Genomic DNA, 59609 nt, shown 5'->3' with positions numbered 1-59609 from the left:
CATCAGTAGCCCCACATCTATGGCTGTGCCCAGGATTTGAATGGAAGATCTATTACTAAAGAACCTCCCCTCCTACTGGCTCCTTCATTTAGCAAGAGGGACCGTAGTTCGGCAGTTCTCAACACATGCTCCAGGTAAGGATTGAATTGAGAGGGATCTATGGAGTATGGGAATACTGTGCCCATTGCTGAAATAATTAGTGATGGGCTGGAGAAAGAGGGAAGGGGAGTTCCTTTGGTTAACTGTTTGTCCTTCAACCCTGAGCATAGCCACAGGTGTGGGGCTGGTCATGGGTTTGAAGCAGGCCTGCAGGTTGGTTTGGGCTATTTTTTGCTGTTGGTTACAACCTAATACATAGGGTCATGTGCATAAAAGCCACCAAAGCCATAGATTAGCTGGACCTGTCACGCTTGGCTTGTACCCTGTGCAGTCAGTAATACATCCTCTCTCAGGGAGACCTTCTCCATATGGAAAGGGTCCTTTAAAAAATTTCTGAACCTCTGGCCCAGTCTCCTTCACAGCTGATTTATTCCTGCTTGTCACGGGTTGGATGGCAGGGCAATCAGCCAGAACTCAGACCATTCATTGCTGAGAAGTTTTGTTTCGGTTTCCCCTAACCCCTCACTGGATGTTTTTTTCTTCATATCATAGAAAGCGAAATGCAGCTGCTTTCCTGACATCGAATTCCTGTTCCTTTCACTGACTTTCTTGGCCTGACACAGTGTAATTTTAAAAACTATCTTAAATACCCAGCAGTGACCATGCCATCATTAACCAACTGAGTGAGGACTTCTTGTTTTGCAAAGTGGGGTTACGCAATACAAATTACATTGATTTACTAGGTGATACTTACAAAGCACAGTGGGAATTTTAATATGGGGCACAGTCCAGAACCAGTTTAGGGTAGAGAACTCCCGTAATCATTACCATCTTAACTGATTCCTTTCTCCCTAGAAGTTGTCTATGCAATCAGTGTGTGTGCATGCTATTATCCTGGATAACATGGTCCAGATTGTTCCCTGGTGCTGCATTGGAGTTAGTGGAGTGACACCAGGGATGAATTTGGCCCCTATGCGTGTACGTGAAATCTGATATCACAACTGACAGTAGATAATTTAACAAGCTCATGATTAAGAGGAATGAGGGCAGAGGTGAATTTAACAGCACAAAGCTAAAGGCAGTCCTAGGAAGTCTTCAGTGAGCACCTTGGACAGCTAAATAGGTATATACTGAACTGCAATAGATAATATAAAAATAAATTTTCAGTCACTTTTTAGGAAAGCAGATCCCTGTTTCTGTATCTCTATTCAGCAAATAAGCTATAGGCTCTATCTACCAATCTATCTATCTATTTATTCACACACACTCCTCTACCTAAATGTCTAGCTAGCCCCCTCACACACCCCATCTATCTACCTATCATCTTATGTGATCCGCATCACCATCATATCTGAGTACCTCATGGCATCTATTTTGTCTATGACATTTCCTGGGAGTAAGCTGGATTGAAGATATTGTGCAGCAATGAAAGAAGTGTCTTCCCCCTATTGAAGGCACTGGAAATCAGAAAACTTCAGTGTCGGTAACCATTGTTTTTTAAGGGATAATTTAACAGTTGGCGTAACCAGGGCCGTCCTTAGGCATAGGCAACATAGGCAGCTGCGTAGGGCACCTGAAAATTTCGGGCACCATTGGGTCTTAGTGTCCACCCTCTTGTTTTCCTATCCCTGTTCTGACCCTTCCTGCAGGCTCCCACAGATGGCTGCTCTAGCCTGGTGAGTCTTCCTTGGGAGGGAATCTAGTAGTTAAAAGTGAAAACCTCCAGCCTGCCAGACCTATTAGCACAACATTGAAACTGTTAAAGATACATTCAAGGGGTAATAAAGCCATTTAACAGACATTTGCCAACCCCAAGGTATATGCTGACAGGTTTCAGAGTGGTAGTCCTGTTAGTCTGTATCAGCAAAAACAAGGACGAGTCCTTGTGTCACCTCAAAGACTAACAAATTATTTGGGCATAAGCTTTTGTGGACTAGAACCCATTTCATCAGATGTCCATGAAAGCTTATGCCCAAATAAATTTTTATACTGTCAGTTTCTGACTTTACTGACAAAAACAGTTGTGCGTTAATGTAATATTTACACAGAACATGTCAGTCTACAGGACCTTAGTTTAAAATTTGCTTTAAAAATATTTCATTAGTGAGCTGGTGAAGCTTATAAAATCACATTTCTAAAAAATGCTTGCATAGGGTTTTAGATGCACAATCATCTTTAACCTTAAATGTGTGGATCTTCAGACATACAGTTTTTTAAATAAATCCTTCAAAAGACCTCCCTTATCTAAAATACACATTTTAATTACTATAGTTTAAAAAAAAAAGTGCTTCCAAGTCTTCCTGTCCTTTCTGTCCATCCCTTCACCACCTCTCCCCCTACTCCCCACTGAAGAGAGCCCTTAAAGGGACAACAGTCCTTCCCTTCCAGATAGCTGGACAAAGAGTTTCCCTTTCTTTACTTCTGACTATCCGACAAACTAGTTTTAAAAGAACCCTCCAGCAAAATCAGTTCCTTAGTAAGACAAAATCCTTGTTATACCTAAAATCTTTGGAAACATATTTTTTTAAAGTTGGTGAAATTTCATAACCATGTCTCTTGTTATGGAGATCACACAAAGTAAATTACTGTTCCCTTTTTCTAAAAGCAATGAACATTGTTATGAACACACTAAACCTCTCTGATTAATTTAAAAGAATGTCTTTGTTTCAGTGAGTTAAATATGTAGTAATCTGGAATGCTGGCTTAAGATTTGAGTACATTTAAAATATAAATTCAGTTTAGAAATACTGATGAAGAAAATGTAAAACAGAGAAGAGCTGCATCATGTATTCCATAATATGTAATGTTGTATTCAGCAGGACAGCTGACTCACCCTTACTATGAAGTTTTTGCAAATAAATCTCTGACAAACTTTAGGGCATATCAAAAAACCTGTGACTGACATTTTTTATTCCCAAATTTTAGTGCTTTTAATTAGGTACTTTCTTCATGTCCATTCTGCATGAGGGAGAGGGCATGGAAGTCTCTGCGGAGAACTGTAACTCTCCGCCACCATGAGGCAGGCCGGGCATCTCATTATCCTTTGCTGTCAAGTCCCTCCTCCCCTTCCCCCACCAGCCTGTGAGCTTGGGCTGCCATCCGGAATAGGGACACCAGTTTAATAATACTGCGTAGGGCCCCATAAATCCTAAAGACGGCCCTGGGCGTAACCAATTATTTTAAACCCAATCCATGCAAATAATTGGCATGATTCATTTAGCCCTTTTCTCCACTGCCAGGGTGTCTCCAAGTGGCTCATGTCCCCGGAGTGTATTCGTTTCTTGTGCAACGATACATTTACTTGCAGTATAGAATTAAACCACTGGATTTCTCTGATTGCCATATAGAGATCCAGAAAAGCCCTGGTAAACAAAGACCACCTGCGTGGAAGCCTGTGTGCTTGTGTCTATAGTTGCAGTAGTTTTATTTAATAAAAGCCTCCTCTTTGTGACGGGCTGGCATTCCATGTATCAGGACAATTTGAAAGCACTTGAATTTTATGTGAATGTTATTCTCTCTTGGGCTGATCACAGACAGTTTGCTGCAAGTGTTTGATATTCCAAATTTGAGCTGTTGATTAGCTGTGAATAGTCATGTATGTTCAGTGGTATTGTTTCAAGTCCCTGAATGTCTTATGATCTGGAGAAGAACTCAGAGAAGCCACTGCAGCTCTGACCTTGTCAGTAAGAGGGATCGGACAAATAGGATTAGGGAATTAAAGAACATTTTAATCTTTTTCCTTGCTAAATCGCATGGACTTTGCCTGAAGTGACATCATTCCTAGAAAAAACATCAGATTTCATCTCCTCCCAACCACACAGAGGAACTGTGCATTCATCCAAGGTCCTGGCAACATGGCTCAGATCCACATCTGGCTCCTTTAGCTGCCTCTGTGCCAGGGATCTGGTGAAGGGCTTGAAGGAATTCCGTCCTTTGAAGCAGCTTCCCATCTATTATTAAACTCTCTGGGTGTGAATACTCCAGCTTGCAAGCTTAGCACGTGCTTTCTGTGGGCATTCATGAGAATAAAAATGTGACCTCTTGAGAGTTCCTGGAAAGTGAACACAGCAGGGCTACAGGCAAGGCCACAGCTGACTCAATAGTCACTTCAGGGAGATTGTTATGAAATGTATTTGCAGTATTTGCCCTGCTCTGACACTTCAGATGTTTCTAGTGGTTCTTTCTTCTTCGTAATTGGCTAGTGGTTAGAGCCAGGGAGCCGTATTAGTCTGTGTCAGCAAAAAGAACGAGGAGTCCTTGTGGGCACAAGGCCTCCTCGTTCTTTTTAATGATTAGAGCAGCATTTCTCAAATGCGGCCACAGCTTCCTGGGCAGTGATGGGTGGGGGGGAAGCAGCGGCCCCCTCCCCAGGGGCCACCAGAGTGGTTGGGCCCCACCCTCCTCTGGGGGGATGCAAGCTGCAGGAGCAGGCAGTCAGTGAGTTCCCCACCTTCCGGGGGGGGGGGGAGATTAGACTCATCCTGAGGGTGACAGGTGGCAGGCTCCAGCCATGGAGCTTCAGGCTCTGTCCCCAGGCTCTTTCCCTGGGGCGTGGGGCTTGGGCTCTGTTCCTGGTGGCTGGCTCTGGCCCGAGCTCACCCCACGATCACGTCTGGTCCCCACTGTCTCCCCCAGAGCCCCGTCGCCCATGCCCCCACTGCCTCTGCACCCACCTCCCCATCCAGGGCTTCATTTGTCCCTGAGCTTGCCAGGGCTGAGTAAGTCTGCTGTGAAAAGTGAGGTTAACAAATATACATAAATCACTTTTTGCAGCAGACTTCTTTATAGCTAGCAAGTCTTTAAAAAAAACCAACCCAAAAGAAACAACAAGAAAAAAAGACAAGAACGCTCAAAGCACCTTATGTGTGTTTCTATTCTGTTTAGGTCCAGTAAAGAATAGAGACAATTGTACATTATTTTTATTATTGAGTCTGCAAAAAAACCAACAACCCTACGTAGACAAATTACAATGATTTGGGTATGTGTATGTGCATATTTATTTGTTTTTCCTAAAGTTAATTAAGTATTTTAGGAAAAATTGTCAGAGCGGCCACCAGCAAGAGTTGGTGGCTGCATTCTGAGGCCACCAAAATATTTGTAGTGAGAACTCTTGGATTAGAACATCTTGTGTATGTCATTGGCGTTTCCCCTTCACACAGTGAAGCCCAGTTAGTTTGTCATTCCATAATCATCATGGTTTGTATCGTAGTGTCGAGAGGGCCTAGCTGTGATCAGGGCCCCCGGTGCCAGGGGCTGTACGTACACATAATCAGAGACAATTCCACAGCTCCTGTTCCAGCTGCACTAAAGGGGCTTGATATAAATCACTGGAGCTCCACTGAAGTCAGCAGCTGAGGCTCTGGCCCATGAATCTCAATGGCATTTTCCTGTCTGCACAGAGATCGGCTGAGTGGGTGTTTTGCCATCACGTCGCTGTGTTTCTGGGCAGGTTTGGCTCAATACATAGTCAGTGGGCCTAGCCCAGAGCTGCCATCTCCACATGGGACTCTGGAAGGCAGGGGGTGAGAGGGGCTCTCCAGCACCCCGAATGTTGAGCTCCTACAACATTTGGAGGATGCTTTTAGCTAAGAGATCGTTCGGAGCAGGTCACTGTGCCACAGCAGCACAACCCAGCAGGATCAGGGAGGCCTATGGATGGTCCAACTCTGCTCCCCTCATCCTGGCAGGATCAGCACCAGTGAGCAATGCTCAGTGCTGTGAACAGAAGTGCCTGTTAAGTTTGATTAGCAAGCCAGCCTACGCCCCTGCAAATCACAAATTAAGTACTAAAACAAGGGCCCTCTTCTGCTCTGCTTCCACACTGGTGGGACTCCACTGATTTTGGAGGAGCTACTCGTGATTTACACCAGTGTGACAACAGAATCAGGCAAAGTCACTTAATCTCTCGCTGTGTGCCTCAGTTTCCTACCTGTAGATTGGGGGCGATAGCACTTCACTGCCTCACAGGGCTGTTGAAAGACTCTCTCCATTCAGAGAGGCTGCAGGCATGGGATCTGTGTAAGAACCCAAGGAGATTATGGAGCATCCCGGGGGATCAGGACGAGGTAAACCTAATTGCACATAAATGCCTCCAGGATTAGCAAAGGCAACAACACCCCCTACCTGCGCAGATTGCTCTAGCAGGACTAATCTGTGTGGGAAGTCCAGGGAAGGGTGTGTGCTGAACACAGATGCCCAGCAATGCCTCTTGTATGCTGGGCTTGGGTTTGGCTGGATGACAATCTTACCACAGCTGACTGAATAAACAGAGGGCTGCCTGAGGCATCGAATCCAGTGATCCTTAATGTCTTTGGTCCGTGACTCAGCTAAGGGTCAATAGACTCATTCCCCACTCTACAGAACCCATACTCCTCCTCAGCTGGAAAACACGGCATGTGAATAAAGCCGGAGAGGTTCTTAGGCACAGTCGAATCAAGAGATGGGGTGGAGGGTGAGGCTGCTGGGAGGGTGCTAGCCGTTTCTGCTGGGCTCCCACTCACCTGTTAAAGGCCTCATGATTCCCAGCAAGGTACACATCAGCAGCTCTCATATGGGTCCCCTCCCCACCTGCCTTTGGCTTTGTGTAGCGAAATTGTGAACTGTGGGTGGGTGGAGCATGTGGTGGGGAGACTGAACAGATGGCCAAGTCTTTGTCTGGAGTGATGTCTCCATTAAAACAACCTGCTTCGATTGCCAAGGAAGAGCTCATTTACCAGGCGAGCCATTAAATACAAAGGGCCAGTGCCTTTGCTCCCACTAAGCTATGCACAGGGCAGGATGAGGTGGGGGAGCAAAATGTCTTTAAGCCACCTCTGTGATCCCCTCAGCCAGGAGCTGACAGGAGCAGGCTGGTCCCCAGAGTAAGGTGAAGCAACCCATACGTCTCCATCACATGCCAAATGTATGTGTGTAGTGAGAGGCATGTATACATAATGGGCCAAACGTGGCTCTTAGTTCACTCAGGTGTAAATCTGCAGTAGCCTGTTGAAGTCAACAGAGCCACTGTGGTGAATTTGGCCCAGGAAGAGCTAGATTGCCCAAGCCTTACTCCCATTGGTGGGCCCTCCGTGCAAAGGAAACGTTCCAACGCTAACCGCTGTCTCGCTTCTGCGTCTGTGCAGAATTCCACACACAGGTGGCTTCTTGTGCTTTTGCATGATTCGGGGGGAGGGGGAGAACACATTAGTTGGGCTGAAATTTCATGGAAAAGCAACATTTCCAGGTAGAGATTGGAGATATGATTTGCTTGAGATGTCATGAAAAAAAAACAAAACCCAAACCCTTCACTTTCTCCCAGCTCTAGTATTAACATTCACACCAGAGTGACGGTGAACTACATGAGACCTCACTGGAGGCCCAAATCCCCTGTGTGGACAAGCTAGGCTCCTCTTTGTCCCTGCTCAGACCATAGATGCCCACCTGCATAGTGTGTGGCTAGGAATGTGGGAGGCAGCCAGTGCAGAGTCCTCAGGCTTTGGAAGCCCGGATGTGCCTTAGCAATACATCGCAGCTTCCTGCAGCCCTGGGTTCTGGTTCCTTTTCCTTTGGGACTTTGCTTTTTTGCCCATTTTATTTGCATGTTCCTCTTCCTGTACTTTAGACTTCAGGTGAATCATGCTTGTATAAGTGACTCATGGCTATCTTCAATCAGATCGCTAACCAGCACGCCGGCTTTCATAATGCACCAAGGAGTCGCCTTTTAAAGGGGACCCGGTTGTTTTTTTCCACTGAGGTGACTCCATCTGGATCTTGTTGTAGTGAAACCTCTTCCAGCAAATCCCCTGGAACAGAACACGAACCTTCCTGGATATTTCCGCAAAGGGGACAAACCTGCCGTCATTCCCTGGTGGATTTTAAAAATGTGGTATTCAGCTTTAGAAATCATGAGATGTCTCCATTCTTCCGAGAGACCAAATTCAGGAATCCAATAAAGAACTCTAGGAAAAAGACAATTTGTTAAACAGTATTTCAGATTCTCCTAGAAAAGTTGACAAAAACAAGCCCTGGGCACAGTGCAGTGGAGAAAAACTAGGGGGCATCTTATCGTTGGTACTTAACAAAAAAAAGAGTGTTATAACCACATGCAAAAACCTTAGAAAGATATATTATGCTGGGGACGGGAGAGCACCACAAGGTATGACTGACATTCCAGGAGCGAAAAAGGCAGCAGAAATTTCAGCTACAAGAAGTGAGTTCTGTTTTCTCTTATTGTTTAGCTCAGACAATGAAAAAGACTTTGGTGTTTCCTAGCAAGAAGGAACAAATGACCTATCGAATTAAACAGAGTTAATAGTGGTGCCGTTGAGGTGTGTGAGTAATGGGAACACTAGAGCAAAATGACCTCACTCTCTACCACCTAAGCAAAGATGATCTGTGTATAGCAAGAGGGAGCCAAACTCAGCAGTTGTTCAGCTGCATAAAATCTGGAGCAGGGAGCCAGGCCAGGTGCTTTTGCTGTTGAGTTAGTTCGATGTATTGAACACCTTAATAGATCAGGACTCTCAGGCTGACTTCTCCTTTCCCCCTTGAAATAATCCTACCCCTCCTTCTTGAATTGCAAGGGCTGTAAAATGTATCCAACCCCCAACGCTGGCATTGCAAGACTACGGAGCGCAGGACACGTTAAACAAGTGTCCTCTCCTCGTAAACACCAAGCAGTCAAAGCACACAGCAAATTCTCCTGAAGCACACTCTGCACTGGGAAGATGGTAACATGGGAAGCCCTTGCAGGGTTGAAATGTGGCTCAGATAAACATTCCAGAGTTTAGATGCTCATCCTAAATTAGCCATGTCCCAGGAGATCCCCACGCTATGCTCCTTGATCCACCATCCACAGGTCCTGCAGCAGTCAGTCCCCTCCGACTTGGTTTTGTCCTGTACCTGTGGAAGACTCCATCATCCACAGCCTATCCTGAGATGCCCAGCACTCTTCTCAGTGAGCTGGCAGATTCGGTGGCATCTCTCCCTGCTCCCTTGTAGAACCCAGAGTTTTTTATTACAGGTGAGAGGAAATAATGGACTGTGTGTGCAGTGGCTGAGGTGAACTAGCCATGTGCTCTATGTTCAGGGATGCAGATACCTCTGGCGGCTGAGACTTTACTGTGTTTAGCAAAAGAACAAAGCCTTCCCTGCCTGTAATGGGTTAGTCCACATAGAAAAGAACTCTTAGAATCGGCTACCAGAGCAGGTAGTGGGGACACATAGTCTCTCTCCCATTCCAAGCCGAAGCTCTGCCTCTCTAGCAACCTCCAGATGCAACTATGGCCTGCACTGGATTCTGAAGCCCCAGTTCCATGCAGTTGCAATCGCTTGCTTGTTGCGCCTCGGCTGGAACCAGCCTCCACTCCATGCTGAGGGCACCTGGGCCCTGGCTCCATAGCTCAGGGATTAGAGCGTTGATCTTTGCAATGATATGGGAGAGCTCTGTCACAAACTTTCTGTGACCTTGGGCAAGTCTCTTAGCATCACTAGACCTCCGTTCCCCAGCTATAATATGGAGATAATAGCCCTGCCCCATGCATTGGAGTGTTGTGAGGAGAAATACATTGGAGACTGTAAGGTGCCCAGGTACTCCAGTGATGGGCCATCTAAGTACCCTAGAGAGATAGATGAAAAGCAGAGCATGGGAGATCACTTGAATGTACACAATGGTTCCTTTTTACACACAGTTTAGTATGGGGGATTTTCCTGCAAAGCTACTTCAAGACATGGCACTATCCAGCTGCACCCAGGAGCCCGCTAGGACTTCCCGGCTGGAGATATGTCACAGGGTAGCTGCTGCCTGTGGACAGACTGAGCCCAGTGCCCCTGGACCAAGCCAGATCAGCCCAATCCTGCTAATTAAAGAGGGCAGGGCTATCCCCAGGCCTATAAATGGTTGCTGGTGGGCAGCTGAAGGAGGAAGGACCAACATGGGCTGGGCCCTGGGAAGAGAAAGCCTTGCTGGGGTGGAGTGAGGTCCTGCTGTGAGTCCCTGGAGCCGGGGCTCTGGAAAGCTGCCAGGAGCTGGCATGCCAGAGACCCCTGGGGCTGGGAAGGGCGGCTGTGAAGCCTGGGGCCAAGGACAGAGTTCAGACTGGTTTCTGTTTGTGTGAGAACCTTGGTTAAAGAGAAAAACCTCCTTGGCTGACCCTGGGTGTGGCAGCACATGCATTGAGGCTGGAGAGAGGCCTAGCCCAGTGACAGGCCCATATCCTATGTATCACTCCTAAACAGAGCCTAGTGCGATAACACTAGTGTTATATAAATATGAGTGAACCTATGTAAACAGGATGGGACTTAAGTAACTATGGCTCTGCCGGTTTCTCTTGTTGTTCTCCTTCCTACACCCCACTCAGGAGCCTTACATAACGTGGCTTTTTGGTTGCTATAATCATTCTTTTTCACAAAGTTCCTTCTCTATAAGGCCTGGAGCCAGCTGAGCACTTTGAGGCATCCCCAGAGGGACCACTCAGGCACTTCGACACCTGATTAAGTGCATTGATGAATGAGGCAGTGTTGCCTAAAGGATGGAGCCCTGGATTGGGGCTCAGGCATCATGGGTTCAATTCCCTGGTCTGCTGTGGCAGCCAAGTCCTTCTTTCTCGCCCTCAGTTTTCCTATCTGTAAAAAGGGGCTAATGATACTGATCATCTTTGCAAAGCACAATATAAGAGCTGGGTGTTAAATGAAGGCCTTAATAAAAGCTTAACCTTTCTTGATCAGAGATCTACAGGGCATTAGCTGAGTTTACCAAATGGCTGGGGAGGGGCGGGTTTTATCCACACACTGCAGTCTGATAGTACAAAACTACATGCAAGACTCAGTACCATTCACAAAATCATCAAGGCAAGTGGCGTTTTGCAAGAGCAAAATGTTTTGCATGGTTTTTGCATATTCAGGCCCCAATTCAGTTAAACCTCTTTATCCAGCAAAACTCTGATGTGCATCGTTAACTCTAAGCAAGTGTTTAAATCCATTGGCTTCAGCTGGATTCCAGCATGGGTTTACTCGCATGGGTGAACCGGGACGTCAATTAATTTTAAATATTATCCCTCGTGTTTGCAAATCATTGAAGAAATCCTTCTGATTTGAACCAAATGCATGAGTCATGCCTGGTAATCCAGGGGCCCAGAAATAATGGAACTGGCTACTTCCACAGCAATCCTTGGAATATGGGGGGAGAGGGAATCTGTCATTGCCTGGAGAAATGTTTTCTGAATGAAAGCAAAGCAACTGAATGATTTTGCTCCTTCCCTGTGCAATGCTAATCTGGGCTGCACATGCTGTGTCTGTACAGCTAGGGTGACCAGATGTCCCAATTTTATAGGGACAGTCCTGATTTTTGTGGCTTTTTCTTATATAGGCTCTTATTTCCCCCCACCCCGTTCCAATTTTTCACACGTGCTATCTGGTCACACTACCACAATGAGGCCCTGGTCTGTAACAGGGGCTCCAAGGTGCAAATAATGCCTGGTAATACAGTATGGAAGGTATTCTGCCCTTGCCATGGTCTAGCCAAGGCCATTGGGCTGCTGGGGATTTGGGACAGGTTCAGCTTCTGAGGCAGACAAACATGTACAGCAATGGCTCCCAGAGAAAGTTCTCACTCACATGACAGTGCCTGGGTCCAGGAAACCTTACACTGCTTGCCAGAGCAAAAGCCTTTAGTCGCAGAAATTATATAGCGTGCCAAGCATGAGGTGAGAGACCTTCGAACTGTGCTGGGTTTGTCAATGCAAAACAAATTAAGCGCCCGGTCCTGCTTTCCCCATAGCAGTGATGTTTGTACACATGTAGCAGTGGGTTTTGGCAGATTTTCAGCACAGCTGGAATTAAGGGAGGGGGGAGAAGCTGAACAGCCCCAAGGGCAGGGGCGAAGGGGGGACTCTGCCTCCTAAGTCCTTACTCATGTTGCACCGCGGGGCAAGGGAAAATAATCTGCAGCTGGGCCCGCTGCTGGCTGGGAGATGCGGTGCAGAGCTGTGGCGCACCCTGCTGCCCACGCCACACCCAGTTGTCCCCAGAGGGACTTATCAGGGGAGCAGCCCCTGCACTCTCTGAACACTGGGTCTGTGCTGCTGGAGAATCCATCACCAAAGAGGCGGGGGCATCCTCATGGCTGCATGAAGCAAAGGCACACTGAAGCCAGCAAGTGTCCCCGCAGACGCCCATTGACCTTGAGTAAGGCCTCAGCTGAGCATAAAATGCTCTGATGTATCAGATATTTGGCTTTAGGCCAGACTTCTGCCACACATCCTGCATGTTAGAAAGGAAAGCTGAAGTGGAAGCAGAGAATGCTGAGTAAGGGTCTTTTCTATTGAGGGCTCCATGTTAATCTGAAAAAATAGAACTAGGCTTGGGAGAAGGCAGTTGTTTTCGTAATAATATTGACACCTAACATCAGTTTATTTTTCAGCATTTGTTTTTGTTTTTATCAATTTACATGTTCGCAGTTGTGCAGAATTACAGAAGGATCAGACATTGGGGCAGGGGGAGGCAGACAATAATCATTTAATGACAGTAGCTGCTGCAGGTCAGAAACTTAAAGTTTTATAACCAGTAAACCACAAATTGTCAGCATCACGTGTCAAAATATACCCAGTAAGTATTCTTCATTCGAACACTGTGTTCTCCAAGCAGCATTTCACTTACTTTGCCTCTCAGTATGGGCTGATTAACATCAGTGGAAATATTTTTCCATCCATTTGTGTATGTATGGTGAAATTGACATTTACCAGTTAGAAATCGACTCCATCCAAGCCTAAATATAACTAAAGCACAATCTTTAGATCTTGGTGTTTGCTTAGTAAACCACAGCTACTTGACGTGCATTGAGAAAGCAATTCAGCTCCTTCTCCCCCACCCCACCCCTCTAGAATATTATTTTTTTCACCAAAGTCTATAATTAGTACAGTATTTTGTAACTTATTTCCTGCTGTTTGTGGTGACTGTTTCAGATTCTGCCATATACATTGTTACATGGAAACACTATTTGAAGCTGTGTTCTTTGGTTTAAATAAAACCTCAGTGATCCTGGCTTTTAAACACTTGTTTGTCTGAAATCCACTTTAGCACCAAATTCTTTTTTCCCCCTTTGCTGAGCAAAGTAAATGTAAAATATACTTTTTATTGTAAAACAAGCAAATTGATAGTCCACATTTGGAGAGCATTTGCTTTATTTTGAAAAAATGGAGTTTCTTCAATTCATGATGATTAGTACAATTTATTTGTATTGCAGTCAAGTCTATAGACACCGATAATGAATCATGACCCCATGGTGCTAGCAGCTGTACAAATGCATGACAAAAATATGCTCTTTTCCCCTAAGATTTTATAGTCTAAAAACTGCAACCAGTATTAAAACCTAAGGCCTAGTTCTCTTACTCTAAGGCCTCCTTACAACACTAGAAAGGCTCCTCGTGGAGAATATCCCTGCCTGGCACAGCAATGGCACAGTGGTGCTACTCTGAATCCCCTCAGCATAGGGTTGGACTGGGAATGGAAGGGGGGGAGGAGGGGATCTGGTACATTTGATACTCCTGCTGCTCCTGGATGCCCACCACTATACGGGGCTGTAGCCAGCCCTAAAGTAAGGCTTAAAGAAGTAAGGTAGGTTGTGAAGTCAAAGTGCAGTGGCTATTCGGGGTTAGCTTGTGGAACAGTTTATTCCACAAAAGCTTTCCAGTCAATTTCCCCAGGTAGACAAGCCTGTAGTCAGTGCAGTGTCAGTTAAGCAGGTGCATAAGACTTTGTAGTATCAGGGCCTTCATATAGATGGGTTGGAGGGGGCAAGGAGCCTAGCTCAGGCTGGTCCTGCTGAACAAATTTGCTCCTGCCACTGCTGGTCTTTAAACGTGCCAGCTGCCAAATTGCAAAGCCAGCAGAGATCGGTGCCGGTGTTCCCCATTTGAAACTGTCTGTGGTGTGTTAGGTAAGATCTCTGCAGTATCTCATACCGCATATTATACAGTGTTTACATAATGTACTAACTACATACATACATAATGTACTAACTAACTGCATGGAGATCCACTATCAAAGCGTAAACAATTAGAGCACAGGAAAAAACCTCACCAAGTGCCAGCAGCCTGCTCGGGTTTTTTTATTGTCTCTCAGAGATAGTGCAGCCATGTGGCTCGCCAGGGAAGCCTTACAAAACAGCCCTGGGGTCATGGTTATGGAACATTTAGATTAGCTGCAAGAAACCCACTTCACCAGTAGATGGAGGTGATGCCTCATTTTTAATAACAGTTCCCTCTCCTTGGGTGGTGGTTATATGAATATGGCTGGATTGCCATAAATAAATCCAACGCTGTCAGGAGCGGGGTGGGTGAGCTGTCAGCTGTGTGGGGCACCTTGGGCTGAAGATTGCCCTATAATCTAGATAATCACCTCAGTGCTGAGCCCATGTTCAAGTTTTCCAAAGCAAAACATTCAAAATTTACCCATTTTTCAATTTTAACATAAAAAAGCAAATTTCAAAGCAGATTTGGTTTTAACAGCCTGGTAGCCTCGAACGTTCTGAGCCCTTTTGAAACACCTGGCTTGTGCTTGGGTGTCTCTGACTGACAGCTCCATAACAGACCATGATGTCTGGATTTCCAAAGGAGTTGCCCACGCTGGCTGTTTCCTTTGGCGCTGTGTGAGTGCTGGAAGGAGGAGGAATCAGTAACTGAACAGGGGAAAAGGGAATACATGCAAAATCAAAAGCAGCCTAGTCCAGTGGGCTAAGCACAGCACTGGGCAGCAGGATCGCTTGGGTGAATCCCTGGATCCTTCCATGGTCTCAGGTGAGCACCCAGCTATATACATTGCGGATAACAATATTCACCCATCCCATACCTTTCAGGGACAGTGCACAGTCATTCCATCTGCACAGAAACCCAGGGAAGGTCTGCGCTGCAGAAGTACATGGGCTAAATTCAGTCTTGGTGTAATTGGTGATACTCCCTTGGCTCTGATGGAGCTTATGCCATTATTATTTGTATGATGGTAGAGGCCCTGGCTGAGATCAGGGCCCCATTGTGCTAGGTGCTGTACGTGCAATAACAATAGACAATCGCAGCCCTGAAGAGCTAATAAGCAGACAAAGGGTGGGAGGGGAATCAGAGGCATAGGGATGTAAGGTGACCTGACCAAGGTCACACAGTAGGTCAGAGCCAGGGAAAGAATATAGATCACCTGGATCCCGGTCCAGTGCCCACTCCAGTGGCCTGCATTAAATTTGCTCCACTATTAGTACAGAGCTTAGAAAATGTTACAAGCTAAAAGGAGGGAAGTGACAGCTCTGTGCAGATGGTGGTGGGGAGGAGGCAGCTTGACTGTGGTCAATAAACAGAGTCTGTTTTTTTAGTACTAAAACAACTTTATTTGGATGAAACATCCTCAGCACCAGGTGCATTTTTTCACGATTGATCCCCTTCTCCTTCACACTACCCAGCACCTGGGCGAAGGCAGGAAATACAAATGTGGCCTCCATTGGCTCCTCAGAAGTTATTCTTTATCCTTTTCTTTTTTCTTCTTGTCACCATGGTGACCCTAGGGGATAAGTCAAAGAGAAACAAGAGGGTGTGTCAGAGCCTAGGCAGCTGATGAGTATTTCCTCGTCCCTCTCTCTTGCTCACACTCATGGGATCTGCATAAACACCAAACTACAGTCATCCTCGGCTAGAACCAATGGGCTTGCATCACCCACTAGCCAAATTGTACCCTGATACAGACACAGGACTTCCAAGGACACACAACTTCGATGGGAGTGGCATGGATGAGTCCAGTGGCAGAACTGAGCCCACTGCAGTTATGACGGGAAGAGTGATTGTGGCACATCATCTTTTGATGGCTATGTTACCCAGACCACAAGGTTTCCTGTGAAGTTGGATGGGCTTCTGAGACCAGTGGGTAGCTGTTTACATGGCATGGCTAGCTGTCATTCAGGCATCCTTTATAGCCGGAGGCTTTTGGGGATGCCATTCCCCAGGGCTTCTAAGATCAAAAACATTACACAATTCAGGAGAGTGTCTGGTGCATTGTGGGGGAAGTGGATCACCGATCTGGCAGCCAGTCAGAAAACCTCAGGGGCGGAGCCTCTTTTCCAGCGGCTCACAAGATTCCAAGATTGCAGATGTGTTGTTAGCATTCGCACTGGGTACCAGAGGCAGAATAGGGCTCGCAAGCTCTAGGCTTGCGCTCGGAGCTGATTCTCAGCAGCTCCTGCAGCAGATCTGACTTATCCATGGGGGTATTTTCAAAGTCACCTCACTCTGAACTCTTCTCATGCCCTTTAGTGGCCGCCCCATGCACACCACACCTCCAGGAAAAGGAAGAAAAAAGTCCCCAGAACCACCTGCAAACTCCGGCTGTAGCATTAACATCAGAGCAGCGGGGCTTCCTTAAGGGGCGCCCATGCGATTTTGTGACTCCTTCCCTTGACTGGCAGGGGCCAGCAGAGGCTGATCTCTCAGAAGGCGTGAGGAGGAAAGGAAAGAATTTACACTGCCACAGCAGTGACCAGACCCAGGCTGGACAAGGATGTTCTGCTCTAAAGCAAGGGAAAAACAAACCCGCCCAGTAGATCTGCTAGGCACTGATCAGTTCCTGGTTACCTCTTCAGAATCACTGTCAGAGCTGCTGCTGCTGTCGCTGCTGTCACCTTCCTCGCCCTCTCCCTAAGGGGCAAAGAAGAAAGGGTTCACGACTACAATGGTGATAGCACCGCACCACTGCACTGGGAACAAAGCTTCCCAGCCAGGGTCAATGTCTATCCGGAGGCATCCTGGCTCATCTGCTGCTGGCAGCTTGGATGGAGGAAGAGAGATCATTTGCATTTTGTCTTGCTGCTTTTACATCATAGGACAATGTTAACTCTCACTTCCTCTGTTCCTGGTGAGCGCCTCGGCAGGGAGGAGATGGGGCAATGATCAGACAGCCTGTCTGACTCTCCCCTCTCCTCTGTGAGAAAAAGGTTTTCATGCTCAGTACTAGCTGCAACACACACACAGTGCCACCATGCTAGGAGGTGGGAAATCAAACACACACAGAGATTCAGAGCACATAAGGCCCAAAGGGACTCTCATGGCCACACAGTCTGCTCATAGAATTGCACCCGGGACTATCACAGCATCCAATTGCCCAATAAGCCCCAGGGACGTGCAACAGCCTGAGTGCTGGGCTGATGGAACCTTTGTCGCGCACGAACCCAACCCGCAATGGCACTCAGCTGTGTTTGGAGGGGACGCTGGAGGAGGAAAACTTTCCAAAATTGAGTCAAAGAGGCTGGAATTTGTTATTCCTTAATGGTTCTGAGGGACTGAAATGGCAGCTTTAGTCACGCCGCAGCGATGGGGAATCCAAAATGCCCAGACAACACACGGAACATGGGAATTCTCCACTAGTTCCTCACCTTTTTTTCCTTCTTCTTCTTTTTCTTGTCTCTGTCTTTCTCCTTCTCTTCTTTCTTGTCTCCGTCTTTCTTGTCTTTCTCCTTCTCTTCTTTCTTGTCTTTCTCCTTCTCTTTTCCCTGATCCTTCTTGTCTTCTCTTCCGAACACTGAGGAGGAGAATGAGTGGACAGATCAGTTGGCACTCCCCACCGGCTCTAGAGGGAGCTTATCCCACACCGCCTGCGTGCCAAGTGTAACACATCGAAGCACAAGGTAGAAAGGGATGAAAAGACAAGGAGCGCAAGGGACCCCCAATCCTGTACCACTGACAGCACAGTGCCTGGCTTCCACGTGACTCCAGCCCAGTAAAGACCAAGAGGGGATACGGGCCTCATTACCATGCAGAGGGATTGTGTTTAAGAAGGTCATCGAGTTGATCAGTATAGCACAGGCCGCCAACACGACCCAACACCCTCCCACTAAACCCAGCAACCAGAATGAGGCCATAGAATTACAGCCAGCAGGAGACAAGGCTATGGCAGGCCACAGGCAGAGAACAGGAGGGACTGAGGCCCACCAGTGCTCAAGGCCCCTGCAATGGCAAGGAAATGATTGAGATAAACCCAGATGATCCTGGCAAGTGACTGCACCCACATGCTGCAGAGGAGGTGAAAACCCTCCAAGGTCACTGACAATATGACCTGGGGGAAAATTCCTTCCTGAACCCACACATGGTGATCAGTTAGACCCTGGGCATGTGAGCAAGAACCAGCCAGCCAAGCTCCTGGGAGACAGAATGCCTGGTACCACCTTAGAGCCTTGGCACACCCCATCAATGTCCCATTTCCAGTCATGCCTGGCCCTGCTGCTTCAGAAGAAGCTGATTAAAAAAACCCACCAACCCTTCCAGAATACACTAAGGGGTTAAAAAAAATCTCTTCCTGACCCCTGTGGTAGCTGGCTGAAACCCAGAAGCATGATCTTTTAGGACCATGAGACATAAACTGGAAGTAAGCCCTGCCCCCCACCATCCCAACAACCTCACACACCCCTTCTCTGTGCACACCCTCCTAGCATATTCACAAAGAAGGGAGAGGGCAGGCAGAGAACTGAGCCTTGTAGCCATTCACCGCAGAGGCCAGTGCCGAGCATTTGAGCTTCCTTCTGCAACACCTCTATTTGCACCAGAACACGATCCCCTCTGCAGTGCGCAAGCCCTCAGAGGAGCAAGATGTTCCGCTCGCCCTCCCCACATAATCACTATGGCAAGAGGGTTGGGAAGCCCATAGGGAGTGGGTGGCCAACATGAGAGTAGAGATGTAGGTGAAATGTTCCAAGCCTGGGCAACAGGGAGGAGAGTGGAATATTTCCGGGAGAAGGACAAGGGGAGAGCTTGGGGGGATGGAAAGAGGAACTGGCAGTGGGTCTTTCCAAAGGAGATTTCAGATAGCCACCTAGCTGCTTCCTTCGGTGACTACAGCATAGGGTTCCGTGCAGTTAGCAATGTGACGTGAGGAGCGTCTAGCAGCGTGTGAGTGTGAGGACTGATGGGACTCTGGGCCTGAAGCAGGTAGAATGGAGAGAGAGAGTTCGCTTCCACAACACCCCTTTATCCCACATCATGCTCACAACTCAATTCTGCTGCGCTTTCCCTGCCTGGATGCAAAGCCACTCACTCTTTAAGATGGAAGACATCCTGCAGCAGCTACCTGGATCTCACAGGTCGATTCAGAACACCTAGAAAAGAGACATCCCCAGACAAGGACAGGATTAGAGAGAGAGGTTACAATATTATGCGATTTCAGTATTGATCTGAGCTTTGCAGCATTAAAATGACTGTTTCTGGGTCCCAAACACTCACCTTTCTGCTTTCCTTTAACCTGCAGGTTTAATGAGCCCTGAATGTTTTAACACCTTCCAGAATGGTTATTTTTCTGGGTTAATGGAATCCCTCTGCATACAGCGTTAATGAGACCATTCCTGTTTCAACAATGAGGGTAAATTAACTAGTGGAACAACTCCCCTAGGGCTGTGGCAGATTCTTCATCACTGAAAGTCTTTAAATCACGTTTGGATGGCCTTCTAAAAGATCTGCTCCAGCCCAGACAGAAGGCGTGGCCTTAATGCAGGAATTAGCACTCCGGGGAGGTTCTCTAGCCTGTGTTATGCAGGATGTCAGACTAGGTGATCACAACAGTCCCTTCTGGCCTTAAAATCAATAAGTCTCTGAGTGTTAAGGGTGAGACTAGTTGTTTGGAGGTCCCCAAGGGGTACAGCATTACAACATCACTCTGAGGGCTTGTCTACATCAGAAAGTTGCAGCGCTGGTGAGGGAGTTACAGCGCTGCAACTTAGGAGGTGTACACATCTACAGGGCACCACCAGCGCTGCAACTCCCTGTTTGCAGCGCTGGCCGTACTCCCGTTTTGTCTCGGGTGTAGAGGATCCAGCGCTGGTGATCCAGCGCTGGTAATCAAGTATAGACACTTACCAGCGCTTTTCTTGACCTCCGTGGAATAAGCAGGTATCCCAGCATCACCGAGGAAGCCTCTGGTAATCAAACTGGTCTCCTTCCCCAGCTTGCTCTCGCGTTCCCCGAACCCCGAGCAAGCAGGTCTCCTTCCCTGAGGTTTGCTGGGTGGTTCCGGGAACGCGAGAGCAAACCGCGGCGAAGCTGGTCTCCTTCCCCAGTTTGCTATCGCGTTCCCCAAACAAGCAGGTCTCCTTCCCTACGGTTTGCAGGGTGGTTCGGGGAACGCGAGAGCAAACCGCGGCGAAGCTGGTCTCCTTCCCCGGTTTGCTCTCGCGTTCCCGGAACCCCCGAGCAAGCAGGTCTCCTTCCCTGCGGTTTGCAGGGTGGTTCGGGGAACGCAAGAGCAAACCGCGGCGAAGCTGGTCTCCTTTCCCGGTTTGCTCTCTCGTTCCCCGAACCCCCGAGCAAGCAGGTCTCCTTCCCTGCGGTTTGCAGGGTGGTTCAGGGAACGCGAGAGCAAACCGCGGCGAAGCTGGTCTCCTTTCCCGGTTTGCTCTCTCGTTCCCCGAACCCCCGAGCAAGCAGGTCTCCTTCCCTGCGGTTTGCAGGGTGGTTCGGGGAACGCGAGAGCAAACCGTGGCGAAGCTGGTCTCCTTTCCCGGTTTGCTCTCGCGTTCCCCGAACCCCCCTTGAAGCCGCCCAACAGCGCTGCAGTGTGGCCACATCTAACACCACTTGCAGCGCTGGTTGCTGTAAGTGTGGCCACTCTGCAGCGCTGGCCCTATACAGCTGTACTAATACAGCTGTAACAACCAGCGCTGCAAAATTTTAGATGTAGACATGGCCTGAGTGAGTTACTGTCATATCAGTCCCCTGGGAAGTGGATGCAGCGAGCAGACTGAGCCAGTCACAGAGTCCTCCCTTTCTCACACCTCCGGACAGCCGCATATTGTATCAGCAGAGAATGGAAACCGCTCTTGGTGACCAAACAGGAAAGGCCCAAAGTTGCTGCGCTGAGCATGTACACCTGGGAGTCACCCATATCGCATCTCACAAGTCTCCACTTGCTTGGGAAAGGTCAGTGCTGCTAGATCTCCAGGAGCGGGGTATGCCCCCCTCACCCTGGTGAACGTGATCTGATCTCAGCATCACGCATTCAGCCGGGCTTGTTTGCTCTCATGCTTGATTGCCGTGCACTTGACTGTGTGCATGGAGGCTGAGATGAAAGCAACAGACATTCTAACCCATTTCCAAAGCCAGGTCCGGCTTGGCTGGGTCTAGCCCGAGCTCATTCTCGTACTCAGCCCACTTGCTGCAAAATCATTTTTAAAAAAGCTGCAGTCGCATCGCCAGACTATTGGGTTATACAGTGGGTGTGCAGACAGCAACAATAAGCATGTAATTGGCAAACTGCAGTTTTCCCTTGAGGCTGAATGAACCAAAGTAAAAGGCCAAACCAGAATGCCCTATAGACCAAATAAAACAAAGCTGCATATTCATAAAGCCTATGCAAATATGCTAATCTGTATTTAGCTATTTCCTGTGGGCACAAAGAATTTACCAACTGATAACAGCCACCCCTGCTATAGCCTTGTCCAGATGGACTGCTTTCTGAACTGCAATTTCCCCCCTCCGGGAGTACTGCAGAACAGAATTCAAAGCAAAAATGTCTGTGTCTCAATTCCTGAAATCAAGCAGAGTGGGACCTGTTACTAGATCACTCCCCACATTTTCCCACTGCTCAGAGTTCCCATGTAACAAAGCCAGGCTGTAAATCCCCAGAAGGAGAAGAAAGTGGCCTTACCTGGCAGCGAAAAAGGCAAGCGGCCTCCCAAGTTTCTAGTTGGTAGCAGTAGCTCTGCAGTTCCTGTCTTGTCATCTTGTACTGTCTCCTCCCCAGTTCTACTGCCAGAGCAGAAAAACTGGTTCCACCATCCTCCTCTGGCTTCCTAGGATCCCAGGAAACACAAGTGACCCAGCCCAGGTGCAGAGTAACCTATCTGCCTGGCTAACGCTGACTCATTCAAGAACTTCTGACCCACGCTAGGCAGGCCATGGCTGCTATGTTGGTTGGAAAACGCCCACTACATTAGGGTGACCAGACAGCAAATGTGAAAAATCGGGACGGGGTGAAGGGTAATAGAAACCTATATAAGAAAGACCCCAAAATCAGGACTGTCCCTATAAAATCGGGATATCTGGTCACCCTACACCACGTGGACATTGAGTGTTCGATCCTGCCATGCTGCGCACAATGGAAGCTGAGCCGTTGACTTCAGAGGAAGCAGGAACAGGGTCCCAAACCTCAGTCGGACTCCCCCTGCTTGGAACACTATGGCAGCAGCTGGTCATCCAGGAAACTTGTAGAGCCATTAAGACAGGAATCTCTCTCTCTCCTACTTATGTCATATTTGCCCTCACATATGCAATCATCAGGCCAACAGCTACTCCAGGAAGGCTGTGTACTTGACACATGGGACACTACAACAGACAGATGAATATTTTAGAGTGGACAGTTAGTTCCCTTTCATGGATGGCACCCTCTAACGTCTGCCGCTTCAGCAATCTTTCACTCCAAGTTCTAACTAGCTAAATACCTAACTACAGTAGTTAGCCAATAATGTTGAAGTATTAGTTCGAAACATTGTCTGGATATGCTCCTCCCTGCTTTTCCTCTTCCAAGCAACACCCTCATTTCCAACAATATTGATACAATGAAAGAACAGTGACAATACTTTGAGATCCTGAGGGGCTGTGGAACTGCAAAGCACTTTACAAGAACTAATGAATTCAGCCTTGCAGCACCCCTGGGAAGTGGGAATAACCTTTGCCATTTTGAATGAGCAAAATTGGTTGGGGAAAATTCATAGACTCATAGACTTTAAGGCCAGAAGAGACCATCATGATCATCTAGTCTGACCTACTGCGCATCGCAGGCCACAGCACCTCACCCACCCACCGACCCCTGTCATAGGCCCATAACCTCTGGCTGCATTACTGAAGTCCTCAATCTTGATTTAAAGACTTCAAGTTACAAAAAATCCACCATTTAATCTAGTTCAAACCAGCAAATGACCCCTGCCCCACACTGCAGAGGAAGGCAAAACACACCAGGGACTCTGCCAATCTGACCTAGGAGAAAATTCCTTCCTGACTCCAGATATGGCGATCAGTTAGACCCTGAGCATGTGGGCAAGACCCAAGAGCCAGACACCTGGGAAAGAATTCTCTGTAGTGACTTGGAGCCCTCCCCTCGAAGGTCACAACTCCAGCTATTGGAGATATTTGCTAATAGCAGTCGCGGATGGTCTATAAGCCATTGTAGTCAATCTCATCAGATCATCCCCTCTGTAAATTCATCAAGCTCAGTCTTAAAAAGATTTTAGGTTTCTTTGCCCCCACTGCTGCCCCTGAATTCACACACACAGGATTCAGTTCAAGTAAATAATTCATTGCAAGTGGTGGCCCCAATTCAGAGTGCAGGCAGCTAAAATAGGGAAGCTTGGGCATATCCTTGCGCCTCCTGGATTCTGCAGGCAGCAGGACACCTATAGCCAGACCACATTGCACTCCAGCCCAATCCATTGCCAGCATGTCCCTACATGGGGTGGGCAGAGTAGAGGCATTCAGCTCACCTTTAACTTCAGGAGCATGGTCTTTATGCTGAGCAGATACCCCCAGCTGACTGGCTGGGCTGCCCCTGCAGAGCTTGGTTCTAATTTGCAAAGTTAATTCTCTTAACGATCAAGCCCAGCTACACCAGATATGCCTCTGGAATTGAACTGTTTTCCCTTCAGGCAGTCTCCCTCAAACACTTACTGCTCAGCAGGAATCACTCTCCGAAGCATTATAAAGAATGCATTGCTCTAATGTAATTAACTCTGCTTTGCATGTTGTTATTCCTGGCCATTGACCAGGAGCATCTCTTACAACTACCAGTACAGACTAGAGATGAAATATAAAAAAAGCCCATCCTGCTATGGCACAAGACCAGGGCCCAGGGAGATTGGGGTGTTGTAAGCACAACAAACTTGAGTCTCTCGAAAAGGCAAAGAAGGCTATAGGGAAATCAAGTGATCTGCTGTGAGCATTTATGGCATGGAGTTGGTGGGTTCCAGAGGTGCACCTAAAATTTCTCAGCTGAAAGAAGAGAGCCTGGGGATTCAGTCTGCAATCTCAGCATCTCATGGAATCCAACCCCGTTCGTTGCAATTCTCAGGTGACAGCAGTGGCTTAACATGCATTCTGACGTAGAAATCGCGACTTTTCCTTTCTGCTGGTGACCTCATCATGGTGGTCATGCCTTTGCCAGCTCCAGGCTGGACTCTAAAACTGTTCAACTTGGGGTTACACTTGAGGTCCACTCAGAAGCTTCAGCTAGTGCAGAATATCAGTCACTGCTGTTTAAACCATCAACATGAGCCCACAAAGGCCTGCGAGCTGACTGTGTCAGAGACCGCCTCTCTATCTAGGCCAGACTGTAGCAGTACAGTTGGCTGAAACACCTTCTTGTTGGTTTGCTCCCAGGGTTGAACTATGCTTGACTCTGGTCAGCGTGACACTCATCACTTTCATGTGTGCTGAACTTAACAGAGCACTGAAGACCAAGCAAAGCAGGAGGGGAAGGTAGTCACACAGTCAAAGTACTTATCCCTAGCGAGAGTGAAATATCACCTATAAAGTTAGTTTTGAGACATTTCGGCCAGGTGGAATGTCTAGTTTGGCTATTAACATGCACACAAGTACCCACCTTTCCTTCTGGGAGACTGTGATTGTTGACTTAAAGCAGTGCCATGGGAGATGTGTACAAACAGCTGGCCAGCTCCCAAATGACAGGTGCCCCTTGTTACCGTCTGCTGCATTCAGCCTCTGCCAGGACAAGATGGAGGATGGATGGATTGATTATAGGAGTTTATTAATATTTCCAAAGGGGATTAATTGATACAGAGTAAGATGCCAGATAGTTCAAAAAAGAAACTTTCAGTGTGTGGATTCAAGGTAGTTTTCTCTCTCCCCCCTCCTTACCCCCCCAAAAAACCCTAAATTTATTCCAAACAAAAACTTTTCCCATGTAGATAAGATCTGAGAGACTGTTTTGAGTCACATCCATAAACAGGGTGCAGTTGTTCACTCTTGAGCACATCCTTCCATGGACAACACTACCAACAAACTCAAGACACTGCCATGTTGTGTAGACAAGCTGGTTTATTTAGCACTTGGGCACCTTTGAGAAAGATTTCAGTTTCACTATGCCCCACATCTGCTGGTTGATCTTCTCTCTTTAGTTCTGAGTCATGCCATTTCATTGTTTATCTGAGCCACTCAGGACAGCCCGGCTCCTCACTCACTCGAGGTTTTGGTCAGGTTTTGGTCGCCTGGTTGGCAATCCTGCTGCCACCTCTTGCTGATAGCAGAACTTTGTTTCTTCCTTTGCAAGCCAGCTGAAAATTGACTGCATTCCCCAGGCGCGTAAAACATTTTTCTGATTATCCACATTTGTATCTTAATAATAAAACAAATGAACAAGCGGTGATATAGCTGGGCAAGCGCTGGGAGGAAATATTCATAATTCCATCCAGCATAGACTATAGATTTTTTTTTTTTTACATTAGCACAGCAGCTGGTGGAAGGCTGTTTTCTAAGTGCACATGTAACAGAATCTCATTGAATGAAAGAAAATTACATTTTTCCCATTTCACTCTTCATTGCCTCCATTTTATCTGACCCTTATCTAGTCTAGAAAGCCTCTCACCTCCTCAAAGAACAAGCTCCAGGAGCTCTCACCTTACTTCCAGCTCTCATCAAGTTCAGGCATGAGCCAGGGCTGAGTAATACGATCTCTATTCATGTGAAAACAGTGCAGTCAGACAAAGCCTTTGAGTAAGCACTTGCATTGACTCTATAGCTGTTTTCTTTGGTAAATTAGATTGACTACTTGTAAGAGCAAGAATGAGGCTATTCTAGCGTTGGCTATTTGTTACTGTAGTGAATTCCTGTTGACTATCTAGCCTGACAGTCCTGCCATCTTATTCCTTAGAGAAATGTAGCTGTTTGGGGTGTTTCTGACTAGAACACTGGATGCGTTTGAAAAGCTGCTGCTCCTGCCCCATCAAAACCCATTCTCCTTAATTCACTCTGCTTGTCTATCATTTTCTCTATTTCTCAGCCTGTAGGCTTTATCAGTGAGGCTGGCAGTTTGCAAAGACTCAAGGATTGTTTCTAAATAGCTTGTTTGCTATCGCTGCTTATTTCCCACTTGACGTCCTGGATTTAAACGATCCCACACAATTACGCTGGTACTAGCAGCCTGAGTTCAGCTAATCCTGCTTCTGTACAGAAATTGATTCTGCCACCCATTTGATTTCAATAGGATTGCCTGTGGAGAAAGGCATTAAATATGCAGACTACTTGCTAAAATCTCATGCCCTGTGAACAGGGGTAGTGAAACCTGACCAGTGGCAGCACTCGAAGAGGGAAGTGAAGACAGACCCATCTCATTCTGACTGTCTTCTTGCATTTCTCTTATTGCTGTAGGAACTACTCAGTCGGCTTCATGGTACTAAGCCAGATTCTCGGTCAGTGTTTGGTGGGTTTGGAACAGTGGCATCAGAACAAAAAGTGTTCAGCCAGTTAGTGCAGAAACTTCCTTTTAATCATGAGCTTATAAAGTCTACATCATTGAACCAGTAGTGTATCTCAGAGAATTTACAACATCCACCAAGGAGCCTGTCTCTCTCTGGCTGACTGTGGGGACCAGTGTAAGACCTGGTAAACATGGGGCTCAAAACCACACCCAGAGGCTGGGAAAGGGCGCTTAATAGAAAACAATGCTACTTTAAGCATCAATGCACTTTCCTTGATAGCATCAGTGGCAACTGTCGCCCCAGGCTGAGAATGGAGCTCTGGCCTCTCTCCTATATACATATATAAAAACGCTGCTTAGCCACAGGGCAGGGGAGAAGAAAGATAGAGTGAGGCCACAACTGCAATACTACCAGATAAGTTATTGCCAGCTCATGATACATGAAACAGCATTGGCATTTAACTCAGCTCCTGGCCACAGAACAAGTGACCCACAGCTATTCAGACACTACAGTGATGAGCACAGTATAAGAACATATACAGAATAGAATGGCCTGGTGAAAGAAGAGAGCACAGAGTGTGTGTGTAGGGGGGGGGTGTTGTTCTTTCCTCCCCATCCCTTTGATTCTCCACCTCCCAAATATGATGTAGGATTCTCATGGCAATGACTGAACACTTATTCCACGTATGGTTTTATTATTCGAAAAGTCAATCCATCCACAGATCTGATCATTCAAACAAAACTGAAGCAAGGATTTTCGCAGCTATACAAAATAGGAGAAGCTATTTGCCAAAAGGTGTTTCTATAGTAAAAAATAACTCTCTCTGCTTGGCAACAAGCTGCAGCAATGGAGCAGAGCGCAGGGAAGCACGAAACCCAAGAGTAGAGATTTGCAAGACCTGCTAAAACCTGGAGAGGTCGAAGGCTGGGACTAGAGATTTATCATTACTGATGAGCCAATACAGAGGAACGCAGGTATGACAGTCTACTCTCATTAGTTGCCTAGACTCCTTTTTTATTCTGTTTAAGCCACCTTTTTCTTTCCATGTTGGTGCAGCAGAGGCTGTTCCCTTCCAGTGAAGAAGCTCAAAAGCTACAAAGTGCCAAAAGTAACAAAATAAGGACGTTTTTAAAGCACAAAGAAAAAGATGCCCTGTGTGGAACAGCAGCGTGTGGAGCAGATGAGGAGTCTCAGTGCCATTGTCAAGCTGTTTCCTCACTGACGTATTCTAATCGCCTCTTACAGAGACATGAAATAGTGCAGTGCGTCACTTTTATACAGTAGCCTAAGAAAGTCCTTCTGTGGTACAACACAGACAGTGACTCCTGGGTCAAGTTGTACTGAAAGGAAATGAGAAATTCTCGGCTCTGTTGTCTTAATCACTTGAACAGGAACCCATCCCTTCTGGTTGCCCTTCATTTATTGCTACAGGGCCACGCACCCTGTTATGCTGGACAAATCAGCCCTGTTACAGCTTTCTGCTCACTAACGGGCCTATGCGTAACCCTGCGTGCAACACTTGCCTTCCTGAAGCAAAGATCTTGCAGGAAAGAGAAACACGTCAAAATCCCCAAGCCCCATCCAAGACCACAGTTCGTAAGAGATCAGCACGCTTCAGCAAGCTGCTGCTTTTGTATATACAGAGCATCAGGGACCTTAGATTCTGTTCTTTCAAAGCTGAAATCATTCCTGAGACTCTGAACGTTGCCGTATTGTGTATCCAGCACACACTTAGCAGGAACATAAATACGTGCCTTGAAATTCAAACTCAGCTGGAAAGTTTGGTTAAATACTCATTAAGCGGTTACCCTAGTCTTTTCTCTAGAGTGATTTAGCTTCAGTCATCCTCAAAATAGTCTTTCCCAAAAGAGCTCATTAACATACCCAGCTACGGAGCGCAGAGCGAAGAGTGATAAACAGTCAGCCAAACTAAGGACTGGTCTACACTGGGAATTTACATCAGCACTGCTATGTCTCTCAGGGGTGTGAAAAATCCACACCACGAGAGACACAGCTAGGTCGACGGAAGAATTCTTCATTGACCTAGCTACTGAGTCTTGGGGAGGTGGATTTCCTACACTGATGGGAGAACCCCTTTGGTCAGCGTAGGTAGTGTCTACACTCAAGTACTACACAGGCACAGCTGTAGCGGTTTAAGCATAGCCATACCCTAAGAAACAACCTGCATTTTTAACCTGCCAGATTGCCCAGATGCCTAGACTCTGCTAATTGCATCCTTCATGTCTCCTGACAAATTGTACAGCGAAGACCTGGCCAGTCAGCATTTTATCATCACCACTGTAGTACCAGTGATTAAAGCTTCATTTATTTTCTGTCCCTACCCCATTCCCAGGCAAGGGAACAATCAAGTGGGCAGATGTGCTTTCTGCTCGACTAGCAGGATTAATTCACTGCTATGATAATTCGGTTCGAGTTTGGACCAGAGAGATCTGTAGCACAGGCAGGAGTAGCTGGAAGGCATCTTGGATATATGAAGCACTGTTTGAAGCCTACAAGACAAAACAAATTACATTAGAGCCATTCATGCTACCAGTCTTCATTTCTGCTTGACGTGTGTATACTATACGGTCACTGATGAGTAATATACATAAGCAATATCAGACTACTGCTCTCAGATGCAGCAACTTCTTTTCAGTTAAGTCTACTTTTTAAACTCCAGTTTAGCCCACTGGGCAAAAGGTGGCCAACTGACTCAGGAGAATGGCCATACCATTTCCAAGCTGATCCATCTAGTTCAGTCTCCTGTCTCTGAGGATACTCAGTACCAGCTGTTCCAGGGGAAGGCATAAGAAACCCTGCAGCAGAAAGGAAGCACGCACCAACACGGAACGTTTCTTCCTAACCCCCTCAGTTAGCAGTTACCCACTTTGGGAATCAGTTGAGAAGCATATGGATTGTCACACACTGAATGATGTGACTTGTCCAAGGTATGAACACAGCAGTTTCTAGGTTTCTAGCCCTCTGCTGTAACCGCTAGAGCTGTGGCAAAGTCTACCATTTTGAGCCACAGGGGTTCCCAAAACATTTCAGGTTAGAAGCTCACACTCAAAGCAATCGATCATCAACTGAAACAAAGTTTCATGCCAAATCACACAAGTCATCCATGGTCCAGTTAGAAGCTTTATAGGCTTTCAACAGACTTGGGCTGAGTTTCTAACAGAAAACAGGATGAGTTTCCTATTGGCAGGTCTGCACAGCTCTAGCAGTTCCTAGAGCCCCACAGCCTCCTGGACTGTGAAATCTGCTGTGCATTCAGGCGATACCCCTGAACCACGTGAACAGCTTCAGATCCTGAGGGAAAAGCGAGCTGCAAAAACAGAAACCAGCAATTTCTGCTAATAATAAATCCTTGGCTTTCAAGCATAAGAACCTCTACTCGGGCACTCCGAGCAAATGGGAATAGCTATTCAGAACTAAACTTTCAGTGGGGAAGTTTGAAATTTCTAATGCAACATTTCACACCACATGTGACTATCTGAAAGCTGCAGCCCTCTGCCCATCCGCACAATGGACATGGATTTTTCATCACATCAGTTTAGAATGAGCTCTCTCTCGAAAAGTTAAACAGAACAGTACAAGCCTGATGAAAAGTTTCAGCTCAGTCTCATTAGTAGGCCAGGAGTAACATGTAAGGACTGGCTTTAATATTTTAGCATCTTTGTTTGTTTATTGGTAGTGTGCAAATATTCCAATTCTACCCTGCTTCTATCTGAGAAATAGTTATTGTTTATTTAACTGGAGGAAAGAGGCATGTTGAAAAAAATCATTAAGAATCAAGTTTTCCTGGCAAGACTACCTCTGAAAATCTTATTAAATTACAGTGTTTAGAAAGACAAGCCAATTGGTATTGTCTGAATATGGAGAATTTCTTATGTTTCCCAGCTGAAATTTGGGAGTTGTTTGAAGAAGAATTGCCAATTAGCTGACAGGAAAGGCAGACATTTTTCAAAATGACTTTCCCTTCTGTTCCATCTTCTCTAGACTGTTCTGAAGTGATTGTGTTTATACTTTACCAAATACATTGCACATCTGGCACAGATGATAGTAGCAATGTTTCCGTGGCTATCTATTAAGACTTGTAAATTACCAGTTGGGGAAGCAGTCTTAAGCCATGGTTTAGAAAACTGGATAATGAAGTGAGGATTGACTAGTCTGTCCACATTTCAACATTCGTAGCTGTAAGTGTATCATAACTGACCTCCAAAAACACTCCCGTGATTAATGGGTTCAGCACATCTGCCTTCTCTTTGACCTGAAAAGATTAGAGATATCTCATCCTGCTTGACAATCTGATTGCATTTCCTTTAAGCAAAACACAGGGCCAGATCCTCAGCTACTTTAGAAATCGGCATAGCCCTCTCACCGTCAGGGAAGCTGCACTGATTTACAACAGCTGAGGATGTGGACCACAATATGAAAATACAGACTTGCACAAGTCCCAGCATGTACCAAAAGCGTGCTATATACAACGATGTGCACTCAACTTCCAGGTGAACTGGGGAAAGCTTCCTGAATTAAAGCAAGCTAATGGGACATATTTCTAACAAAAGCAGCTGTAGGCTGGTATGAACCAGGTCTAGGACAATGGAAGGGTCTTGTGTACAAGTTGAGCACTGTGCATATATGCAAACAGCAGGTTCCTTTCAGAGACCGCTCTCTGTCTCTGCAGAGAACACCGTGAAGGAGAACATCACAAACCATAGAAACATAAAACACAATTTCCCCACCATTTCGGCTACCAACGTGTGAGAGGAGTACATAATACCCTACAATAATTACACCTTCATCATTGCAGGTATTAACTACTTAGTCTCCTCAAAGCATGGAAAGAAATTGTCTGAGCTGGATGACTTTACTTCAGTAAAGTTCACTTTGAACTCCAATCCAGGCTGAAAAGCTACTAGCTTTACAGGGTGATGTGAAAAATCTGAAGGTCGTAATGAATTAGGATGCAGCAAAGCTCATCAATAACACACCTGTGTATTTTAAAAATACAGAAGCTGAGACAGCGTGAGAAGCTGTGCAGCTGAACAAAGGCATGAGAGCATTTCAGGGACACTACAGTCTGTTTTGAATGCAGCATGAGGTTGAGCGGGACCAACCAATCTCATTCCTGTTAAACAAGAAGTAGGTCTTACCCCTGCAGTTGTTAAGCATGTAGTGAACTCTTTAGATAGCGAAGACAATTCTTTACACAGCACAATAGTCATTCTGGGAAAGGAAAAAGGGAAATTATGTAGTAAAGCACTTTAAAAAAAATCCTCTTTACTTTGCCATTGTCATCTGTAAACCAAAATCACTCACTTCCACATGTAAATTTTTCTTTAAAAACAAAAAGATAGATATAAATGTTTAAGGGTCCAATAACATAGCATATGAAGAATGAGAAGTTCCAAATAATATCTAAAAAGAGAACAAGGCTGACAATTGGAAGCAGATTTCAGAGAACAGGAATGCCTGGTCCGAAGGGAACACGACTAACTTGCTTTTTTAGTTACAAGCAGGAAGTGTCATCTTGTTTGTAAGAGAGAAATAGTTATTTTACATGGACACCAACTGCCTCTTAATAAAACAAGTCCCTGCTTGTCTTAAGCAGTATCGGTGATAAATCTGCTCAGGATGATTTTAATATTAGGCATCTAATGTGCCAACAGGCTAGCAAAACGTTACTGAATAATCATTTTACACAAAGAGAATGGCTCTCTTTACACTACTTTAAACAGAATATTTTGTGGGCTCCATTTTTTCCTTTTTAAATGCCTGTCTACTAAACTAGCACAAGTTTAGGGCAAAATTCCTGTCTCCGAGCTGCATGAAAGCTGTCACATAATATTTTCCTTTCTCCAAGTGTTCTTGTCGAGAAATTTCTATATGTACAAAAGACAGTCGAGTTCTGTTTAGTGAAGACAATACTGCCCTTAGCAATTTCTAACATAAATGCAATCAGACGTAAACTGCCTGCTGAGGACTGTGGAGAGAAGCTGCACAGTAATGCCTACGCCAACAGTAGGATGCCGACCTAACCACGTACTATAGCATAATTCAAAGGACTTACTGTGAAAGGGCTTTGGCTCGGCCTGTGGCTGACACCTCTTGCTTCTGACCATGTAGGACCAATGCTGCAGTTTTGTGGAACATTTCAATGGAGCAGGCGGTCAGTTCAGCCAGACTTCTAATGGCGAATGCGTGAATATCCTGCAGGAGTTACAAAGAGCTCATTCCAATAGGTTTGCTATGATTTTAAAATAAGACTGCTCCTCCCCCTATTCCCCCATCTCTAGGAGTTAATATAAAATTCTAACTGTGGGTTGAAAGCCATAAGCAACCAGTTGTCAATATAGGATAATGTGCCAGCCACTAAAGTGTTAAATTTCATTTTTTCTCTCTCCTTTGCCCAGTTACCTCTACGGATGTTTGAACATCTTGGTTAGCATCCCCTGAATCCAGCTGTTGGTTTTCTTCGCTCATTTTCTCCTCTTTTGGAGCTTCCACGTTGAGTCTTTCAATCCATTCATGAGCAGATTTCCTTGCCTGTGTAATAGGAGGCGCAGACACATCAGCATGACACCTAACGATTGGGATGAGATCCTCCTGCACTCTGCAGAAGGTGAAAGACTGATCTCTTTGTAAGAAACAGTTACTACCCCTGTATTGGTGGAAAGAAATGGGACAAGCAAGTCAGTTACCTGCTGAACTTTGCAGCGGGGTGAGTGAAATCTAAGAGAACTGGCTACTGTGACATATACTTTTGGCACTTGTTTTTCTTTCTTACAAGATGTACCCATGACATGTGCTGCTTTAACAGCACGAGTGAGATCAAGAGGTTTTATTAGGGTTTCCAACAGATGTTAGTGCCACTCAGTGGACCACAATGGTATTGTAAGAGGGTAAGAAAAGGAGACATTCCTCTAAATTTACTAACAGGACTGGTCAGGAGAGGAAGTTGTCTAAAGAGGGGCTCAGACACTGGGTTATGGGATCATGAAACTGATCAGCAGTAACCCAGTGTGTGAACTATACGTAAGATACATCCCTTGCTCCTTTTCCGTAGCTTCAACTGAATGGGCCATTGCTACAGATATAATCTTCTGAGGAAGGCACACTTTCAAAGATAGGAGATGATTTTAAAGCCAGATGTTGTGAATGGACAACAGGGGATGGATCACTTGATGATTACAAGTTCTGTTCACTGGTCACTGTCGGAAGACAAAAATACTGGACTAGATGGACCATTGGCCTGACCCAGTATGGCTGTTCTTATGAGATCAAGAAAGTCCATCTTATCAAGGGCTCCAACATTTAAATGCTCCTTATCGTTTTGTAATCCCCGGGGGGAAGAGGGCGGACGAATGGTGCTTTATAATTTTAACACCTTCACCAGGAGTTCAGGACCTGGTCTCCTGAGATATATCCACCAGCCATCAGAGGACACAAAGCTAACTCACCGCAGCTAGTTTGTCTGGCTTGGCAGAGATGTGCAGTTCGAAGAAAAGCGCAGTTATTTCCTTTGTGAAATCTTCGTCTCCTGAAGGAAACAAAGCAGGTTTGCAAGACTCGGTAGAGTAAGATAGTCTGTACTACACAAATAAGTGATAATCAGGAAATATACATTGTATAACCATGCAGCTTGTTTCTGCCCACATGCCTCCAGGGTTCAGCTACTGCTGACAACCAATGGCTGCATATAATTCATTTTTAAATCACATATTCAACAAAGGATTCAAACCCCTCAAACTTGGTCTTTTTTAATGCAATTTATTGGGCATTATTTGGTTTTGAGGGCCTATAGATATGTCACTAGGACTCACTAGCCTTTGGCCAAGGTAATTCTATTTTTACAGCTAGCATCCAACCACAAACAACATAAATTCTGCATTTCAGAAGACATCTGCTTGCACAGCACCTTAGAGAATTTTTAAGGCCATTTAAAGATAATGGTTTTTCTATTATATATGCAGGGCCAGATGTTAACAAAACAGGAAAAAAAGCTGCTGGATCCATCATGTACAAAGATAAAAATTATAAATAAGTCTCTAGAGTACCTAACACTGAATGCGCCAGCCCTCTTTGCTCGGCCCCTTTGGTAAAATCGAAACAAGAAAGTCGTTTATGTTCAAATTAGTGAAAGCTTCAACAACTGGATGCTCCCTGCTGTGCAGGTTGTTTCAGAGCTTTACGATGTCCCTCCAAACTGTGTGGCCAACACTAGTAGAAACTTTTACCTTTAAAAAAAGGTGCCTTTTTTGAAGCCAGATACTGCCACTAATAGGTTTCCCTTAGCTCCAGGAAAGGAGGCAGTTGGGAAGAAGCTATTTTCTTGGGATTTCCTACATGGCCTCTCCCTTCATGCCCTTCTGCCCAGGTCCTCCCCTCATTTTCTTCTCTCACAAGACCCTGCATCAGAGGGACCTCCTTTCTTCTGCCCAAGGGTGCACTGGAATGGCTCCCGGCAGAGGAGAGTTCTCCCCATCCTTCCAGAGATTAAGGGCACTGCCTTTCAACAGCGTTCCCAACTGCTGATAGGTTGAGGATCAAGGGACCAGTTGAATAACCACCGGCCCTGGGCCTTTCACACATTGCTGTGAAAGGCTAGTTGGTTTTAAATTGGAGTTTAAAAATAAGCCTCCCCGCCTGTAAATGCGGATCCTCTTTATTACCCTTTTTCTCTTCCTCTTCATCATCATAAAATTCAGCTAATGAAAATGCTTCTTTGAGCTGTTCCAACTCCACTTTTAACATGTCTAACTCTTCTCCAGAGAGGGCGTTTATAACCGACTTCACCTAGTTAAGAGCAAGACAGCCATAAAAAGAGTCATTAATGCAACAGGAAAGAGAAACAAGATGGAAATGATACAGTGCAGCAATATTAATGACATGCTGACACCAAATGCAGCCATCCCTTTAGGACAGAGTTCTCTGCCAGGCCCCATTAAGGAGTAATTGATTCTTTACCAGGCTTCCTGATGTTTCATGTTTCAATTGATATTTGCCAAAAATTGAATAGCTGGGATACAATTTGTATTAACCTAGCAGGATCACCAAGGTTGCAAAATCTCTCAGTACCACACATCAGGAAAGCTAGGAAGAATAGAACTGTGTGTCCCAGGAAGAGAATGTGTGACCCAGTAGCCAATCAAGTGTCAGGTCTATGGAATCAGGGGTCAAAGTGAAGCTAGAGAGCTGTACCTGCCGCTAACTACTTGAGCACAGGCGTTTGCTGCCAATGAAGAAGCACCGGCTTGTTGGCCAGAGGACAAATGACAGCCAGGGAAAATTCTTATTTAAAGAAAACAAAAACCAGAGAGTGGCTCCTTTGTTACTGCTAAACTACAACATACTCTACTTGGCTTAGTGCTCACCATTTTCCATTTCCTGTCCATGTGTTCAGCTCGGCCTGAAGGCACCAGTCACCAGACTTATTTTTTATGTAACATATATAATGTAGATGAGGTTCGTAGCACTATTATTAAGATTGCCTAGCGCTTCCCATAAGAAGACCATTTTCAATTGCTTAGCCATTTGGACTGAAGTTTTCCACGCCAAGTTGTCTGCCCCAGGATGAACTTTTCTGGGAAGATTTCAGCTAGAATGGTTCAGCCATTCTAGGGAAAAGATACATTCTGCCCATGTTCACTAATTCCTGGTGATTTAAAAAAAAAATGCTCTAGCACCCCAATTCTTTGGAGCAGAGACTTGAAATTTGGCAGAGGGCAAGGGTATCCCTTGTATCCAGAGAGTGCCTCCTGCCACCCCTCTGAAAATCCACCCCATTTGGACAATTATAAGCCTTTATTTTTTATTACGCTTTGCTAATGCTCATTGGAGACTTCTTAGATATTAGCAGCTCAATTCTAGCTGAAGATTACGTCTACAAAAGCATGCTCTAGCCCCAAGGCCGAGCAGGACTTTCCCTGCCATTGCAGCTCTGGGCTGGGCTGGATCTGGGCATGTGTACTGAGAGGAGGAAGGCTGTCTGTTCCGTGCTCTCAGGGCAGGTGGGGAGACAAAGTAACTTGAGACAAGGAGTCTGAAGGATGCAAAAACTGGTACTGGCTGGGCAAGCACATCGACTCTGGGAGTTGGGGGAAATGAAAGTGGGCGAAGAGAGAGCGGAGATGGAGTTACTTACGTGTGATCGTGCAGTCAGACAATATCATAATGCATACACACAAGGGGGCCAAATTAGGTTGCACAGCTAACCTTAGTTCTGGCATTGCCAAAATTTTGAGTACTTGACATTGCAACCATAATAATGTTCTTTAAACAGGTTTTTGTACATAAATAAAATCTTTTCCCTCTTCAGCTGCACATATAAAATAGAAAGGAAACTGCTCAAAGCCATTACCTTTGAATCACTCTCTCTGGAAAGCATCTCCAAGGCTTCCAGATGTGAAAGACCCTGAAACTCATCAAAGAGTAACCCATAATGGGCTTTCTTCTTGGTAGCCATGGTAACCTCGGTAGCTGTCCGCTGCTCTTCTTTCTCCTTTGCCTCTCGCAAGACCTGAAAAGGAAAACCAGAGGCGTCAAACCAGCGGTAGAGAAATTGGATAAGGGAGGCGAAGGCCCCGGTGAACAATTTTAGGAAGCGTTCACTTGATGCTAATACTGAAGGTTCTTTAAAAGGAAAACATAGGGAAGAAAAAAATAAAAGAGAGAAACTGCTGAGAATCTCACTGTCGGGGTTGAAGAGAAACCAGTACCTGTGACAGTGTAGAATTCCTGTTCATTAAGCCCTTTGTCTTCTTGAATCCAGGATCTCCTTCAGCTATCACGTCCATTGTCTTCTTTCCAATGAATTCCAAAGCATCCAAACCTCCACTAATAACACTCTTCCCCTAGAAAGCAGATTTGCAAATTTAGAGAATGCATGTGAATGGTACTTCTGTTTGTCTAGCTACAGTTAGTTTAAATTTATTATTAAAATATGATTTATACCAGAAGTGATGTGGGCCAAATGCTCGTGTTCAAGAGCCCCCCCATCCCCATGTACAGTAAAGAGCATGAAAACCAAGAAAGAAACACTAGCAGCCAATGTTTTAATGGAAGTGCTCAGCTGGGGAATATGGCCCTCCATCACAATTGTAACAGCCATCCTGAATTTATAAAATGCACAAATTAAAATCCTTCAGTCAGAAGAAACTTGACTATGTTCATTTATCCATTTTTAAAGTATGTTAAAACTTAAAAGAAAGAAGCAGCCTTTGCATTTTGTTCTGCTAGTAGAGAGGCTTTTCTTCCAGAGTCATGGGCCAGTCCCCAGGAAAGCTCTGCCTCCTGGACTCCACAGTTTTACCCCTCAGGGTAAAGTGTCCCATTGGAACTGGCTATGATCAGTAGGACAAGTTGCCCCCCACCCCAAGTAATTTGGGTCAATCCCACAGAGGACTATGAAGAGGAAGGCTGGAGTCATTCCTAGAAACTCCACTGATGTTAGTGGAGTTACGCCAGGAATGAACCTGCCCTTGAATTTGGCCTGTTATTCTACAGGAAACCAGAAAAGGCAGCTGAGCACTGGGGTCACACACACTATGCTGCAGATCTGAAGGCCAGGATAACCCGTTCAGACTTTCATAAAGAAAAGCCAGATAAAATAAAGAGTAGAATCAAGGTTTGTTGATAGGAGGCTTCAAAGACAAGGAAAAATAAGTTATTTTACCCTATTTCCCAGCCTCCCCACCCACCCACTCACTGTGCTTTGAACAGCTGTAGAAAGAGTGGATAAAACTCCGAAAGCTCCACTGATGGGCAAGGAACTGCTGTCATCAACTCCACCTGTATTGCTTGCTTCAGAACTCTGGCTTCCTGCATTGGAGTGTGGGGGAAAAGATGTTTTATTTTTCAAAACTCGCAAACAATGACAACAAAGTTCAGATTGTAAACAGATATTGTCCATTTCAGGCAGGCAAATGCACAAATCTCAGACGGACGAGAGGGCCGCAGCACATGAGACAGAAAGAGATAAGATCACTCTGCTATAATGCTAAGACTTTGCAGAGCTAACAGAAATAAGCACTGAAACATTACTGTAGTAAACAGATGTCAATCTCAATACACACAGAGCAGACCTGTTGAGTGTAAGATGGTGCTATTTTTAGACCACGCTTGGAGAAATTCAAAAATTACATTTCTTAATTTTAATAATAAAAACTGACCTCCTGTAACAACTTTGGCCTCTGATGAGATCTCACTAGGGCTGGGGATCCCAAGGGACGTCTCTGCTTTTTCAATGACATTCGAAATACCTTGTCCTAGAGAAGGCAATGCTATTATTTCAACTCTAAGACAGAACTGTATTCACTTTAGCCACCAAGAAAGCAGTGATTGAATCAGAAATAAGATTAACCACCAGGGGCTGTACACTGGAGATACAGCTATAGATACATAAGCACTAACCACACACACACAAAATGTGTTACCCAGTCAATACTAAAAGCAATGGCCGTCTGGCTTGCTCACTGACCAGCATAAAGAATTCATCTTACATTGAAGCCTTTATGCTGTATCCCACTGATGGAAAAGTCTCAGCTGGCCATTGTTTGTGCCAGCTCCTTAAAAGCCTGAAAGCTATTCTGCTGTACATGTCTCCCTACCTCTCATTTTGCTTTTGACTTTTTCCCCTGCATTTTGAACAGAGTGCTTGACTTTTGCCAACTCTTGCTTCCGAATCTGAAATCTTGTACTTTATAGACAAGCAACACAGCATAAGCTGGGGACATTCGTGAAAACTGAAGCCTGATTTTAGACTGCAAGAAGAGTTACTGTAAGAACAGCCACACTGGGTCAGACCAAAGGTCCATCTAGCCCAGCATCCTGTCCTCCGACAGCGGCCAAGTGCCCCAGAGGGACTGAACAGAACAGGAAATTATCAACTGATCCAATTATATCAAATTAGCAAAATACCAGCAGTCCTTACCTACTGTAGCTACTGTGGCTGAGGCAGTGGAGAGAAGCGACTTTCCCCAGCTCCCCCAGTATCCCCATCCTGTCTGAGATGCATCAGTGGAATCAGATACCTTTATTTAGAGAAACAGAGATGGAATACAGCAAAGTGACTGACTGATCTCTGAACTGTATCTTTATGAACCTCTTTTTTAACAGTAGTAATGACACTGAATTTCAGCCAACATGAACACATATTGCATATCGATCTGTGACCTCCTTGATCTTCACTAAGTATCAATTATTCAGTTAGGGTTAAGTTCACCCTCCTGCAACAAGGCCAGAATAAGTGAACAGAGCAATTGCTACATTGTATCAGACTTGTGGTCCATCTTGTCCAGCATCCTATCTCAGACAGTGGCCAGCACCAGATGCTTCGGAGGAAGGTACAAATGTGGGGTAGTCTTCCTCAGTTTCCAATGAAGGTCTCTTCCTAAACCCTAAATAGAGTTTAGGTGGGGCATTATTTCAGAGTTGAGAGGGAAGGAATTTGGACATTACTGTACTAGAGATAAAAATGGAGGAAGGAAAAGGGAGAGCAGGAATGAACAGCAGAAGCGTCAGTGTTGGTACCCTGTAACCTTCCTCTTCTGCATGCAACCCTCTCTCAGGAATGATGTGCAATACCAAAGTTTAATGCTGAGCTATCCGATGTGTATTTGACTACAAAGTAACTTCACTCTACTTTAAGGAAAAACAAACGGGGTTGCAAAATGCAGGAAGATTGGGGTATGGAAGCAGTAAGGAAGGTAGGAAAGAGGAAGTTGGGTTGTTTTTTTTTTTTAAAAAGCTTCATAGTTCGTTCCCCCCGTCCCGTACCTTTCTAGTGCAGTCAGTGTTCTAACGTCATTTGTTCCACCCTTATCTAACCCCCCATGGGAAGAAGCCAGTTCTTAGCTACCCTATCTGTGCAGTTCTAACATAGCGCCATGACTTTCTGCCACTCATGGGGTACATTCAGAGACCCAATTGCCAGGTTTGATGCAAAACTTATTCAAACCAATGACATTTAAAATAATGCATTTTCAGCATAGCTCAGTGCAAAACTCTATTCTGCCACAACTTTGCAGGAAAGGACTTCATCGTTGTTCCCAACACAACCAGGATTCTGCTGTGTTTAAAGTTTGTGCAATTTACCAATCAGCATGTTCAAAGAGTCAGCACAGAAACATACTTTCAGGGTTTGATCCACTGGCTCTTCTGCAACAATTGGCTCATTAGAGGGTTTGGCTTCAGGTCTTTTCCGAGTCAGAGCCACAGGTTCAGATTCATCCTCTTCCCTACCACTGCTCTCAACGGACCCAGCTTCCTCTGCTCTCTGTCCATTCTCATCCTTCTGGGAGGCACCTGCTTTCAGACTTTCACTGCCAGCTTTTTCAGACATGACTAGAACATCTCCTAGAAAATAAAGCGATTCTAAGAATAACAGCAACCCACTAGGATATTTTTGACATTCCTTTAAAATGCTACAGTGCTCTCCTGAATAGCTAAACGAGAAGACAGTTATTCTCTTCCTCTCCCCATATATACGCTCCCATTCACCTTCTATACGTCAATGGATTTTTTGAGAAACAAGGTGGGTGAGGCAATATCTTTCATTGGACCAGCTTCTGTTGGTGGAAGGGACAAGTTTCCAAGCTACACAGAGCTCTTCTTCAAGTCTGGGGAAGGAAGCAGAATTCTCTCTCAGTCTGAACTATGCGTGACTGACAGGAAACAGTATGACAGACTTCAAACTTCCAAATACTACAGGTCACTCTATCTAAGAGCTATACCCTCCCAGCAGGAAAGGAACTGAGCAATATCTGTAAGTGCTGCACTTACAAAGGGTGTGCAGATAATTTAATCTATGGCTTGTCTCACTAACCCAGACAGCTTTGGTGGACTGTTTTTGAAAAGCGTTTGCCAAATATGAAAGGACAGCATTATTAGAACTTGGGCAGTTCAGTAAGTTGCAGCGTGTTTATTTGAGTGTTGTGAATTTATGGCAGAGCTTTTTTAAAGTGTACAATCAATCTGGAAATCCATCGTAACTGACAACTTACATTTGAAGTCACAAGCTGCCATACAAATCCAACTGCAGGATAAGGACCTATAAACCACCATTTGTAAATGAGATTTTTTTCCCTGTCATTGATGGGCCAAACAGTCATAATTTCATTAACTCCAACTCCAAGACATTGTAATGAAGCTCGTTATATGATGCTGGTGATGCAATCAGATCAGCTTGTTACATTGTAATGCACTGGTTACCTTTCTCTTAGTAAAAAAGAAGAGACAAATCACCACTCTGTCAATTTAAGATGACAATTCCAAAATCCTAGGTGCACGTACCCCATTTCCCCCTCTGTCTCTTCATCCTCCACCTACACGTCCCAGAGACATTTCTACACTGCTGGTATTTTACAAACACATACGCAGGCTCAAGCCCTTGCCCGCAGGATTTAGACACACGTTTTCCATCAGACACAGGATGTAAAAAACTTGACAAGTGCAATAGGGCTCCAACTCCCTCCCAGGGTTCAACGTTCATGCTCCCAGTTAGTCACCCACCCAGATGAAGGTGCATGACTCCAAAGTGACTAGAAAATGGACTAGTTTGAGAAATCATGTTCACTGTTAGCTACCTTCTCAAACACGGCCTCCTGCCCTCGTCCCCCCCAACACACCCCTCCCGGCCCCCTAGCCCTCGTCCTCCAGATCCCCCCTAGCATCTATGCCCTGCCCCCCTCTTCCAGGGTCTCCTCTAGCACCCCCCACCCCTGCCCCCCAGGATCAACCCTGGTGCCCCTCTCCCTCCGTCCCTCCTCCAAGATCTCCTCTAGCACCCCCCACCCCTACCCCCCAGGATCAACCCTGGTGCCCCTCTCCCTCTGTCCCCCCCTCCAAGATCTCCCCCAGCACGCCCCACCCTTGTCCCCCAGGATCAACCCTGGTGCCCCTCTCCCTCTGTCCCCCCCACCCCAGGGTCTCCCCCAGCACCCCCCACCCTTGTCCCCCAGGATCACCACTAGCACCTACGCCCCCACCCCAGGGTCTCCCCTAGCACGCCCCACCCTTGTCCCCCAGGATCAACCCTGGTGCCCCTCTCCCTCCGTCCCCCCCTCCAAGATCTCCCCCAGCACCCCCCACCCCTGCCCCCCAGGATCAACCCTGGTGCCCCTCTCCCTCCGTCCCCCCTCCAAGATCTCCCCCAGCACGCCCAACCCTTGTCCCCCAGGATCACCACTAGCACCTACGCCCCCACCCCAGGGTCTCCCCTAGCACCCCCCACCCCTGCCCCCCAGGATCACCCCAGCACCCTTCTCCCTGCAAAATCTTCCCCACGCCGCCCCCCAGCACCCTCTCCCTGTCTCCCCCCAAGACGTCCCCCCCGCATCGCCCCGCACCCCCGGGGCTCACCTGCAGGGCAGGCTCCGGCCCGGCCGCCTCAGCCTCCGCCAGTGACAGCCCCCGCCACGTCTCAGCCGTGCCCCCCCACTGACACACACCGCTGGAGGACCGGCACCATAGAGACTGCAGGGCAAACGGGACCCCCCGCTGACCCCGGAAGGGCACGCTGACCCGGAAGCCGCCTCGCCCTGACACAGAGGCACTTCCGGGTTGGCCGTGGGGAGGAAAGGCCCGCTGGCTTCTCTGCAGCGTAGGGGTGCGAGCGGACCCGGGCCTCCGGCCAAACCCACCTCCCACCAGCTTCAGCCTATCGGTGAGTTGCCGTGCCGTGACGACAGAGCGTGTCACCGCGGTGACGTCGCAGTGATGTCAGGGGGCATCTCGGCGAAGCCTTGTTCAGTCCTAGGCGGAGGCTGCAGTGCCCCGGGCTGACGTCATGCTGCCCCCGGGCAGTCAGGTCATGACGTCACTGCGCCGACGTGTGCTCTGTAGTGACGCTGCAGGACAGGGAGATTGCACTGTGTTCCCCTAGAGATCTGCTGGGGGCAGACAGGGTTAACTCAGGGATGCCCTGTGGCCGGTGTCATGCAGGGGGTTGGGCTAGACGATCCAGCCCACCCCCTCTCACCTGGGCTCTGTATCACAGTGACTCAGTGCAGGGCTCTGTCATGACATCACGGCGCTTCAGCCTGGCAGGGCCCCGCTGCATCACAGCGAGCCCTGGCTACCCCGGCCGCCCTGTGTTCTGGGATGGTACTCTTGACACTTTGGGATGCCCTGGGCACGGTGTTTTGGTCTGAGGATTTGTTTGGGTTTTGTTTTCATTTTTATTACAATTTAAAATGTCATTTGAGCCATTAAAAGCAGCAAAGAATCCTGTGGCACCTTATAAACTAACAGACGTTTTGGAGCATGCGTTTTTGTGGGTGAATACCCACTTTGTCAGATGCATGTATTCACCCACGAAAGCTCATGCTCCAAAACGTCTGTTAGTCTATAAGGTGCCACAGGATTCTTTGCTGCGTTTACAGATCCAGACTAACACAGCTACCCCTCTGATATTTGAGCCATTGATGCACTTTTAAATCAGAGAGAGAAATTTGCAGCTGCTATCAGATTTGTTTTAAATTGCAATATATTTTTTTTAAATCATGAAATGTATCTTTATTTCACACTCTACCACTATGGTTGTTATCAGTGACATGGGCACTAGGACACCATACAGTCTCTAGAGCTGGCTGCCCCTCTTATAAAATGTACAAGGGGAGAAATATAATGGTTAAGTCTTAGGCCTCAATCCTGTAAACTGATCTGGGCAAACAGGCCCTCATCCTGCAGAGCCCCATTGCCATCAGTACGGCTCTGCCCTGGATGGAAGGGTCTGCCCACATGAATCAGCATGCTCAATTGAAGCCTTAATCTTTGATTCAGGAAAGCAACCAAACACATGCTTCAAATTAAGCATGGATTTAAGTGCCTCCCTGAATTGAGATGAATTTAATAATGTATTTAAGGGCTTTTTTGAATTGGGGCTTTAGGTCTAATTCAAAGCACATTGAAATCAATGGGCCTAATGATCAGGATTTTATACTTCAAACTATGAATATTGTTGTGAGAAGTCACACTGATTTCAGTAAGACTACTCACATGAATAGAATTAAGCAAATGCATAAATACATGCAGCTGTGAGGCCCTCGAGAGACTCAATTTTCAGTTTACTTATTTTGAAATCCCCTATAGATTCTAATATATTATCACATTTATCATGTGGGAAAAAATGTCTATTGTCATACACTAATTTCAACGTTATTTTTTTCGAATGTATATTATAACAAACTACTTGACAGGCCATGCAAAGATTATATATACAGTAAGATAATATTTTCTAGTCAAGAAAAAGTAGGTTTGTGATTGAAGTGAAAATTAATTATTGTTGTTGTAGATGATTATAGAAGGATCTTTAAAGATAAGGAAATTCAGACTTCAGGCCTACAGTCTGATAGTCCCAATGCTGGTTATTATGGAGTTGGTATATTTTAAAATTGATATCCCAATTAGTTTGGACAGTCTAGGGATTGGGAAGTGTATCTTGGTTTTTTGATTCCAGTTTATCATATATGAAATGATGTTACACCCAATGATGTAGAGCTATATAACTTACTATTTCTCAGGTCTCCATCGTACAAAGACTTATGCATGCGTGTAACTTTAAGTAGTATGAGTAATCTCATTGACAGCTAAAGTTAAACTGTCAGTTTCACAGGTGATAGCCAAAGATTTGACTCATATAACTACATGCATCTTGAATATTTATTCCTCCACAACTCTTTGTTGTTAAGTATGGCTGGAAGCTGAGAATGAGCAACAGGGCATGGATCACTTGATGATTCCCTGTTCTGTTCATTCCCTCTGGGGAACCTGGAATTGGCCACTGTTGGAAGACAGGATACTGGGCTAGATGGATCTTTGGTCTGACCCAGTATGGCCATTCTTACGGCTCAGTAAAGGTTAAATATGTTGAGCTTAAGTTCAGGTTCAGACATAAACAATTCCAGTTACAACTGTGAATGCTTTCTCTTGCCTTGGTTTTAATACTTTCTTGAAGAATGTGATGTTTGCACTTGTCATGTTTTATCCTCTTTTTGACTCTATCATCAGCTTCAGCAGCTGTTTTGCAGAAATGTGATGATGGTTGAGTAATATGGATTTAGCAAAACATTCTCTTCCAGCAGTTGACAATGAAAGATGATTGTCTGCTTAATAATAATAGGTTTGCAAAAAGGGAAATGTGACAAACAATTTATAAGAAATCAGACCTTGAAGAATTTAATGGTAAAATTAAATGCCCCATCACTCCTGATGTTTTATACATTATGCAAATTCATTGCACGTATAGGGGTTAGCATATGCAATTACTGAAGATAATTAGCTCACTCTACTGAGGGAACATGTTGCTAGATATTTCCGGTGTTGAAATAATTGACTTAGGTTTCTAATGTCAGTTTAGAAATAAAGTTAAAAAAACTTGAAAATCTAATAACTTAATTTCTTCATTTTGATTTATTAAAATTATCCCAAGAAAACCACTGGAGATATTGGAATTATCTCCACTGACTCTAAAATATCATTAGTCAGGAGATTACAGCGATTCAGTATAATAAGATACTCTGTGTCTGATTCAGTAAGGAAAATAAGAACTTGTTTTCACTGCAGAGTTAACTTGCATGTTGCCCTTAACTCATATCCCAACCACATAAAATGGTTAATCCAAGTGTGCTGGTGCTTTTATCTTCAGTGAGTTTAGACCAGTGGTTCTCAAACTAGGGCTGCGTTTGTGCAGGGAAAGCCCCTGGCGGGCCGGGCCAGTTTGTTTACCTGCTGCATCCACAGATTCCGCCGATCGATCGCAGCTGCGGGAAGCGGCACAGGCCAAGGGACATGCTGGCCGCCCTTCCTGCAGCCCCCATTGGTCTGGAGCAGCAAACCGTGGCCAATGGGAGCTGCAATCAGCCGAACCTGTGGTCACAGCAGGTAAACAAACCTGCCTGGCCCGCCAGGGGCTTTCCCTGAACAAGCAGCGGCCCTAGTTTGAGAACCACTGGTTTAGACTACAGCTCAAGTTAGCGCAACTCTTCAGCTGCTGACACAACCCCTCTGTGCAGCTGCAATGTTATTTTGCAGTGTGACTGCTCACACTGGAGCTGGGCTAATTTAAGAGGAGTTAAGTCAATCACTCAACTCTGGAGTGAGGATATACCCTAAATCTGCTATCTAAATATATTGTACAGACTGCAGAAATGTATGTTAAGGAAGGAAGCTTGGGTGAAAGTGATCATGAAATGATAGAGTTTGCAATTCTAAGGAGGGGTAGAAGGGAGTACAGCAAAATAGAAACAATGGATTTCAGAAAGGCAGATTTTGGTAAGCTCTGAGAGCTGATAGGTAAGGTCCTATGGGAATCAAGACTAAGAGGAAAAACAACTGAGGAGAGTTGGCAGTTTTTCAAAGGGACACTATTAAGGGCCCAAAAGCAAGCTATTCCGATGTGTAGGAAAGATAGAAAATGTGGCAAAAGACCACCTTGGCTTAACCACGAGATCTTGCATGACCTACAAAATAAAAAGGCGTCATATAAAAAAATGGAAACTAGGTCAGATTACAAAGGATGAATATAGGCAAATAACACAGGAATGCAGGGGCAAGATTAGAAAGGCAAAGGCACAAAATGAGCTCAAACTAGCTATGGGAATAAAGGGAAACAAGAAGACTTTTTATCAATACATTAGAAGCAAGAGGAAGACCAAGGACAGGGTAGGCCCACTGCTCAGTGAGGAGGGAGAAACAGTAACAGGAAACTTGGAAATGGCAGAGATGCTTAATGACTTCTTTATTTCAGTCTTCACTGAGAAGTCTGAAGGAATGTCTAACATAGTGAATGCTTATGGGAAGGGGGTAGGTTTAGAAGATAAAATAAAAAAAAGAGCAAGTTAAAAATCAGTTAGAAAAGTTAGATGACTGCAAGTCACCAGGGCCTGATGAAATGCATCCTAGAATACTCAAAGAGTTAATAGAGGAGGTATCTGAGCCTCTAGCTATTATCTTTGAAAAGTCATGGGAGACGGGAGAGATTCCAGAAGACTGGAAAAGGGCAAATATAGTGCCCATCTATAAAAAGGGAAATAAAAACAACCCAGGAAACTACAGACCAGTTAGTTTAACTTCTGTGCCAGGGAAGATAATAGAGCAAGTAATTAAGGAAATCATCTGCAAACACTTGGAAGGTGGTATGGTGATAGGGAATAGCCAGCATGGATTTGTAAAGAACAAATCGTGTCAAACCAATCTGATAGCTTTCTTTGATAGGGCAGGGGACTGGACTCGATGACCTCTCGAGGTCCCTTCCAGTCCTAGAGTCTATGAATCTATGAATGTTGCATTAAGATTAGCATTTTAGACTTTGATCCTTCAGGCATAAGGATGTCCACCTGCACATGCAGCTGTAGGATTGGGACTTGAAACACTCTGAACTGAGGAAATATAGAACTTGATTGTCATGTAGTAATTGCAACATGCTCCCTTTGCACCTGTCAGAACCAAAATTGCCCTCAGATACACCTTTGTAACTCCCATTCAAGTCAAGTGGAGCTATGTGTATGTATCTGGTGGCAGGTTTGGACCCATTGTATATTCAAGTTACATTTAACAGTATAACTAACAGTCACTGAACAGTAAAACATTAATCACTCAACAGCTTGTGCTGTGTATTTCCAGTTTCATAGCCAAGCGCTTAGTCAGTTTTGTAACTACACATAGCAAAAGCAGCTGGAAAACCACACGTATGAAGTTAACATTGATATTTATATTTATTATATGATTCCATAGTCACATAAATAGTACCCACTGAAAACTTAATGGGAATATTTGTGCTGTTCACGTTCCAACACACACCAACTTTTGTTTGCTTGTTTGTTTTTTCATTTCTTATCCTTTATTTTTCTTTCTGGGCTTCGATCATACAAAAGTTTATGCAGCACATGTTTAACTTCATGCACTGTGAGTAATTCTGTTAAAGTCAGTGAGATTGCTCACAGGATCCCATCCTGCCCCTATTGTAGTCAGTGTCAAAACTCTCACAGATGTTAGTGATACAGAATCTGGCCTACAGTGTGTAAAGATAAACACGTGTAAGTCTGTGCAGGACCAGGGCCCTAGTTACTGTTTTTCAGGAAGGAGCATACACCTCCTGTAGTGTTCGGATATTTTTCAATTGTACTTGCATAGAAAACAGATCGTAAAATCTTTTAAAATAGAAATGTTTTGTTCCTAACTGAAAAATAAGTGTCCTGATTTTGCTCATACTTTCCAAAAACATTCACTCCTGGAGCGTTTTTATCTGAAACTGCTCTAGCTATAATTTTTATAAGCCACTCCTAAGATGACTGTAATTAAAAAAAGAGAAAAGAAAAACATAATTTCTTTTTTTTTCAGTGTGTTTACTTTGAGCATTTGACTGCACTTGTTTATAGTCAATTTCTCTGTTTCCCCTATATTGGCAGTTTTCTTGCCCTGTTAGAATGGTCTTTCACACAACAATAATAAAACGAGGGAAATCTTTTTTTAAAAATAGAAAAAATAAGATAAGACCACAAAAATTGGCAGCAGGGACATGTGGAAACGTGTAGTATCTGAAACTATATTTAACACCTTTTTTTAAATGAACTAGATTTCCACAACTTTTATTGAATCAGATCTCATCTGACAAAACTAGGACCGATGCTATAAAACTTTAATCACATGAATAATGCTTACTCATGATTGCATCCTACTCATATCAGTAAGGGTTTGTAGGCTGCAACCCCTAAGTTGAAATAACATTTAAATTGTGACATTAAAGACAAAGGGTAGGTTAACACCTTGGCCTTAATTCATATTATTGTTCTGTCTTCACCCCCATCAAAAAAAAATGAGTGAAAGATTGTGTGTCAATATAAACTTTGAATCTTCTTGCTCTTTGTTGTTTCTTTTATACAGAACTGTTTATTGCACTTTGTTTCCTGTGGGTTAGGGGGAAGTTTAAAGAAAAAGCAGAACCTCTGTGTTATAAAATAGTGTCTCATATATATACAAGAAATGAGAACAGACGTCATGTCACTTGATTAAGTGTGTGGGGAAAATATCCTTCTGAAACTTTGCATTTGTCTTGTACGTATTAAACTTTTTTTATTAATGTCCCCAGAATATCTCCCTGGACAGCCTGCTCTAGCTCCAGCAGAACTGGATCAGCCCCTGTTTCTTTGCATTTCTTTGTGCTTTCCCAGAGATGCCCCTGGTGGAATGCAGCTAACTAGGAAACTCCATTCCTTGTCAGCTTGCCTGTGGGAAATGGGTTCTGCTCAGTAGCGTGGCACTAATCGAGTTCCTTCCACAGCTGCTGGCCTCATCCTAAAGGAAGAAACAAAAAATGAGACATGCAGAAAAAAGAATGGGGGGAGAGACAGGCTCAGTGCCATTCAGTGGGTTTACACAGAAACAACAGTTGGGGCCTACTCTTAACTCCACCTCAGGTTTAGACATGCCTGTCAGTTGAACCTTGAAGGAGAGCCAAACAACAATACTGTTTTTTCTAATTAACTGATTTTTGACAACAGCAACCAATAATGGGACAAAGTTATCTTATCAGACTAGAAATCCAGATCGTCCTTGGGCAAATAACCTTTAATAAAAATTTCTGAGCCTGCATAGTATATGGTAAATGAATTTCCTAATTCCTGGATATGATTGATTAATCTAGCCTATAAAGGAGCTAAAGAGCAAAAAATAGGTGCCTTCATTTGTAGAGTAATCCTTTGTGCAGTGATCCTATTCCTCTGTGGTATGTTAAAGTACTATAAGCAGCGTTAACTAGTAATGTCAAAATGATGAGAAAAACTTATCAAGTGCCTGCTGCCTCATTTATATAAAGCATATAGATGAATCACTTAATCCTTTGTACTGTCATAGTTATGAAATACAACCCTACTGGCATTTGTTATTGGTAGAAGAACAGATGATAAAGATTGAAGTCAGATATTCATTAAGATACCAGGGTATTTTAGTTTGTGTTTTTCCCATCATAAATTGGTTTTCATTGCCATGGGACAGTCTGGAAGGAATGATGAACAGCATGTCCTTGTTGTCAAGAAGGCTAACGGCATTTTGGGCTGTATGAGTGGGGGCATTGCCAGCAGTTCGAGGGACGTGATCATTTCCCTTCTGTTTGACATTGGTGAGGCCTCATCTGGAGTATTGTGTCCAGTCTGGGGCCCCACACTACAAGAAGGATGTGGAAAAATTGGAAAGAATCCAGCGGAGGGCAACAAAAATGATTAGGGGGCTGGAGCACATGACTTATGAGGAGAGGCTGAGGGAACTGAGGTTGTTTAGTCTGCAGAAGAGAAGAATGAGGGGGGATTTGATAGCTGCTTTCAGCTACCTGAAAGGGGGTTCCAAAGAGGATGGATCTCGACTATTCTCAGTGATACCAGATGACAGAACAAGGGGTAATGGTCTCAAGTTGCAATGGGGGAGGTTTAGGTTGGATATTAGGAAAAACTTTTTCACTAGGAGGGTGGTGAAGCACAGGAATGGGTTACCTAGGGAGGTGGTGGAATCTCCTTCCTTAGAGGTTTTTAAGGTCAGGCTTGACAGAGCCCTGGCTGGGATGATTTAGTTGGTGATTGGTCCTGCTTTGAGCAGGAGGTTGGACTGGATGACCTCCTGAGGTCCCTTCCAACCCTCATATTCTATGATTCTGTGAGTCTGAGGAACATTTATTAGATCAGAAATATCTGGTCAGGTTTCATGAAAATTATATACAAATGTAAACCTTCCTCGTGCCAATTCATTCTTGGAGTTCAGTGTATTTACTGAAATGTTTTGCTTCTTGGTTGTCAGTGGAAAAAAACTGATATATACCAGAAGCATTTATATTGATCTTTTGTTCTAATGCCATCCGTTATCTTGTGCACACCTTCATTTTGAAAATTGTGGGTCCTGTCCTTAGTCAAAATACCCCCTGACATCACTAGGAGATGCAGAGCATAATTTGGCACTCGTAGCTTTTAGAGCACTTTGGAGATGAAAAACGTACTGTAAGTGCTAAATAGTAGTAGCCATTAGTGCAATATTGTCAGCATCAGATTACGGTAAAAATGTGGAGTCTGATAATGTGGAAGTAAGAAAAGTTGTCATGAGGAAGAACATTTAGACATTAATGGCCAGATTTCAGAAGTGAATTTCCATTTTGTGCCCACAAATAATTGCAGATACAGTTTTCCAAGCACAAAAAATTGTGGGTGCATTTTATAGTACCTAGGCATCTAACTACTGGTTGTACCTGCAAATCAGGTAATTAATTGTCTCAGGGCTACGAAATGCATCCACAGTTATCTGTAAGTACAAAACAGGAGGCTGAGTGGATACCCTTTGGAAAATCAGGACTTGAAATCACTTGGAAAAAAATTACATTTTCATCCTTCGTCTTCCCCCTGTTGTGAAAACTGTTTTTCTTTGTCTGCCAAACACACAATCCACATTTTGATCCCAATGGGAGCTACGCATTTCCAATCTATTAACACTTTGGCCCTTTTCTTACATTCTTTTTGCCCCTAATGCCTAGCCTCCCTGAGATGTCTTATTTTGCTGGGAGGACAAGTGTACATCTGAAGTGACTGGAGTACTGATCATGCTAATACCATCTTACCCTCATCCCTTTGCCATACCCTGAGCTCATCTCTGATGCCAAACCTCTCGGCTGACAGTTTAAATTATTTTAGTCTGAAATCTGTTTATTGGAAATGAGATTTGGAAACCACATAAGCTTGGTATTATTAACAAACCTAATTCTCTCTCTCTTTTTTTTTTTTCCAGTTGGATTTCCCATTTCCACTGTTAACATTGATGGTCTTGAAAATGCACTAGGATTCAGATATTTCCAGGAAGCTCTCTATCAATGAACAACTCAAGACCCTCCTCACTGATCTCGGTTTAATGCAGACAGCTTGATATTACACATCCTGCTCCTTACTTCAAGTTAAATGAAAAAACAATTTTCTCTAATCTTTCATGAAGCTCCGTTGTTGCCTGTTAGCTTTGATTGTTAGTGCTGGTCTGCCTGCTGCTTTTGCACTGGAAAATGTAGCTTCTAACAGGACAATTACACCTGGGTCAAGATCCATTTCTCTGACTGCTTCACTTCATCCAGTCTTCCGAGTCTTGGCAAACTCTCCACCACATCATGATATCATAGCAAAGGAGGGGGCCAGTGCTTTAATTGAATGTAAACTGAACATCAGCCAGTATGAATTTATCCTTTGGTACAATTCAAAAGCACAGCTGCTCAATGAAAGAGATGAAGGTAAGCTCTGCTCCTCTCTTAGATAGATAGTATCTGAACACTTCACCATCTTTAACATATTTGTCTTCACAACCCTCGTGAGAGGTTTATCCTCATTTTACACATGGGGAACTGAGGCACAGAGAGACGAAGTGTTTTGCCCAAGGTCACACAGGAAACCTGTGGCGTAGCAGGGAATTGAACCAAGTCCCAGGCTAGTGACCGACCACTGGCCAACCCTTTCTGCACTGATGCTTAATCTTGTACAGCTGAACTGTCTTGCTTCAAAGGTACAGAATTAAAAAGCCATCGTGTCAGCTCCATAACTGATTTTTTATTTTGCCCTGCTCTTTATAAGAACATAAGAATGGCCATACCGGGTCAGATCAAAGGTCCATCCATCCCATTATCCTGTCTACCGACAGTGGCCAATGCCAGGTGTCCCAGAGGGAGTGAACCTAATAGATAATGATCAAGTGTTCTCTCTCCTGCCATCCGTCTCCACCCTCTGACCAGCAGAGACTAGGGACACCATAACATCTTAGGTGCATACATTAAAAATAATTTCGCTCAAATTGTGACCTTTTCTAGCTGGCAAACTATTCTCATGTTTTCTTGTCCTTTCTGAAGGAGAGAGACTATCTGATTACATTTACTTCCTGATTTATGTGCCAGCAACTCTCTGGAAATCAACAGGATGTTTAACTGCTCAGGGAATGGTTTTGCTGGTTAACCATTGCTACAGAGGGAGATGCACTCTCTTAGCCATTCAGTGTTTAATTTAAAAAAAGAAAAAAAGTAATACTGTTTATAGAATCTGGAAAACATTCCTCATTAGATAACGAGTTTTAAGCTAGGTCAAATTGTGAACCTGAGCTACTCGACAGTATCCTCTTAATGCTGTGCCTGTTAATTTGGAGTATTATCCAGCTTATGTGCAGCTAAAATAATCTTTAGGTGCCATCTGGAAATGTAATTGAAAGCAGAGTAAATGAAGAGAATGAGTTATGAAAGCAAATGTGTCATCCCTAATTTAGTAAATATATAGGAAATAGCTTGGGAAACCAGTATTATTATTATTTTATTTTACTTTATTTTTTACGAAGAGTTTTGTCAGTCAGTAGAAGAAGCACGGTTGTGTAGTGGTTAAAGCAAAAGACTGGGTCTCCAGGGATGGGTTTTAACACTAGCTGAACTACTTAGGATATGTCTACACTGCGCACTAAACACAGGCTGTGACTTGAGTTTGAGCCCAAGCCCCTCTCCTGTCCACACGCAATTCAGTCTGACTCTGGTCAGCAGGACCCAGGTGCTAGGACCTTGCTGTGGGTGGAGGGAGTCAGAGCCCAAGTGCAAGCCCCACTGGGACTTGGATCCAAGGCCTGTCATTTTGCAGTCAGGATGCAGGTCAAGTCACAGACCCAAGTCAGAAGATCTGCGCAGTGCAGTATGGAGGCGTTAGTACGGCTGTGAGAGACAGGCCAGCAATTGTTAACCCAGGTATACAGTGCAGTCTGGATGCTCAGGCATGGGCTTGGAAACACCAAATCCACAAGCCCGGGTCCCACAGACCTGGGCTTAGTGTGCAGTGAATAACCATACCCTTACTGACTATGTGACTTTTTCCATGTCTCACTTAACTTTTGCTGTAGTCAACCCACATGGAAAATTGGACGTTATAATTATGTAGAGCAGTAAATAAACACAGCACTGTACAGTGGGAAAAATGTGCTACACAAATACTGGAATCCATGCCGCAAGAGCTGTCAGTCTAAAGGCACAGCACGGAACAATACGAAATGGAATAAAGGGTGGGATTTGAGCAAAATCTTATGGTAGAAAAGTACTTGTAGCACCTGAGTTGTAAATTCTCACTAAACAGGCTACAGAACAAAATCTCCACCACATTCGGAATGATCATTGATGAATCTTTGTATTACGTAAGAGATGCAGTACTTAGTGCCAAGGCCTGTATCTCGATAAAGGAGTAAGCATAATTTGTTACATTTTCGTAATTCTCTTTGCCTCATTACTGTACTTGTTTCTTTTGGGTCTTTAGGTGGAAGATGGTTGATCACTGACAGAATCCTTAACATTACCAGTGTAACTTTTGGTGACCGCGGGCGGTACACCTGTGCAGCCACTAATCGTAATGGCACCTCCTACTACACTGTCACTCTGAGGGTTGTCTTCACATCGGGGGACATGAGCATCTACTACATGATTGTGTGTCTGGTTGCCTTCACAATCATCCTCATTTTAAACATCACCCGTCTGTGTATGATGAGCAGCCACCTCCGCAAGACAGAGAAGGCCATCAATGAGTTCTTCAGGACAGAAGGGGCTGAGAAGCTTCAGAAAGCCTTTGAGATTGCCAAGCGCATTCCTATCATCACATCTGCCAAAACCTTAGAGCTGGCCAAAGTTACCCAGTTTAAGACCATGGAATTTGCTCGATACATTGAAGAGCTTGCTAGAAGCATCCCTCTCCCACCTTTGATCCTCAACTGTAGGGCATTCATGGAGGAGATCTTTGAAGCAGTGCGAGTTGATGATCCTGATGAAGTTGGCGACACCAAACAGACCCAGGCCCTTACTACCCAAGATGCAATCTACCCCATCAACCCAGAGCTCAAGCGCAGTAATTCACCAGCAGGGGACTCGGATGATGGCTCCATGAATGAGCAGGGTCAAGAAATAGCAGTCCAGGTATCGGTCCACCTTCAATCAGAAATACAAAGCATTGACACTGTTTCCCATGACAGCTGCCATTCTTTACCATCTGAAGAAGAGGCCTGCTGAATCCTGCAAGGTGGGATTATTAAAGGTGCATCTGATTTTTGTAGGGCGTCGTGAGAAAAGGAACCATAGTCAAATGTGCACAAGAAATAATGAATTTTTTTCCAGAATTTGAAGTGCCAAAACTATTACCTAAGTTGGGCATTTCCTCATCTATGTTTCTCAGTGCTGATCTATAGATGTAAAGCCTGCTTAGATGAGGCCATTTGGAATACTCCTTCGCAACAATTTTGTAAAGCAAACATACTCCACTGGAAGCATTTCACAAAGGGATGATTCACACTCAATTTCTAGGTCTCCTCAGTTACTATATCAGAGGTGGCTAAATTGAGCTAAACACCTGCCATAGGATCCTTTCCTTTGTGAACTGTTTCTTCATCTACACAAAGAAATCCGAATTCTTTCAGATTCAAGTCTGCCTGCATTATTGTCATGATGATTTGAGAGGTGTGCTCTTCTTGAATTGCCTCTTGATGTGTGCAGCCCATCAAAACCATGGGCTTTGGCAAATCTGCTTTGTGTATTTTGCTTCTGTGTTGCCAGCAAAATGTACTGTACTTAGAATAAGGAATAGTGCCAGTCTGTGCATCTGGATTAAATTGTCGTTGTTTCAAAGCAGATTATGGAATATCCAGGGCTCTCAGGTTTTGATGATTCTGCAGAAACTTACCAAAATGCCGTTGTAGTATATGGAAAATTAAATCTTGATTTTGACATAATCAGCACCATGGTTAAATGACCAGTATTGCCAGATGCCTTCTCTGTTTCTGTTTTACATGGCAGTACAGGAAGGCAGCACTGCTAGTATTATCTGCCCCCGAACCTTATTGACTTTAGTCACTGCAGAAAATCCAAAGGATTGTGGTGGATTTGACATTGCCGTGAGCAAGGGATGACGAGCTGGTAGTTGGTTGTCCTAAAAAACAAAAAAAATCTACAGATCAAGTGTCTCAGGCAGTTGTTTCTAAACAACATTAACAAGAAAAGTGGGGGGAACTTAAGGCCAGTTTCTTTGCTGTGGCTAGTTATGTCTCGCTGATTCTGCTATCTGCAGTAACCCTCTGGCCACGCCCTCTTTCATTTCTAGCAAGCCCCGTGGTAAGAGCTGCAAGAAGATCTAGCACCGGAGCTGACCATACATTGCCCTGTGCTAGTAAGAGACTCTCCTGTGCCAGGAGATTCCTCAGATGAGGAGATCCAAGCCCTAGGAACTGGAATGTAGAAGAGAAGCTGACCCCTGGTTTCGCTTTTTGGTGCTGATCTTTTCCTTTTTTTTATTTAACATTTACAAGTGTATCACTTAAATTGCATTGAGATTTAAATATATGTAAGGCTTGTAAGCACTCCACAAATTAATTTCTTACAACTGCTGGAAGCATATTGCCATATAATTTTAACAACTTGGCAACAGGAGCACCGCTTAGCTTCCCACATCTCTTTCTTTGCTTCCTATGTTTGAAAGGTGACTTGAGCGAGTGGTTTCCAGAGGGAACAGTCAAGATTCTTCAGAGATTTTAAGGTTACGTTTACAGGTGTGGAGGTGGATGACAAACAGATACAGGAGTGCCATTCTGCAAAGCACAGTCATTTGCGGTAATACATCCTTGTAATAAATGGCATGACTAAATCCTATTTATGTGTCAGTGTTAGAGAACTAGAGGTTGAAGCGTTTTTAAGTTCTTTCCCTAGAAGCTTCTGAAGCCAAACCCAAGTAATGCAGGGCTAGCAGAGCTTGTCTTGACTGAGAGGCCTGTGTTTATCAGGAACAAAGGAGTTGCTGACTGGATCAGCCCAGTAATCCATCTATTCCAGTCTCCTGTTTCTGACAGGTGGCTGTGCTTCAGAGGAATAGATCTGGAATAACCTGCCCTTAGTGAGAGATTCTTCCTCACCCTCATATAGCTAGAGGTTGTTTATGCTCCTCTTCGTCTTAAGGGTTTATATTCCTTTCTCAGCTCTTTATTTATTCTTTAATAGTCATGGTTCTAACTCTGGATATTCTTCTTGTTCAGATAAATGGCCAATCCTTTTTTGCATCCTACTAAACTACTGGCCTCAGTGATTCTGCAGGCTAACTGTGCATTCTGGTGAAAAGAATTTCCTTTGATTGAGTTTGAATGTCATAGCTCAAAGATGTTAAGGCCAGAAGGGATGACCATGTAGTCTAAACTTGTAGGGTCCCCAGGCCATAGGGTTTCCACTTCACCATGCCTATCTTTCAGAGAAGCTGCTGTGCCCCTCTTTCAAACTGTCACACTACATATGGTGGCAGCATCCTTAATGTTTTTGTCCCCATGTTATAAATGCAATTTGGAGATGGAACTGTAAAATCAAGGCTCCTTTTAAATACTTCCAAACCAGCAGATGTGCAATAATGATTGACAGATGTCTCGTCAAAAATGGCAGCTTGCGTGCAACAAAATGACACTGGAGCCATGTGAGATCAGTGTAAGAGAACAGCTCCCGATTTAACTGAATCTGTTCTTTAATTTGTATAGTTTATGTAGATAACATTGCGTTCTTACTAAACCGAGTCTGTGTTTGCCTATCGATCTGTTTCATCTGGTGTCTGAGTAGCAGAGAGAAAGGACTTGTTCCATTAGGCCAGAAAATACAGAAATGATGTGCTGGATAGTAACTTTAAAAAAAAAAAAATCCAAAATCAAATGGCCAGTTTACCATAGTAATAAGTCATTTCGCTTCTGGGAGAGAGGCAGTTTTATAGGATTTTCAGTACATAAGTAGCATTTATGAAGTGTAGAGCCCAATCTTGTTTCCACTGAACTTAATCAGAGCAGGGTTGGAACCTAATATGACATCAGCGAGTGTATTGAACAGATTCCTATGACACTGTGAGCCGGGATGATGATGATGATGTGTAGAACCCATAATTTCCAGATAATGGACCCTAACATAGTGGTTTCCAAACAAGTTGACCTATTACTCCAAGGTTAGTGATATCTGTTACTGCTTGGATTTTTTTGATACATCTAACTAACATTTATTTTGGAAAGATTACTTAAACCTCGTACGTGGGAGTTTTTTTAAACTCCTTGTAAAAGATGCATGCTTTTTCTTAGCTTCAATTAATGTCTCTGACAATCACATGGCTGTTTTATCTTTTCTTCCTAACCTCAATTTTACTTTTTGTACTGTAAACTCTACTTGTTAGCCAAGATTGTATCTAAAAGTAACTTTGTCTTGGTTATTTGTATTCTATAGAGTGCAATGTGACTGTGTTATGTAACAGCATATGATTCATACTTTCATAAAATTAATTGGTAGATTGGCAGAATAAATTTAGCAAAAAAACCCATGAGTTTTATGATCTATTTTAATTCTCTTGCATCAGAAAGGGGGAAAGAAGGGTTCTCCATAAAGAGTTAATAAACAGCTGTCTTTAGCTAATGCCAGCAAAGCTGTTAGGCAAACTGGTAAAGGTTGCCTGTGTATCTGATTATCTGCAAGACAATTTGTGCCATAACATCTTTGATTTGTCATTTTATAATATCCTAAAGTCCCCATGGCCATCTGTAACGACTCCTACCAGCTGCGTAAACAGATGGCTACAGAACAGCAGCCCTGACTGATTTCAATAGAGTCTTTGGTTTCTTTATTGCTTCTTATAGCAAGCTACAAGAGTGGTTACAAATTGGAGTCTTTGCCTCCTCAAACCTACATTTGCTGACCCATGCCTATAGAGACAATTGTTCTGTTCTTCTGTCTTTATTCTAATCTTAGATTTTGGGAGCCTTTTTCCTATGGTTTGACACAGCTTCCCTTCCACAGAAGGAGACACATAACTAATACAACACAAAGCTACAGCTGGACTAATTAAAACTTCAAGGGACAGATTCTGCCTCGCCATGCTGGCGAGCAATGGGGGTGTATAAAAAGTCTTCCACTCACTTGCTCAGCTCACATAGGGCCTGGCAGACTCCCAGTTCCTGCACTAAGAGAAGCACAGAGGCTGCTTCCTCTCTACATTTCTTCAGACGGAGAGGAAGCGGGACTATGACTCCGCCCTCCCTATTTGCGGGCCACTGTGCGGGGTGGGAAGTTATC

The 59609-nt window shown here is 44.8% G+C and overlaps 2 protein-coding genes and 1 long non-coding RNA gene across 7 annotated transcripts; 1 reads left to right on the top strand and 2 right to left on the bottom strand.

Moving 5' to 3' along the window:
- Positions 1-17572: 17572 nt before the first annotated feature.
- On the bottom strand, positions 17573-28522 carry LOC115656333. Of its 3 annotated transcripts, none has more exons than XR_004001634.1 (4): positions 24682-28522; positions 21736-21880; positions 19135-19195; positions 17573-17625 (listed from the first exon to the last, which is right to left on the bottom strand). It is a non-coding gene; the product is annotated as an uncharacterized LOC115656333 (long non-coding RNA). The 3 variants fall into 3 exon arrangements; XR_004001635.1 differs by having other exon boundaries at positions 21736-21836; XR_004001633.1 differs by lacking the exon at positions 24682-28522 and having other exon boundaries at positions 21736-22842.
- A 277-nt stretch (positions 28523-28799) lies between these two features.
- Positions 28800-42978, bottom strand: FAM114A2 (family with sequence similarity 114 member A2). Of its 2 annotated transcripts, XM_030571915.1 has the most exons (15): positions 42881-42978; positions 41021-41139; positions 40653-40876; positions 39453-39552; positions 38692-38787; positions 38229-38341; positions 37240-37374; positions 36882-37040; positions 35194-35317; positions 33982-34061; positions 32939-33067; positions 32592-32731; positions 31675-31747; positions 30735-30788; positions 28800-29025 (listed from the first exon to the last, which is right to left on the bottom strand). In XM_030571915.1, exons 3-15 carry the CDS (start codon positions 40860-40862, stop codon positions 28930-28932), a joined length of 1509 nt encoding a protein of 502 aa, XP_030427775.1. In that variant the 5' UTR covers positions 40863-40876; positions 41021-41139; positions 42881-42978; the 3' UTR covers positions 28800-28929. The 2 variants fall into 2 exon arrangements, with proteins under 2 accessions (XP_030427775.1, XP_030427774.1); XM_030571914.1 differs by lacking the exon at positions 41021-41139 and having other exon boundaries at positions 42881-42966.
- Positions 42979-43077: 99 nt separating this feature from the next.
- On the top strand, positions 43078-58860 carry MFAP3 (microfibril associated protein 3). 2 transcript variants are annotated; one of them, XM_030571917.1, is made up of 4 exons: positions 43078-43184; positions 52280-52766; positions 54805-55557; positions 56632-58860. In XM_030571917.1, the coding sequence occupies exons 2-3, from the start codon at positions 52475-52477 to the stop codon at positions 55545-55547; spliced, it is 1035 nt and encodes a 344-aa protein (XP_030427777.1). In that variant the 5' UTR covers positions 43078-43184; positions 52280-52474; the 3' UTR covers positions 55548-55557; positions 56632-58860. The 2 variants fall into 2 exon arrangements, with proteins under 2 accessions (XP_030427777.1, XP_030427776.1); XM_030571916.1 differs by having other exon boundaries at positions 54805-58860.
- Positions 58861-59609: the final 749 nt, after the last annotated feature.

The sequence above is a fragment of the Gopherus evgoodei genome, chromosome 8, assembly GCF_007399415.2.
Source record: "Gopherus evgoodei ecotype Sinaloan lineage chromosome 8, rGopEvg1_v1.p, whole genome shotgun sequence".
In the NCBI taxonomy this organism is placed as follows: domain Eukaryota; kingdom Metazoa; phylum Chordata; order Testudines; family Testudinidae; genus Gopherus; species Gopherus evgoodei.
The sequence above is the reverse complement of the archived record's forward strand: the minus strand, read 5'-3'. Positions and strand labels throughout refer to the sequence as shown.

Coding starts and splice junctions, on each gene's coding strand:
- MFAP3 (XM_030571917.1), top strand. CDS start 52,475: ATGAAGCTCCGTTGTTGCCTGTTAGCTTTGATTGTTAGTGCTGGTCTG. Junction 52,767..54,804: donor GCTCAATGAAAGAGATGAAG/GTAAGCTCTGCT, acceptor TTGGGTCTTTAG/GTGGAAGATGGTTGATCACT.
- FAM114A2 (XM_030571915.1), bottom strand. CDS start 40,862: ATGTCTGAAAAAGCTGGCAGTGAAAGTCTGAAAGCAGGTGCCTCCCAG. Junction 38,342..38,691: donor GGCCAAAGTTGTTACAGGAG/GTCAGTTTTTAT, acceptor ACTCCAATGCAG/GAAGCCAGAGTTCTGAAGCA. Junction 33,068..33,981: donor AGCCAGACAAACTAGCTGCG/GTGAGTTAGCTT, acceptor CCTATTACACAG/GCAAGGAAATCTGCTCATGA.